We start from the raw sequence: 72,089 nt of genomic DNA on the forward strand, positions 1-72,089 counted from the left end.
AATTGTGTTGTCAGCACAGCCAGATTGGACCATAAGTGCTTACGTCTGCTTACTGTATACGGCTCCACCCGGCTAACAGTCCCCCTCTTGCACAAAACAAACACTCCCCCATGCGTCCGTTCATCATCACAAATACTTCTCCGTCACAGGAATGGGAAGCACATCATGGGCTGCTTGAGTTATGACCCTTCCTGTGAATACAGTGTGTGTCCTGCATGGATATGCAGTGGATAGAAATAATAATAAATTGGAGACTGTTTTGCTGACACATCTGCAGCGGGTTACTAGACTCTGCCAACTGGCAGATATGACGATGATGACATATTGACAGAGAATCCACGGGGATACTCCCAACACCATTGCTTTGTTGGGTTCGGGGCAAGAGATTTCTGCTTGGGGGTTTCGTCGGGGGAAATCTAGACGGGGTTGATGACGCCTGCGGGCCTCTTGGATGAGGATGGATGAGGACATTTGGCTGTCAGCAGTGAGGAGGCCTATCTGGCTCTGTCAGGAGCTCACAAGGGACAGAGAAGACATCAGGGGCCAGGTCTCAAAAGGCAAATGTAGCCTTCCTCCCATGCATTCCTCATCATCTTCATCTTTCACATGATGGAATTGGTGGTATTAATGCAATTTATAATACCAGGATATCTCTATGTTTGAGAGAACTTATTCTTATTGATTGCTTTAGTGCAGAAGGTTGCTTGCATGTTCCTCCCTGAACTCTAGTGTCTTTAACAAATCATGCAATTTTTTTCAGTGGTGGCAAATAGAGGTGTCAAGGGAGCCGCTTGAGATGATTTGGACGAACGTGTAAGAGCCCTGTGTGAGACGGTCATTGATTTCACTGTCTTTCTCTGCCTGTTTGTGTTGTTCAGGGCCTTTAGGGCAGCAGTCTGGTATCCCACAACAAACACTATGGGGGGTGAGCAATCCAAAGTCCAATCCACAGGGTGGTTTATCAATCAATATGACCTTCTGCTAGAGCACTGATTCTTCCCTTCATCTTTGCCTTCACCCCCAGCTACTTTAGCCCTAAAGGCTACACTGCCCACTGGGTAACGTAGGCTTTCAGCACCGACAGAGCTCAGGCAATCTCATTATCTGGGTATCCTGTAAAAAGATAGCAGTGGGTTAACATAATGATGTGAGGTACTCTAGCTTGTCTGCAGGATACTGCAAAGCCAGGAGTATAGTTTATTTGCAGCCCACCGGCATGACATTGAAATGTTGAGTCACTCCTTAGTGGACCATTAAAACCAGTCCTAGAAAATCTCAGGAAGAGAGTGAAACAAGAAATGGATTTAATAAACCCCTACAGCCGTCTTGGGAATTTGAGTCCGGAATGTTTTCATTTTCTCCGACTGAGGACCGGTTCACTAATTGGGTTACGTGGGCTCAGCGAGGAAGTTGTCAAGCTTCAGGGGTTTTTATTTGTGCCTGGCGGTCAAATCACAGCCCAGGGCAGTGACCCTCGGGGCGACGCCCCCACGAGGACCTTTAAGGTACAGCTGTCTGATGAGTCAGTCCAGAAGCCCCGCTTTGCCAGAATATCCCAGTTTCTGAGGTGATAGGGTGACAGAAGGTAAGAGGCCACACAGCTTGGTATTATGGGAGGGTTTTACTGCCCCTCAGGTCGGCTTAGCGGCTGCTGAGGAGGAGTAGCAGTATGTTACTCTCAACTTTCAAGGACAAAAAAAGCACAAACTGATGATAGTGCTGTGGATGATGCACTCTGTGGACAGCAATGTGGACAGAAACACTCGCCTGCATGCAGCCACACATTATTAAACTGTATCGTAATGTGTTATCCTGGATCAAGTGCTCGTGGTGCCGTTTTAAATATTTTAATTACTTGATATTTTTGTGTATTTAAGATAAACACACAGAAACAGTTATTTTCATGTTTGTTCATTAAGGAAATGTTTTCTCTCATCAGTATTGCCAATAAGCTGCTGCACTTAAGCTGATTATGCCACATTTGCTGTAAAGAAAGTGATCGCACATGAGCTTGAAAATGTAATGAGTCAAAGGTAATAATATGGTTTGACATTGATTTTTCCTTTTTGAGTTAAGTCTGTAGCACTGCTATAATTACGAGGCCACCATGCTGGCCCAGATGTTGGGAGTTTACCAGATGCGCTCCACCTGCTGGGATGAGGACAATGACTTATGACCAGCCAGCCAGAGCAACTTTCTTCTTGTCCCCCGTCTTGCAGAGAGAGAGCAGCTGAGGTAAACAGCAGACACGCTGCTAATGACATACAAACATGTGACACAGAGGGTGTTGCATGATAGTCAACATATGATGTACATATCATGACTCTCTTGCATAGACATATGGAACATTTAACCAGAACATTACAATGTGAGTAATGATAAAAATCATCATTTACTAATAAACGTTTTAAACATTGAAAAATACTACATTATAAAAGATTTAAGATGACATATATGGAGTGTAATATTAAGAGCAAACACTTTCCAACCTACCCAAATAGGTGCCTCCCCCTTATTTTGAACCATAATTGCAGTATTACGGCATGTGGGTGTACCAAATGGGGACAACATGCCGGCACAAAGAATATTGAATATTTACACCGTACATGAAATGCAATGTTGTGTCCGTACAAATATGCATGTGTGTGTGTGTGTGTATGTGTGTGTGTGTGTGTGTGTGTGCGTGTGTGTGTGTGTGTGTGTGTGTGTGTGTGTGTGTGTCTATCTAAAGGCAGCTACGGTGGTGGTGGCTTCCTGGGGAATTGAAATTAATGAGTGTAATCAGAAGCAAACAGCGAGCCAGGCAAGGGCAATTAATACAAGCAAGGCGAGCAGAGCTGCTGGTTTGCTTGGCCAGGCATGGCTGCAGCCGAAGAGATGGAGGATTAAGATGCAACCGCAGACAAACTGCACAGCTTTTCCACACACAGCAGATGTCCATGGAGGGAAGGCGCTGGGAGCCTGGCATCGACACGCATCCGCCAACCGGCCACTCGGTCAGCTCGGCCCAATACAAGCTGACAACCTCCTGGCAGCGTTCTGATAACACCATCTTCTTAGTTCGAGAGCCAAGGGAAGGCCCTCACCGGGGCCCCTGCACTGCATACGAAAGGGACTCAGTGCAAAGCTGCACAGTGGAGACACTATGTGTGAGAGAGGGAGAGAGAGAACATAAAGAGATAAAGAGAGAGATGGAGGGAGGGCATTTTGTGCAAGCTCAACTCAAGTACATCTCAATGTGATGGACATTTTTTGTTACCCCTCTGTTCCCTCCATGTTGTCTGGATTGAAACATCCTTGGCTGTATGCATTCCCTCAAACATACATATTTGCTTCAGTATAAATAAACACATTGGACCCAGATGCCTCCAGAAACCTCTGCTTGTTGTTTTCTTTAATTGACACTAAACGAGAGAGTCACCGCCCAGGATCTTTTCACTCAACCCTTCGCTTTGTTGCCTTGAATGGCGTCTCGCATTTCCACTGTTTACATGAGATAATGATGCATGTGTAAGGATACACCGCCAGGCCAAGAGAGGGGCTGATATGAACTGTGACGGCTGCCTCGATGGTCCAAACCAATTTGTGTTGAAACGGAACAATGATGTCAGCTCGGACATCGGGGAGTGTAATGAAGAGTGATGCTATACGGGAGATCTGTTTTGCGCACGGAAAGTAAAGGCTCAGGCACACTCCCAACAATGACTTAAAGGTGACGTAAGGTCAAACTAACATGAGGCCAAACCCGATTCCACAGATGCCACAATGTTCTTGAACTCATTTCCTCTTTGTGTAATGTCCTTAAAATGTAAATTGTACCACTTTGCTTGCATATTGAGTCTAAGTAGACCTTTCCAGGAAAGGATGCCTAATCTATGGCAAGAAGTGACTGGACAAGATGTTGTGATGTAATGTTTTTCTCTTTGGATATTAATAAAAATAGATGTTGGGACAATCAAAACTTTAATATTGTTGTTGAGATCAACTTAAAATGTATGTATAATTAACTTTTGTAGAAATACAGCAGTAAAGCAATAAAAAACCTTTCAATAAGCCACATCAGTTTGTAAACTCCATAACCCAAACAAATAATGAAATCATAACGCCTCCTCAGCAAACGATAAAGTGTTGGGCTGGAGAATTGTGGATTGTGGCTTTAATACCAACGCCAAACTCTGTTGACCTCATTCCTTCCTCCTCAAGTTATGTGGTTGTTTTTTGTGCACTTTTAGTGTGTACTGGTTTATGAAACACTGTTGGGTTGGAGGGCAAGTCCAACAAAATGACAACAACTACGTCAAACTTTGATTGAATTCTCCTCCAACATGTTTTGTCAGCAGGAGAAATATCATCACCTATTGATTGAGTCCTTTCCTATTCATAAATCATGTTCTTTATTGTCCAGCGTGCAGACTGCTGAGAGTATTGTGTTAAAATTGTCTCGGACACCTTCACGGGTACCGATAAATTACTGACACTTGTGAAATACGTGCTCTTGTGCTTATGAAAGGCAACAGTTTAACATGTCTTTCTTTTAGAACCCCATTACTTTAATGGAGGACAATTCAAACTCGAAACATTTACAGTTTTCCTCATGGCAGTGGCCAGATAGAAATTGCTTGGTAACATCAGCTCACTCAGATTGCTCTGAGGAATTGATGAGTTTCCTCACGTAATAGTGTTAAAATTATTTTTTTCCTCCCACTCTTCTCTTGGCCAGGCATCAAAGTCTTTCTTCTCTCTGGTGTAGCTTGTCTGCCCTCTTCTGGCCTCATGTCGTCATGAGGTCAAGTCCTATTGGCAATTCGCTGAGCAAAGGAGAATACATATTTGCATGGTATGTTTGTATCAATGTGTCGTTCTAAATCACACAAGGATGATACCTATTTAAAAAACAAACATATGGGCACTTTTATGATAGTATTGAGTAAATGTCTTTTTTTACAAGCCTTAAGGGAAAGTGAAATGTCTTATCATGATCATTTCTATTAATAAACACTATAAAGACGAGAGTTATTACTCATTTTGCATTAAACCACTTCAAGGACTCCTGGAAAAAACCCCTTGGTGTCCCTTCGCCCCACTCTAAGAATTACCGCTGTCGACATTTCTTTTTAATACACTTTGGCATTAATGGATCTGTAAAGCCATCAGATTGTCACAAGGTGAAAAATGGCGGTGGCATGAAGCGTTTAACAAAGTAATGTTAGAAACCTATTTAGAGTCTTTCTAAGAGAAAACTTACATCCAATCAGTCACAATCAAAGTAAAAAGCCTCCATGGTTCACCACCCATAAGCTATTTCAAAGAGCCATGCATCGAAGTTTTAGCATGTTTCTTTATGAGAAACACACTTCCCTATTAGAGGAGGGGAAAGAAAATGGAAGGGAAAAAAAAGCTCTCGCAGTCAAAACCATCACCAGACGCCACTGTAACGGTATTTTTGAACCCGTGCGTCAGAGCTGCGCCCGTGGCCAAACCGCTTATTAAAACGCAGAAAAACTAAGTGCCATAAAGACAGAAGGCGAGCAGCTTGTTATTATTCTTTCTGAGAGGTGAACAGGCTGAGATCAATGGCTGCAGTGGTTTCCCCCCACCACAACTATGGCCCAGTAAAGCACAAAGGACCATTGCGGCTCCGACCCATACAGTCACAGATATTAACTATTCCAGGAGCCTTTGAAAACAGCTGCCAAGAATAATTTCCCACATGCAACATTTCCCACCAAAGCCACAGAGTCCGACTGGCATATTCTGTGCCCCACCAGACCCTATGTGCCCTGACGAGGATGGCAGAGTAGAATCAACGGAAAACCAGATCCACTTCATGAATAATGATTAAATGTGGAGCTTGTGAAATGTATTGTAGTTAGTTTTGTCCAATTAATGGGGCATACATCAGCATATTAATGTATTTTCACCACACATTTTGGTGAAAATGCTGTGTTGGGCAAGTGAAATGTAGTTACAAATGTCAGTGAGAAAGAAAAAGCTGCTTTGGGAATAAATCCTCTATTTTCAAAGCTGATGGAGGTTGTTAATGCCTCCCATAGGGTGTTGCTCAGCTGTTTTTACAGTACACTGAGGTCCTGTGCACACACTGAAGAGGCTGGATGCTCTCCTGCTTCCCGACTCTTACCCTCATCACCCCGATCGCCCTGATGTGCTGAGTGTCGATGAGGCTGAATCTCCTGTACTGCTCTCCGACAACAGCGATCTCAGATTAATGTTCAAAATCAATTTGGAATTGAATTTGACTTTGTATTATCATATGAACACGCACAATATGTCATTTGATTGCAAATAGTGACCTACTTGTCAGTATAGAGCACAAGTGTACACAGGGGTTAATACAATCTTTATATTTGATGTGATACATATTTACAAAAGCACATCCATGTCTGTATTTACATTGTATCTTTAGTAAGGCACAGGTTGCAATAGAAACACTTTATATTAAAGGTACAGTATATATTTAAACAAAATGTTTCCTCAACAAGAAGCAGCAAAGACTTCTGGAAAGAAATAGATAGAAATAGAAAAAATAAAGGGAACTTTTCTCAAGCTTTGTCGTATTTTTATGTTACATCAATGATGTGCCAAGTAGGATAAGATGCAACACTGTCAACCTTCCTGTATATCCTGACAGGCTGAACATAAGGTAGGGAGCGGTCGCCAGCACAACATGCCAGGTTCTAATCTCTGAAAACTACAGCCTGGATAAACGTGTTTGGAAATTAGATGCATGAAGAGTTTAAGAGTTTCATCAACTGGAGAGAAGCTGCAATTCAGTGGAGTTGTAGTTCAAGGCGGGCGCTACCATGTCTGTCCCACACAGAGCATCCTGCCCTCTGATTTTCAGGTTGACAAACTTAATCTTCCAGCTGTTGTTCTCCAGCGGGGAGCGGATGAGGCCAAATATTTGCTCAAAGACGCCCAGACAGGCTCCGTCTCTGTGGATGGTTCCAGCTACCGCCACCAGTACCAGGCCATGGGGGGAGGCCAGTGTTCTGAGGCCAAGAGGATCTAGGTTGGGGCTAAGGAGGAGGCGCTCTTCCCTGATCAAGGCCAGGAGACGAAGGCTAACCAGTTCAGCCCCCGGGAACTCCTCCATCTGTTCGCTGTCAGCTCTGAGAAAGAGAGACACAACTTATTTTTTCCCCAGGGCTATTGTGACTATGGTATAAAACATTTGCCCAAAATACATAACTGCCGTGGACCCTGAGAAGCTAACAAACCACACATCCCCAGTAGCCAAAGATGTCTGCCGTTTCCTATGTTCTTTTCTGTAACTTTTCTTTAATGGAAAATTCAATTGTATGTTCATACTCATTAGAGATGATTCTGAGAAAATACTATCTATGCTGTGTCTTTAGGCCTATTATAGAGATCTAACAATATGCATTTATTTATATGAAAGTATTCATGAATCAGTATCTATTTACAATAATGTAAAGGTGTGAGTATAATAATATATTAACTTGCAGCATCCTTCTGCCTGCCCCACACTCCCTGACAGAGGAAAGGGAGAGAGCCGGTCACTGCGATTGCTCTGAGCAGCATGCATGGGAATTAATTACAATATAATATATTAAGTGTCAGATTAAGTTAGTTATTCCAAATGTTTTTAAGGTTGTTCCTCCAAGGCTTTTTAAAAAACTTGCAGGTGTTTCCGAAGCTGCCACTGTGTGTACTACGAGCATGTTGTGTGTGTGTGTGTGTGTGTGTGTGTGTGTGTGTGTGTGTGTGTGTGTGTGTGTGTGTGTGTGTGTGTGTGTGGCTGTCACATAACTGTCTGTGCCGCTGTGTGTTCAACGTCAAACCATCAAAGGGCAGTGGTGTGTACATTTATAGGTGCATCTCTATCAGTAGCTTAATTTCATCTCCCTTACTGTTAACGGCTTTCATACCTGGAGAGGAGGCGTAGCTTCACATCTGGCCAGAAGTGTTGTGGTCCCCAGTCCTGAGGAGGCTGGCCCAGCGAGGGGTTCTGACTGTTTAAGAGTTGGAAGAACCACTGGCAGAACTGCTGGCCGAGCACCAGTGGGTCAAAGCCCACCTCAGCCTGAACGTTTGTGGACACTGTCTCTGTGGTCAGTCTCTGTCTGGTCTCATCTGTCTCACCTGGAATGCTTTCGTCAACCACGGCCTTACAGAGATGAGATGTTATTGGTATACTTAAATACATTGCCATGTTGTGATGTTGTGCCTGGATTACTTTTGAGTAGACATGTTCCAATAACACAGGCTGTTGCTGATTATTGACACCCTAACTTAGTATCAACGTCTTACTTAACATTAGCTCTATATATTCAACATATCAGGGATCCCTTGCCCCTACCTTCCCAGAAGACCAAAGCTCCAGTGTCCTTTTCACCAGCTTGTTTTTCTCGCTGTTCGGGGCCATCACCACACCCTCTTTGGCCAGATACTTAAATATGAGGTCGCGATGAACCTTCTTCCTTTTCAGGAGCTCTTCAGCATTTTTAGAGAAGGAGATAATTGTTCCCGAAGCCTCTATATGAACAGATGAACATAAGGGGCAAGACAATTGGATGATGTTATTATGTAAACATAATATATCTTTGAGGCAGAAGTGAAACCAAAACAGCAATCCTGTCTCGGGTGTGCCTGGTGTCAGCTCATGCCATCATATTTTCCCTCTTTTGAAGAAGGCATTTATTTATTCCAAAACGTGTTCAACACGTAACGTTATCTTAGTTCATGGCTGAGAAATATATACCGGTAGGTAAAATATATAGGTAACGTTATAGCCTCACTCTATTATCATTTCCGCGTTATATAATTAGTTCACGCCCACCACGTCTGTCGTCCAAACATTTAAGGTATCTAATATGAAATTAATATGTTTAACATTAACTTTGCCTGTTGAAATATGAGAAAATGGAATGGTATTAATTAACGATAAGTCAATAGTATCCTAGCGAACTCGCTCCTTACTATCTGGTACATATTGAAAGCATAACGTTACCTTTAACATTTTCCACAACTATCAGTTTATTCGTGACTGTGTCACTAAGTGAGTATACGTCCTCTTTTGTCATTGACTTCAGAATCTGTGTACATCCAGCTCGCTCTGTTTTTGACAGTCCTGACATCTTGGACACTGCATAACAAACGAGCTATTCTTGTGTTCATTCGTGTCCTACTAGAAATATGTCCGTACAGGAACACTGAAATAGTGGGAAAACGTTCCGTGACGAGACGAGAAGCTGCATTTACGGCTGTAGGAATTATTGGCGTCTCAGGTTGAAATACTCACGAACAACCCTAACTACTCGGTTCTATATGATTTGACTTGTCTGTCCCATATTGTGTAACCTGTGTATGGCATAACACGTGTTTTAACAATACATTATGTGTAATGGAATAAACTACAAATGTTTACAGTCACATTTTAAGCCAACAGATAATAATAATAATAATAATAATAATAATAATAATAATAATAATAATAATAATAATAATAATAATAATAATAATAATAATATCAATTATTATTATTATTCTTCATAACAATAATAATGATAATAATTTTATTACAAATAATAACATTTTATTTGTATAGTAATAAACAATAATGAAACTATGGGCATAGACTTATCTTCACGCTCATTCAAGTCAATTGGTTTTCGAAATCTCTGATTGCAGGCCATGTAATCCTATATGGAAGGTGAACAACTGAGGCCTCCCCTGGTGCTGATTGCTCTTTATCAGATTACTATGATGATGGCTTGCAGCTCACTTTTTATTTATACAGTTTTAAGTTACAGGGACAGTGCACATTACATTACATTTCTGTAAATGTGCCAGTTTAGCCCTCTTGGCTTATTATTAACAGCAGTAATTGCTTGGACAGGTGTTATAATGACACATAAAACACATAAAACATTTTAAAGACAGCAATACTGTATATATATATATATATATATATATATATATATATATATATATATATATATCAAAAGACATTTCATAAAACCCATGAAATACTTAAAAAATATATAAAAACATAAAACAAAGCATGCTTTAGGTTATTTGATTAAATTACAGTGTATGTTCACACTCTTCATTATCTTTTAATCGCATTATAATTCATTTTTAAATGATTGATATGTATCACAGTTTCAATAGGTGTTTGCAGACCATTCCATGTGTGAGCTGCTCTCACAAAAAAAGCTGACATTCCAAAGGCAGTCTTCCCATAGGTATACAATCCCCTCTTGACACATAACTTCACCAACATCTGAGCAGAAGTAAGGTCACCTCCAGGATCTTGCTCATCAATTCACAATTTAACCTTAATTTGATCATGAGAATGCTTATATGGCATTATGTGTCTTGGCATAATGAGATGGCAGATGTCACATTGAAAAGACAAGTGCAACCAGACTTGTGAACACTAGAACAGTGAGGTGTTTTCATTTTATTTTATTTATTTGTCATTATTACTGTCTAGAGTTAGAGCTGTTCATGCTTATCATAGTCAATGTATATAATATCCACACTTCATCAAGCCTAACATGGTGTTGTCTTGCTATTGTTGATTGTGTGTGTTAGAAGAGCTCTCTCTCTCTCTCTCTCTCTCTCTCTCTCTCTCTCTCTCTCTCTCTCTCTCTCTCTCTCTCTCTCTCTCTCTCTCTCTCGCTCTCTCTCTCGCTCTCTCTCTTGCTTCCCTAGGGTCTACAGATAGAAATTAGGCTTTCTGGCTAACTCTGGCATGTTTTCAGAATTGTTAATAATATGCAATCCCTGACAACCCTGTCATCTCTGTCAAATAAAATAGTGCTCTAAACGTAAATAAATTAAACCCTGGATTTACCAATAAACCAGCAAAGTTTGTCTGAAAATATATCCCCACAATGTAATTTGTGACAGAGGTCCAGGGCTGCACTAATGTAACACAAACAGTGTGTTGCGTCCTCTGTTGTCTGGGTTTGTCTATAGATATAATTTAAAAGAATTCCTTTATGGAGAGAAGATAATTACATGTATGCTTGTATGGATATACAAATGGCACATTTAATCCAGGACAAAATGTAGAATGGAGTTCACAGAGGAATCTGCTGTTTGGTCAAAACATGTGATTGTGGTTGTTCTGGTAATTGAGATTATGGGTGCTATGATTTATCGTCTTGCGCGTTTACGAGGAGAACGTGAAGGCATCATAAAACAAGATAGCTTAACTAAAGCTGCTACTGTGGACTAGCCTGCGCAATGATGGTGTACTGTCAGTGCAGCTGGGTAATTTACCTGCAAGATAAGAGACCTCTCGGGTGGCGTTACACACAACATATGTATTAACTGATATGTTTTAATTAACAGGACTAAGGGGAGCTGCTGTGTACTGCCGAATTAAGCAAGGGAGTTTATCGCTAAAAGGTAAGGTACGGTTATCATTTGCTAAAATATCCACATTAGCTTGTTTACCATAGTCCATAGTTTAGCTTGTAGACGGTAACGCTATATCCAGCGTTCAATGGTGTTTCTCATAAACCACTAAACGAGTGTTGTAATTATTACTTTTTAGTTGATAGTTTTGTCTGTTATATGGCTCTTCAGTTATTGTACACACGTATGTAATCCCCTTGTCGAACTCCATAACAAACTTTGTGAATTTAATATAACGTTAGCCTTGCTTACTGTGAACTGTTAATATGCTAATGTTAATAATAAGTGTAAGGTCACTTCCATATTCCTTATGTAGGCTAACTGCACGATGATTAACCAGAACAACTTGGACCTTGATCTATTTTCACATCAACATGAGGTTGTGGTTTATTCAAGCACTTGATAAGGCTGATAAACTATTATTGACTGACTGCTGGCCTGAAACTGTGTCACAATAAAGGAGGAACAGTGTCATTGGCACATCACAGTGGCCTGTTTTCAACACAAGGACATGTTTAGAAATTAAATGAGAAAGGAAATTGTGTCAGTCATTTCCCAAATCAGGCAAAAATAGTTCCTCAAATCACCTCTCTAGGAGTTATAAAAGAGTGACATTGCTGTTTTAAATACCCCGACTGGCCAGGAGAACACCGATTACTATTTAATTTCATTCAAAGTACAGAAAATGACTTTGTTCCTTTTTTAATATTGTTATTGCTAGACCAGATATGTAAGTATCTCACATTTTAAACCTCTGATTTCTTTTTTTAACTATCAAATTTCTCCTCTAAATGTAAAACAAAGAAATGTTGTCATGTGTGTCCATATTAACACAAAATAATACAAAATAATAATAATAATAATAATAATAATAATAATAATAATAATAATAATTCCAATGCCTATCACAGAGTTTAGGATTGTGGAAAAACTGTGTTTAAAACTGGTCTCATTTAATTCCGAGTGGCATTGAAAAAGTCTTAAAGTCTTTAGTCTGACTAAGTGTGTTGGATGAAGCAGCTACTACTAAAAAAACTCTTCTCTTTCCAATATTGCTGCAGATGGAGGAGATTGAGAGCAGTGCTCAGGGCCGGGTAACAGTGTACTCCATCCAGGGCTGCCCACACTGTGTGCAGGCTAAAGCCAGCCTGGGGCGTTTGGGAGTACCGGTATGTGACGTGGATATGGGAAAGCATCCCGAGCTAAGAGCCAGGGTGAAGGAGCTGACGGGACGCAGCTCAGTCCCTCAGATCTTCTTCAACAACATTCATGTCGGGGGCAACGATGACCTGCAGACACTGGTGAGAAGGAGAGGAAACACTTCCCCATTTGAACAACTAGTAAACTTAGTGTAATGTATATTTGTTTGTTGCTTTGCTTCACTCCCTCAGGCTCCTGAAGAGCTGCAGAGGTTGGTGAATCTGGTGAGGAAAGAAGCCTCTTCCAGCAGACGCTCCACCACTGCCAGAGGAGAACCAACCAGAGGACACGTCTGGGGAGACTGATGGAGGTGAGGGATTCATTGGTCTGACAAAAAGGACAGAGTGTTTTGCTTCTTTTTCCAGATCAGTTCTCATGTGAGAACGACCAGCTGTATAATCAGTGAGAAATGTGGTGCAGCAACACTTTTTAATCCTGCTGTCCTTTAATGTCCTTAACCTTTTCTTAATGCGTCTTTCATGATGTGTTCAACTTTTATTTTGCAGTGTTTTCTGTCATTGGTGTGTGTGTGTGTGTGTGTGTGTGTGTGTGTGTGTGTGTGTGTGTGTGTGTGTGTGTGTGTGTGTGTGTGTGTGTGTGTGTGTGTGTGTGTGTGTGTGTGTGTGTGTGTGTGTGTGTGTGTGTGTGTGTGTGTGTGTGTGTGTGTGTGTGTGTGTGTGTGAGAGAGAGTGAACTTGATACTCTGGATGAGCATATCAGCACCAGGCTACCTCATGATATGTGATTATTAAACTCCCTACTGTGTAAACAAAGTGTGTCCAAAGCTGCTCCTCCACAGCTTTTTGTGGAGAACGATTTCAGTTCAGTGTTACCTACAAATACAGAATGTATTCCTTCATATTTATATAATTATGTTAAAGCTTTCATTCCATCTGTCCTTGCCCCCTCGACAGTCTTGATTATGATGCTACATTTGACATAGTTTCAGCAATGCTGTCTATCTGTGGTCTACGAGGTGCATACAGGGAACAGGGAACATAATCAATGTTATTTTCTGTTAATTTGTGCTAATGAGCTACTCATTTGAGAAGACCCTTTAGTCTTTTGTGTGCAATACTTAGTCTGTTTTTCTCTATCATACCTGCACTTGCATGTAGAAAATTAGATTTTCTGTAACATTCTTATTGAAATAGAAAAAACATTTCTGACAGACGCGCCATATTACATGTACGGTAATCCTCTCTGAAAAATCCAAACCAGCCATGCTGGATACTTTTTTTTTCTTTTCTTTTTTGGATCCCTACGAAAGACAAAACAAGCCAAATGTAAGGATCAGATAATAAGTGAAATGCCACTGCATGTGAAACGATAAACAATGATGTCCTACAGTGGAAGCAAAAACAAAATAATAATAAAAACGATCAACAAGATTACAACAACTATAACTAAGAGGATAAGGAAAAGCTATGTCCTGATCCTGAAGTCCTTCCTGTTCCACCAACAAAATATGTTTTTGCACTCATGCTGGATTGCACAAATTCTTTCATACATGTGGGTATGAACATGTGTATTTTTGTGTGTTTGGCTTGGAATGTTCCTGCCCTCAGAGTTTTTGTGTGAGAGAGATGAATTGGCGGACCTGGTAGATGACCTCAAACATAGCAATGTGATTGGCAGTCATAGAAGGGGACTGACAGTGTACAAAAAGAGCTTCACAAGTGATCAACTGGTTGACTGGCTGCAGAAAGAGAAGGGCATGGGTAAGTAAGGCTGGAGTTAAAACAGGCTTTCAGTGTCACTTTGATTTTGTAGGACTTATTAAAACAATCGTGTGCCCTGATTCATACAAAGTTCAGTCAAATCCAGATCTGTGACTGTGGCCATGTGTGTGCTAGCCAGGGCTGAGGCCTGTAATACTGGCCAGGCATTGTTGCAGAAGAAGTACATGGTCAGTGTGCGCGGCTGTGGGCAGCAGGAGGGCAGTTTTGCAGAAGGGAAAGACGCACTATACAGGCTGCTGGAGGATGACCCTCATTCAGCCCTCAACGCAGGACAGACGGCGTCCTGCAGTCCCATCGAGGGTAGGTCAGGACTGGATCAGGGTTTGGGACATACACACATCATGCTGACTGGTGTCCTCCAGTGCTCTCTAACCCCTGCTCCTCCTTTGCTGCTGGCTCGATATAGGACGCTTTTGGGTTCGCTTGGGTTAATGTATTCTGTCAGTGAGCTTTGTGGTGGGAAGAACTGAAGTAGGGCTTTATGATGGCTAATATATGGCCTCCTATTAAAAATGTATACCATTCCATCCGTGACGTCCCCCTCCTGTATGATTGCTATGATGCAGTATGAGCATGAAAGTCTATGCTTGACCTTGAAGATACCTGTAGTTTTTTTTCTAAAGACCGCAGTTTTTGCTAATATATTGTACTAAAACATTTGTGTAAATTCAGTGCTATAATTCTGTTATGGAAGAAGAAAAGGGAAAATTGGCCTGGAAAATATATATATCATTAAAGCCCTATTTCAAAACCATATTTCCTTTTCTGCAGGTTTGGTGTCATCTTTTGACAGATTAATACTCAAAAGTTTCCTGTTCTGTGGTGGTGGCTCTGTATTGTCTGTATACCTGAATGTTGCACACCTCTAGAGGCGAACTAACAATCTAATCCGTGCTGTGCGACACGCAGGTGATTATAATCACTGCTTTTGTAAGCGGTAGTGTTATTCTGCTTGGCTGTTCTTTCTCTTGGATTTATCTGCAATGCCGTCTTTTCTCACGGGCGATGTTTCCTGATAATGTCATTTGTACGACATCGAGGTTAGCCTGATCTTCATGCAATTTATTCATTATTTGTTTCCCATGGGTTTATTTCACAGCTTCTCTAAATACACTTACTGATTATGTTAAAGCACTCAGTGTCACCCCCCCTAAACGTTGTGCCAGCTCATTTTGAAATCCCTCTATCAACTTTGTTGACTTTACATTACAACAAAACAATATCTTTTTAAAAAGATCCTATAGTTGTGAAGGTTCTGGGGCTATTGGTTGCTTTTACCTTTTTAAAATATTGGTTTGGTTCGTCTCACCGGGAAAATGTATTTATCCTAACAAACATTAACCTTATTCTTCTCTCTGTCTGTCTCTCCTTCAGCTGCTGAACTCTCTTTGCTTTTACGGGAGTTGATTCTGAAACTGTTTTCCGAGCATCTCTCTGCTGATGGCAAGGTAACGTCTTCATTTACCTCTGGGCTTCTGAAGCAGATCGTATTTATCTGTATGTTTGGTTGTTTTGAACTGCAACGTTATGACTGTGGCATACACTGCATACTGTTGTAGTGTGCACGTTGTTTCCTTTAAATGTGAAATTCTGAGCCGGCTGCTCCAAAGAAATAGGAGGCAGTATTTCACCTCTAAACTGGGTCCATACAATCTCTAATGTTTATATTTTAGTTGTTGTATTTGGCATATTTATTGTATTCTAATGTATTCTTTATATTGTGTATTGCATGTATTCCTGTGTCAGTCAGTGAGCAAGATTATCAAAAGTCGACCAAACTGCTGAAACTTTAAGAGCCGATCAGAAAACCCTGCTGTTTTATAATCTTCACGTGGAGCTGATCATCTGTGTTTACTGAGGCACTGATGTTACCGGGGCTGTAGTCCGTGTGAACGTTACGTTAGTTTGTTTATTGGACTAAATCCAAAGTGGCAGAAACTAGAAAACGACCCTCATATTCGGAGGAGAGAAGGTCGGCAGAGCCGGCACTCCGTCAGACTGAGCCTCAGTCAGCGGCAGAAGAGACCTGAGCTCAGCCAGAACAAGCCCCAGCGCCAGGCAGTCACACCGCGGGCTGCTGGACCTGTGTAACGGCTCCCCGGTGCTGTGGCTGAACTCAAGCTAACTGCTAACCGAAGCTACGTCGTGTCCCGGAGCTGCCGACAGCTAAACCAAACAGCCTCACGGCAGCTGTGAGGACAGAGGGAAGTGGTTTTCTATCTGCTACTTCAAATGTAATCCAATAAACAAACTATAAAACAGACATGACTGTAATATTTACATGTGAGTCAGGCAGCTGCACTTCTTCTCCCTCTGGTCTGAGGGCAGACTGGAGCTACAGTGACTCACTAGCACCTCTAGAGGAACACGTGGTATTACAAGACTAGAACTAGTCAGATACTCATTTCAGTAGATATCGCTGCAACACAGCACATGGACGTCTTGGACACAACGTCAACACATTCTCTTAATAAAACATTAACACAATTAACTAATTGTGTTAATGTTTTAAGTTTAAATTCTGGCACATCTTACACATTGAACCTTTAAAGTTTCACGTGCATACACAGGTCTACCTGGTGTGCTTTGAGGGCTTTCATGAGACGTGCTTATTTTTCTTAAGAAATGTTACTACATCATTTTACTGTGTTGATTAATACACATACAAGTGAAAATAAGTGTGTGTGTGTGTGTTTGTGTTGTCCTTGCTCCCACAGTCTGTGGACTACAAGGGCATGTCAGGTGACCCTGCGTTTGAGCGTTACTGTGAACTAGCCATTCAGCTGCAGAGGGTGGAGCTGCTTTCGCTGAGTCGGGAGGAGAAGCTGGCCTTCTTCATCAACATCTACAATGCCTTGGTCATCCATGGGTACCTGCGCCTGGGGGCCCCTACCAACATGTGGCAGAGATACAGAGTAGGATCACACAGCCGCTGCGGTGTTTCCCAAAACTGTCATATCCCATGCATACAATGTTTTACATCCAGACTGAAATATAAAGATGAAGCACACTGACATGACTGGTTGTTTTATCTCAACTTTCTTTAATTGTATTTAAGATAGTCATTGTTTTTGATTGCATGTACTTAAGCAGGATCGGATGACATTCCATTAAAAATCACTTTTCCCGTCCCGTTTATAGTTCTTCAACTATGTGAGCTACCTGATTGGAGGGGAATTGTTCACATTACAGGACATTGAGAATGGTGTTCTGAGAGGGAACAGAAAAGGTGTCGCACAGCTCCTGAGGCCCTTCTCCAAAACAGACCCACGACTACAAGTATTCATACATTCTGTTCTATCACAACTCAACATTTCAATGATTCCCCGACAGGACACTTTAATGCAGAATAACTAAAGTGATGTTCAATTTCTCATGTTGTCCACTAGGTGGCTCTTCCAGATGCTGAGCCCCTCATTCACTTTGCCTTGAACTGTGGCGCAAAGGGCTGCCCACCAATCAAAACGTACTCTCCACAGGTAAGCAACTTTCAAAAATCTACATAAAGGATATCTCCAACATATCTAGTGAATACTAGGAGCTTGAATTGTCCCGAAATAAAATTCCGATCTACTCAACCCCATCAGGACATCGACAGCCAGCTCCTCACAGCAGCCGAGGCCTTCCTGGAGAACGACGATGCCTGTATGGTGGATTCTGGGAAAAAAGAAGTGCGACTTAGTCAGATATTCAAGTGGTACAAAGCTGACTTTGGAGGAACTGATGAAAAGGTAGTTTTGACTCCTTGTGATCTTACTCAGAGAGATAACAGCAGTGGTGGAAGAAGTATTCAGATCTTTTACTTACTTTCACTACGGTACAAAAATACTGTTACTTGTCGAAGTCAAACTCAGTTATTCTCAGTTATAAATATAGAATACCAAAAGTGCTCGTGAAGAATGGCCCATTTCTTAATCGTGTATATTATATATAACGCCAGATGGTTGTGAGTTCAATACCAGCTGCCACCATTGTGCCCCTGAGCAAGGCACTTAACCCTGAGTTGCTCCAGGGGGGCTGTCCATGCAATTTATGATATTATTACTTTATTTAACATTGTTTGATTGAAGATGTTCGTCCTATCTGTGATCCAATACAAATATTTGTTTAAGGAAATGTAAGGTATTAGAGCCTACGAAATTATATTTCGTCAGTGTTATTGGGCTTGGTATATGATAGAGGTTGCATTTCTATTGTGAAATGTGCCATATATATATTTGTATTATTGATGTATTCTTAATAAATCGCGATCATAACGGCATAGAAATGACTTTCGCTAACAACAATCGGTCGCTGCTCCGGGAACATCCACTTCGACAATGTTCGGGCGATGACGTCACAAGTAGAACACAGCCGCCGCCAGTGTTTGTCTGCGTTGAAGCGTCCAGCAAAGACTGCTGTCAATTATTACGAGAAAAAACGGACAACAATAGAATACCTGTCTGTGTTCTGTTGCCGCACAGGATCTCCGCCAAATCCAGATTCACCGTCACCATCATCCGCATGTTCGCTCCCGTCTATGTCTCCATCTTGAATACTGTGTCTCGAGCTGCTCTGTTTCCACCACGTTAAACTCGCCCGCATGATCTAAATCCACGACACCGGCATCCTCTTTAATAAACTCCTCTTCTTCAAAGTGCAACGAGTCTATTGACGACTCACTGTCACTCGATTCTGTTGAAATATCCGAGCCAGAGTCCGACATCGACACGTCTGCCCTGCCGTGTATTCAACTGGTGGACTGTTTTCTACTTGTGACGTCAGAACACGGCGTCGGCTGTTTCCGGTAGCAGCAATGTAAACATCGGTGGTCGACATACTAAATCGTGATTTATTAAATACTTCGGGCATAGTGTCATAAATAACACATTACAGGACTGTCTCAGAAAATTAGAATATTGTGATAAAGTTCTTTATTTTCTGTAATGCAATTTAAAAAAACAAATGTCATACATTCTGGATTCATTACAAATCAACTGAAATATTGCAAGCCTTTTATTATTTTAATATTGCTGATTATGGCATACAGCTTAAGAAAACTCAAATATCCTATCTCTAAATATTAGAATATCATGAAAAAGTATACTAGTAGGGTGTTCAACGAATCACTTGAATCGTCTAATTAACTCGAAACACCTGCAAGGGTTTCCTGAGCCTTGAAAAACACTCAGCTTGGTTCAGTAAACTAAATCACAAGTATGGGGAAGACTGCTGATCTGACTGCTGTCCAGAGGACCATCATTGACACCCTCCATCAGGAGGGTAAGACACAAAAAGAAATGTCTCAAAGAGCAAGCTGTTCACAGAGTGCAGTTTCAAAGCACATCCACAAAAAGTCTGTTGGAAGGGGGAAATGTGGCAGGAAACGCTGCACAACCAAGAGAGATGACCGCAGCCTTAACAGCATTGTGAAGAAGAGTCGCTTCCAGAATTTGGGGGAGCTTCAAAGACAGTGGACTGAAGCTGGAGTCCAGGTATCAAAAGCCACTGTTCACAGACGTGTCCGGGAAATGGGCTACAATAGCCGTATTCCCATGGTCAAGCCACTTCTGAACTCAAGACAACGGAAGAAGCGTCTGACTTGGGCTATGGAAAAGAAGCACTGGACAGTTGCAGAGTGGTCCAAAGTCCTCTTTTCAGACGAAAGCAAGTTTTGTATTTCATTTGGAAGTCAAGGCGCCAGAGTCTGGAGAAAGGCTGTAGAGGAGCAAAATCCAAGTTGCTTGAAATCCAGTGTGAAGTTCCCACAGTCAGCGATGGTTTGGGGAGCCATGTCAGCTGCTGGTGTTGGTCCACTGTGTTTCATCAAGCCCAGAGTAAATGCAGCTGTGTACCAAGAGATTTTAGAGCACTACATGCTTCCGTCTGCTGAAAAGCTCTATGGAGATGAGGAATTCATTTTCCAGCATGATCTGGCACCTGCCCACAGTGCCAAAACCACCAGTAACTGGTGTACTGACCATGGCATTACTGTCCTCGATTGGCCTGCCAATTCCCCTGACCTGAACCCCATAGAGAATATGTGGGGTATTGTGAAGAAGAAGCTGAAAGACACCAGACCCAACAATGCTAATGAGCTAAAGGCCGCTATTGAAGCATCCTGGGCATCCATAACACCTCAACAATGCCACAGGCTGATTGCCTCCATGCCACGCCGCATTGATGCAGTAATCCGTGCAAAAGGATTCCCAACCAAGTACTGAGTGCATTAATGGACATTTTCAAATGTTTGATTTTGTTTTGCTGTTATAAATCTTTTTTTTTACTTGGTCTGAGGAACTATTCAAATTTTTTGAGATAGGATTTTTGAGTTTTCTTAAGCTGTAAGCCATAATCAGCAATATTAAAATAATAAAAGGCTTTCAATATTTCAGTTGATTTGTAATGAATCCAGAATGCATGACATTTTTGTTTTTTTAATTGCATTACAGAAAATAAAGAACTTTATCACAATATTCTAATTTACTGAGACAGTCCTGTATGTTGCACCACAAATAGCATTTACTATCATCAGTAGAATGTCATGTTTATCATTTCGTAGGCCCTTTAAGAGTTTTAAGCATATTTTGATTTTGATAATCATAAATCATTATAAATGTGTCCAGGATAATCGTTACATGAAATGTTCATCTTGTCCCATTCCTACTATTAAATAAATGTAGAGTAACAAATACAATATTTACCTCCAAAACGTAGTGGAGTAGTAGCGAGGACCGTAATATGGAAATACTGAAGTACCATTGTGAGGTACTTGTACTTACATTAAGTACAATACTTAAGTAAATGTACTTCATGACACAATCTCTAGTTAAAATGGATGTACACTGGCGGAAAGAGATGGTGACAAAATACAAATATCAATTGACCGTCAACCCAACCGTGAACCTCACCGCGTGCTTTCTCTCCCACCTTGTCTCTCGTGCAGCTCCTGAAGTGGGTAGTGGAGCACATGGGTGACTCTCCGAAGAAGACCAGCCTGCAGGATGTCCTATCTGCTGGGAAGGCCAAAGTCAGCTTCCTCCCTTACGACTGGACCACTAACAGTACCCACTGAGCACGCACACACCAACACATTCACGTCCAGCTAATATGCTACAGTATGTCTCTTTGGCATCTGGCCACTTTCTACTGAGCTGCATCTGCTTAAAAACCAGATGGTTGGTGATGATGTGCTTGCCAAATGCAATCCACTTCTCCTCAACCATTCAAATGTATGTTATGCAAAACAAACTGTAAATCTAAGCGGTGAGAGGGGCGCATTTGCACTGTACCATCGAATCCTACTTCTCTTGTAGGCTTATCCTAGCTTTAAGGCCCTACTGTCCACTCCTACACCTTATGTTTGGAAGTCATATATGAGTTGTACATTCAAGTTTGAAGTAACAACAACAGAGAGACTTAGAAATGAAGTTGCACACAGAAACGTTGTGCTGCAGCAGCATAATTAATAAATGACTTCCATTAATAATGTCTTGTGTAAAATGTCAAAGCCTGAACATTACCCAAATTATTTCCAAGTAAATTAACCCATTTGTGCCCAAAGACTATATTGAGTATGATACAGAAAAATGCCGCATTTGTTCTAGTTGGTCTAACATCTTGAAATCTGACACGGACATTCTTCATATCCAACAGCACGACTGTTTTGATCACATGGAATCACACTATCAATAGTCAGCATTTTCTTTAAATCAGGAAAAACACATGGCACATAGTGTTTATTCCTAAAATATATGGAATAACAGTAAATACTAAATATAGAAAAATAAAATGGTTTTGACCGGACTTTTGAAAATCTCTTCAGATTTGTGCTGAGGCAAGGAAATTCTAAATTTGAGTTTCAGGCACAAATGGGTTAATAAAGAGAAAGCTAACCAAAAGCATGCTGTAAAACAACAACCATGAACATGGCTTCCATGATCTCCAGTCCTAGTCTTTAAACATCATCTCAGCAACTCAGGAGTCATAGATTCTCACGATCTTCTCAGACACTCGTTGGGCTTTTTATGTGGAGGATTTAATCAGAGCAGATGGAGGGGATATGAACACGCTGCCTTGACAAGCCATATCAAAGCCCTTTGAACTTACAAACCTACTCATTCAGGTTTAGCGGCTTACAGATTCTCCACAAAGCTGCTCCAACATTTTAACACGCAGATGTAAACAAGCTGACGTTGTTTTCTACAGGGAAAGAAAGTACAAGCTGTTGCACATTCAACCATTAATGGAAATGGAACATTAATGTATCATCCAACGACGTCGACGTTAAATACTAAAATATAAACACAACTTTGCCTGTGGCTGTAAAACACGATATTAGCCTTTAAGAATCTTTAAAGAAATGTATGATCATTTATTTCCAAAACATCTAAGACCAATGAATCAAGCTCTGTTTCATTGGACAAACACAATCTGGTTGGGTGTTTCTACTGTAATTTATCTTCCCTATCGATTGGCACAAGTTGGACTTGAACTTTAATGTTTGTAGGATCCAGTCCCTGAATAAAAATAATTAATTAAATAAACAAAATGTTACTTGTTGAGAGAGCGTAGACCGATGCAGCGCTCAGACATTTGCATGTCTTGATCAGTTCTTATTTCAAACCCAGAATGGTTATTTGTTTCCTCCTTTTGATCCAGGTCTTCCATTTTAAATTGGAAAAGTGCTACTGCTGTGTTTTTAGCAGTTATTTGGTAAAAGATATAGTAATATTTTTGAATTATTATAGAAATATTTATCAAAGCTTCACCCCTTTGGGATGCACTCTGACACTTTGCATGTTTATCACCAACTTTGAATGCTGTTAATACGTATTTGTACTGTTTTCACACAGACACATGTTCCCTGTCGGTCACGTGAGAGCAATGGGCTGTGTGTGAAAGGACTGAAACTATTTTTCATTACCTAGATCAGTAGTCATAATATAAATAAATGTAGCAGTTCAAGGGTTTGATAGCGTTTGCAGGTTTTGTTGGGGTTTCTGGCTTCAAACCCGTACAGGGTTATTTTCATTTCTTTTTCCAATATTGTAATTCAACTTAATTAGTTTTCCATTTTACCTGGCCTTGAAAGTTTGTAACACTCGTGTGCGTGTTTCAATAATTCAAGGATGTTCTTATCTCAGGTCAAAGGAAAATGTGAGTGGAAACAATATTAGGTTGTTTGATGTCATCAATGCATGTTGTGTAGAACCCTTTCACCTCAGTCTGCATCGTCCATATTCCTTTGCAAAGACATCGTGTTATGCACAATACTATGACTGTCCTTAGGCTATAAGCAGCACCACATTAGCATGTGTTTAAAACTGCAATGCATCATTTGCTGCATGAGATTATGGAGCACCTGTAGCAGGACGGCCTCTCACTGCTTTGTTTCTAGCCTGTAAGTTCAGCCTTAAGAATTAAACCCAACATTAGACAAAGTGTCAGTTAGACTCTGATATTGGAATACAATTGTTCTGTCTTATAATCGGATCGTTGCTTTACAACACATCCATTATTTAGTGACAGTAAAACAAAAAGGGAAGACACTGTGGTTGGACAGAAAAAAGGTTTTATTTACATGTATTGATGATCCCTGTACTTTATATTACCTCATGTATAAGGACAATGTGATGCAAAACGTTTTTTAAACAAGCAATTCTAATATAATCATTCTATTTCCTGGGGTGAAAAATAAAGCAATATATTTCTGAATAGTAATTATGCAATGCCGAACTAAAAGAATAAAATGAGTTTGTCCGCTGTCTCTTTTACTGTTTAATCTCATTGCATGTAATATATCTACTTTAATGCAGATGACACTGAAGGAATCAACAATTATCACTTTAGTTTCATTCGTTTATTCAAACAAATTAAATCATTTTCTTTACAAAAAATAGATGGTGAATCGTCAATACTTTTACAAATCCAAAATATTAACATTTGTACATATAAATAAGCAGGAGTGCAGTCTCATAAAAAAACCTTACATTAATAAAAAGTTATTATACAGATCAACCATCACAAAAGTATATACATAACAGACGAGTTAATCTGAACATTTGAAATTCAAAGCAAACAAACTATTCCTGATTTTAATGGTTCTTTCCTAAAGTCAAACACTGATTCAATCTTGGCACTAATACAATTGTGAATAATTTTAATGAGTAAGTGATTCATGTTGCCAGATGACCCGAGGACTAGTCAGTAGTCCAAACAAATTAGGCTGAAAAAACATCCTGTTACCGTTTGTGACGAGGGTTCAGAGGATTTATGTAGAATTAAAATACATTAACAGCAGAGAGATGTAGAACCACCACATATCCACCGTTAGTCACTTCTAGTGAGACTATTTACACACCCAGAGACCAAAGCTCAGAGTTGTGCATGACTCATTTGGAAGACTACAATAATTAAACAATCATGCTTAACACCGAGTGAACACACCGAGTGAACACACACACACACACAGCTCATCTTTCCAACAATGAATGTGTTTTTTTGACAATATTTTATACAGTTGCAAACACTGCTTATGACATAATGCATGTAACTCCATACTCGAAGGACAACATAACACAGGTGGGAAAGCCAGAAGTCCCTGTGCCGCCAAGCATGAGGAGAAAAACAAAATCAAAGATAGATTCTTAACAGATTACAGGTTAAATGTAATTATTGTCTGTAGAGGGGAACCTTTATCTATTATCTTTGTTAAAATCAGAGGCTTAAAATACATGCACATTTATTTAGATTCACATGATCCAAAAAGAAAAAAGTTATTTTAAATGAAATGTCAATTAATTGTAAAAGTTTTTTAAAATGACCTACATTCAGGCTTACTTTAGCTGACTGTTAAAGGCTTCAATATATGACCCACATGCACATGTGCTACATAGTGTCAACAGGACAAACTGAAAGGAAACATAAATAACTTTCAGTTACACTGTATGGTGAGTCCAGCAAAGGAACATTGAATCATTTAAAATAGGAATACTGTGATTACAAGTTTTTTTTTTTTAAGGCAGGACATAAGAGTATTTGTACAAGGACAACTATTGTGATTGCTTATTCTGGGAGGCTGTCCTGGGACATATTTGGTTTGTCAGTTTACTTTTAGATTTGCTGAAGACACAACATGTGTTTTTATAACCAATGTTGTTTGAAAAGACAAATGAATATATATATGTACATGCATCACAGATTTGTTTTTGACAAAGCGCACACTGATGATGTTTTCAGGAAAAACTATTTGTTCAAAAACTAGTTTGAGCCGTCAAAATTATTGCTTCAAAAAAGGTTTTATCAAAATCCTCCAATTAACAATTTTGGCACATCTTTCTCTACAAAACTGGTATTCAGGAATTAAACAAGTATCAAACTGAATATTAGGAAAGGGTTCCTTTATGAATGCCCTGAGCCAGGTGGCAGAGTATGGTAGTCACCCTGGTTACAGCTCCTCTTCACTCACCACTAACCTAAAACAAAAAACAAATAGATTATCCAGTGGTTCAAGTGGGTTAGTAATGCCTAATGAAATCAGTGCATCAAGCATACTTACTTTCATCGTCTGAATCGAAGCCAAAGAGTGCCGAGCAGGTGTTCAGCACTTGGTGTTTCTGTAATTCTTCCACGCTGCTGAAAGAGGAAAGACATTTGTCACAGCGATGCCTGATCTTCTGCACTGACGGCACATTATCCTCCTGCTTCTGCTCTTCTTGGCAAGCCTCCTTCTTTTTCTTATTGCTCCAGTAAGTATTTTTCTTTGGAGCAACGACATCAGGGGTCCTCCTCTTGCGCATCGAGAGCCGAGCTTCATCCAGGTAGGTGGAGGGTGGCGGCCGGACGAAGGGGGCTTTGACAAATGTCGCATACACGGGATCTTCAGGTTTGAAGGTTTTGTGCTCAGTGATGTGTGGCTCTCCCAGTGGCCGCTGGACTCCCTCAGACAACGTGGACAAATCCTCAATGTCTTTGACATTCAAGGGATCCCACTCGGCCGGTGTTCTTTTTCGACAGCTCTTCTTTGGAGTCGCTGCAGCAGCACCAGTGTTGGAAGTGGAGATATTTTCCTCCGACACTTGGTTTCTCGTCTCATCCTCATGTCCATTCATGGCGGCCTTGCCGTCGTCCGTGGGCTCACGCTTGACCGTGTTCTCTGAACAATTATCAGGCTGATTACCGTCTGGGACACTTATTTCAAAAGGCTGATGTTCAGATTTAATTTCTCTGAAATCCTGAAGATTTGAGGCCTCAACATGATCAAGAGCCAGACTCTCCCTCTGCACCTTTTTACTCTGCAGCCAGATCTCCTCCACTTTCACTCTCTGCTTCCACGGAGCTTCGGCATTTTGCGGCTTCTGTCTGCCGAGTCCCAACTCTAGATCCTCTTTTTGAGGCGCTGGAATGTAGTGTCTCCATTCATGGTCATAGAGCCCTTGAAGGCTTGAGAATAGCTTCTCACAGTCTGTGAATGGACATTGAGGTCTGTAGGTATGGTGAGTATTGACATGGTCCTTTAATTCCTGCTGTGTCGGGAAGCGCTGGTTACACTCTTGGTGGTAGCAGAAGTGCTGGAGAGCAGTATCGTGGAGCTTCATGTGGTCCTTATAATGCTGGAGAAACTGTATCTGCCTGTTGGAGTAAAGCACAGTCAGCACAAGTTAAAAATCATTTAAATGCAAGAACATTTTTGAAATTTGAAAACAATTCTTGCACATCAGGCACCTCAGGGGAAGAACATAATAGTTGTGATCCTGATTTTGCATTATGTGAACTTTGCCAATTTACAAACATCAACCAATGGTTAAGTCTTTAAAACTCTGGAATCTCAAAAAGTACTGCAAATTGTATTTAAGAAAGGGACAGCTCACCCCAAACTCAACGCAAATCCAGACTTTGTTGTGAGCAGTTTCATACAGGAAATGTTTTTATTTTTTACCAAACCACGCCATCCAAGAGTAGATGCACGTGTCCTTGTGCGCCGTTAAATGGTTGGCTGGTTGCCATCTAGTTCCATCATATTCGAGAGAAGGCAGACATCCCTACGGCCAATATCTCCAACACTCAGTAACTCACTCCAAAATAATATAGGTTGATAGGTTGGGGGGGGGGGGGGAGGCGCTGTCCCTTTAAGCTAGGTAAGCGCTTTAAACTCTACTGGTGTGCCACCATCCTCCATGTGTTACATTATCTGTCCCACATACGATTGCTCATAAGTGAAGCCATGTGTGGCTGACAGGTTCATAACTTACATACATTTCATTTCCACCACTGATATAGGTTGGCTCTAGATGTGGAACATGAGATAGGACAGCTACACTAGACAATAATGGATGCTGTAATGTAGCAGCCATCTAATTTCCCACCTTTAAACTTGTACCCGTACACAAATAATTGTACAATAATAGAGCAGATAGAAGTTTGAAGATGGTTACGTTAAACTCTCCATAAGGAAGTCTGTGATGCCTGATATCCTGTTCGTCTTACCTGAGGCAAAGGGTGCACTTGTGTTTGGCCCACACAAAAGTCTTCTCCAGCACCCTCTCTTCGCCAATATGGCATTTGATGGCATGCTTAGTTAGTGTGGTGCTGATCCTCAAGAATACTCTATCACAGGACTCTGAGGGGCACAAGTGGTACGTGAGGTCAACACCATAGCCATTTTCTCCTGCTGGCTTCGCCCCCCCTTCTCCTTCCGCCAGCTTCACCATCACAGATGGATGCTTTACGATCACCAGGCCATCTTTAATGACCACATGCTCATCCTTGAAGTCTACCTGCTTGAATATATTGGAGTTAGGGTTCTTGCACTTCTTGTGAAGCACAGATGTCTTCTTGATGAGGGTGCGGAGGTTCCTGATGATTCGATCTTCCCTCTTGAGGCTCGACACTTTACTTTTGGCTCCGGGTTTCTGTTCAGAAGTCTCCTCATTGGAAATGAAAGTGTGGTTTTTATGCTGAGGCAGATTTTCCATATTATCCGTTATACCATTAGCAGTTGGAGTGTCAGTGCATGTGTCCTTATCAGGGGGTTTCTGCTTGCACATTTCATCAATGTGGTCCATGACGTGCTTTTTGGCAAAGGTGAGCTGTTTAAAGCGCTTTCCACAGAGTATACATTTAAGTTTCCTACTCTTAAGGTGTGAGAGAGCGTGCCTCATAACATTCAAGCCTTTATAGTCTTTGCGGCAGAAGTTGCAGTGGTATATCAAGTGGGCATATTGTTGAGTACGGAGCATTCTGTCCTTCCACGTTCTCTTGGCTTTCACCTGCAGAAAAGACAACAACCTTAGTGCTACGAGTTCAACAGAAAAAGTCAGCACAATAGAATTGTAACCAAAAGGCACTTGGACCGCCTCAGGTCTTCCTATGTGTAGGCAGTAAATGCAAAGTATTCTTTCTGATTAATGGTTTGACATCAGTAGTCTATAGTTCATTCAAAGCTAAATGCTGCTAAAGAGTCTGACAACTAAGGCAAGATGAAGATACATTCATTAGTAATACATTACAGTAATTACAGAGGAACAACTGACCTCATTGGGACGCACTTCTGTTTCCACTCCGGGTTGCGGCTCCTGTTCTGTGTCGCCATTAACTTCACCTGGTGCTGAGGACTCTGGAGGTTGCGATTTCTCACCATCAGGCTTTCTGGGTTTAAGAGAGTAGCTGTGTAAAAATTCTATTGGACAATCCAATAACTCTAAGGGTGGACCATCAAGCGCAGGATCAGCTTCAACAGCAGGAGCAGCAGCTTGAGGCTCACCACGAAGAACGTCACAGAACTGTGTTTGAGGTTCCTTATGGGTTTGTTCATTGATACTGCTACCACAGACCAAGTCAGGATGTTTCTCAAGTGCATTTTCCCTCTCAAGATCATCCATCTGCTGAAATTCATTCTCTTTCTGTTCACTCGTGAGTTCAAGTTCATTCTCCAGGTGAGGCATATCCAGCTCTTTGTCTTTTGGGTCAGTTATCTCCTCAAAACCAGACTCCTCCTCTGTCCGAGATATTTCATTATCAGGGAAGGAGAGTTCCAGCTTCTGTAAAGGCTTCCGTCCCCGCTTTTTCCCTATAACTTTGACCGTCTCTTGAACTTCGACCTTCTTCTCTTTAACCGTCTGCACCTGCTCCAGCCTCGGAAGACCCTGCAACCATCTTTTTTTCCGACCCTTCCTTTTCAAAATTTGGCTCTTCACACATCTAGACAAGTATTCTCTCTTGGGGTTTAGAGGGGCTTTTACAGAAGCTGAATTTTCCCTGTTAGTGTGATTGCGTCTTAGTGAATACACAGGCTTATTGCCTACAGAGGTGGATTTGAGATTGTATTTGATCTCTGGATCGTCACCAACGTCGGCCTCATCGTCAGACACAGATTGGTTTCTCCTACGAAGCCTTTTCCTCCATTTCCTCCTCTTCAGAAGAGCGTTGTTTGATGGGGCAACACACCTCTCTGTCTCTGCAGCCACAGTCTGCTCCTCTGGGAGGTCTCGGTTCACAGCCTCCTCAGCGCACTGACAGGAATTCAAACCTGGAGTGCAGGAGTCACACTTATTTACTAACAGCTCTTCGCTGTATTCCTTCTCCTCTTCCTCCTTCATCTCACTGAGAACAGCAGCCTTCATGACCTTGTCACTCATCAACTCCAAGCAATGAGTCCTGAGGGTCAGGAGGTTCCAAAACTCTGGGTCAAAACACAGGCGCGCCTTGAGTATCTGGAAAACAAAGACACACAAAAATCTTAGGCACAAATCCTAACGTAAATATATCCAACGCATCATTACATCAGACAATATCATCAACTCTCTTCAACTCCTCCGACCTGCAGAATACGGAAGCGCACGCTGGTGACGACAGGGCTGTTGTGGGGATGCGGCTCCTGGTCAGGATGATTGTAAAGCAGGCACACAGTTTGGTAAGCTTCCAGGCTGCGTTCCTGGCAGAAGACCAGCAGTGCACACGCTCGACAGATCTCCAGGTCATGAGGTAGCAGGAAGGCGATGGTCTTGCAGACAAGGGACCGGGTTACACCGTCAGCCTGCATGTCACCAAGCTGCAAGGCCCTGGCACAAAGCTCCACACAGACGTGGACGCCTTCAACTCCCAGCTGTCCAAAAACAAACGAGTGGTTAAAACAAGGTAAAATGGTAGATAGGAGACTCAAATGATTAAGAGGAGAGAATAAAATGGATATTTTCATTTTGACCTAATGACTAAATGAACTGAAGCTGTGTGATTACAGTGTAAAAGGATGTTTGCGTCTGACAAATGTCTTCCTCAGGTAGGAGGCGCGTGTCAGAAGGACGTGCTGTCAGTTTGTTCAATAATGTTATATTAATATAAATACTTTCTTATCATTTGTCCTGAGAAACACAGCATGGCAAAATATGATGCTGCGATGTCATGCGCACCTCTGTGGTGACCAGTTTGATGAAGGGGAAGATGGCTCTGACGTTAGTAGCGGAAGAAGCCAACTGCAAGCACTCGGCCAGGAAGCCATGTCTGGAGAGATGGGCCCTGAGGTGCAACCTGCTCCAGATGAACACCAGGTCCCTGCAGGGGGCAGCGGAGGACAAGCCAAAGACATGAGTTATATGTTAATTAAAGCTACAACTGTTATAATTCCTAAGTAACCAGCATATCAAACTGTGCATGCTGACAACAGCTCCACTTACTGCAAGATTTATTATGCATTGAGCAAACACTGGGGAAATTACAGAACCTGACAGTGAGGGTAGTCTGATGTAGTCTTAGTGTGATGTGTCTGAAGGTCATTCTTACCAGATGTAGTACATGTCTCCATTGTGTAGCTGCTGGGTAAGAAAAGCTTTACACAGCGACAGCAGAAGATCATCTTTTTCAACCCTCTCTGTGTTGCAGATGATCTCCACCGCATCACGGCCATCTATCTCTGCCATCTGAGGAAGACGATAAGGAGGAGCACGTACATCAACTCCAAATACAAAACGATCAAAATGCAATGCAATCACCATGGGATACCAGGATTACAAGAAGCATCTATTCAACTGGCTGCTCATAATTACAGAGTTCAACTAAATTACAAAGCGTTGACAAACGTCATTTTTATAAAGCATCATAATAATGAGTCAAATTTGAATATTTATTACATTATTACTGGGTGATTTATACATTTGACTATTAATATCATAGTGCAACTCTTAGAGAACATGCAATGCGCTGTGATCCGGTTCCCATCTTGACTTGTGTAACTTTCTGTCTCTTACCTCCTTGTGAAGGTGTTCGTGCAGCGAGGCCTTGTAGAGGCAGGTCAGGTAGGCCTGATGGAAGTACAGATGCTTTCCAGCCTCGCGATTTTCCAGGCAGCTTTTAGAAAGGGACATGGCCTCTTGCATTCGTTCGCAGGCCTGCAGATAGCGAATCCGCAGCTCAAAGAATACTGGCAACTCTGAGCTTAAGTAGTCCTCGACTGCCAGGAAGGGAATTACACGAGTTAGTAAAGATGATATGGGTGTTGCAGGTGTTGGCGAGGGTAATGTTAAATAGATTAACAATGTTGGTGGTGTCATTACAATTCTACACAGGCCCTTGAGTTTAGTAGTAAATTATTATTACTCCATTATAAGAAACAGCTCACAATCAGCTAATCGTTTTGCTAAAAACATTGTCAGCTGCTGGATAGCAAGTCTGGTCACAGGAGTGGGGGTAACACTCTGTTCTCTGTGTGTATGCTCGATCAGCTATTAAATACGGCCATGAGCCTACCCTCTTTCGGTGGCAAGTCGGCCTCCTTCAGGATTCCTTGCAGCACTGGGTTCTCCCATGGGCCGCCCGCTTTGATGATCAGCTTCACACGCTGAAGGTAGTTGTTCCTGTGCCTCAAGAGCTGAGAGTGGCACCCCTGCAAAGAGTGGGAAAATAATTGGTTCATTCAAATCTTTTGAGATTTGTTCACAATTGCGTACTACAGCGATCAAAGTCCCGATGGATAAGAGTTGCAGTGGCAAACATTCATGAATTATTATTTTTATGCTGTCGGCTAGGTGCTGGTAACTTTTACTCATCACTCACAACTAACTAATGGCAGGTATGGCAACTGGCTCTTATCAAAGTGTGTTGTGCGAATAGGAAAACTAAAGATTGAGGCAGTTTGTGTCACCTGAAAGGAATCAAGGATGTCTTTTAAAGGCTCTTCCACAAATTCTTCTTTGCTGAAGAACAGCATCAGTTCAAAAAAGCTCCTGCAAGACAATGAGAGGAACATTAGTTACATTCATACATCTCACAGTAAGTGACATAACATCTTAAAGCATAAGTTCAGCTCATGAAACCCTTAGCAGTTATTTTCCATACAAGTGCTCCTTTCAAAGAGTAAATAATGACACCATGCTGGGCCACTGAGCTGCTGTTTTGCTGTAGCTCTACTGGTTTGCAAAAGCGGGCAGAAAAGATATCTTTAGTACGCTTTAGTACGCTTAAAAAGGTACGCTCAGGCATTTCTCTTAACAACAAGCAAACAAGGCTGCTTTCACTGCGGCCTTTGGTTTATGTTTAGATTAACAGTATGCATATACAAAGAGTTGGTTAATAATTATTTAGTAAAACTAAAGGGTTATTTGCCGCTCGAAACATCAACATTGTCTTCTAATAAAAAAGCTAATACCTTACACTTTTAAACACTGATTAACCATTTTCATTGTCTCTTAAGTAGCTTTAAAGTTGATGCATGAGGCTTTCAGGTAACCGTTACTGAAATAAGAGGAAATACAGTGCGCCTGTTCATCAACAACAAAAAAAAGCTTACATGTAAGAAACTACTTACAGGGCCATGCTGCTGAGAACATAGTGGGTGTGCTGACAGTCATCGGGGAAGGCAGCAGAGGCTTTGGTGAAACGGCAGAGTGCAGTCCGCAGCACCTTCAGCTGAGGGAGAGGAACTTGCCATTGCCCCGTGTACTCCTCGACCAACTGTGCAGGAACAATACAGAAATATGAAATAGTTGGTTATTTCAACGGATCACCAGAGAGGGGACACATTTGTAGTCATGCACTTTGATCCCATTGGAACTTTAATTACATTTAACCACGTTATTATCATGTGCCTGCAATATAATCTAGACTATTAGCTTCACTTGTTAAAGACAGCACTGCCTGGGGTACATGATGTGTTGGTGGACAATCCAACATCTGGTAAAGTGAACAATTTAAACTGCTATTGTTGTAATGGCCAATAGTTAGCCAGCTCTAACACTATGCTCCAGAATATTCCGTTTGGACTGTATTTTATTACCGATATAACCGGTGGCTCTGGTTGGGGAAATTAATTTCTATTAAAAACACATCATTACAAATATTTGTTTTAAAAGTATGACCTTCCTAATGTGCCAATAAAGTAGGCACTATGTGTGTAGACAATAACAGTCATGTCAGTCTAATTTGGTAAACCAATGATGTGGCCATGGAAATTGAACATTAAACCATCAATGCAAATTTGATCCCTTTTATAAAAGTAAAGCACAACAGAACATTGCATTTGGTTTGCACAAAACTACAGATCACTTGGGTGTGACTGGTATGTCACAAGTACCTGCCCAACAACAATACAAAGGAAGGAATCTAACGAATGAATCATGGCAATATATAACATTATAATAAGTATTTATTACTGTGTCCATACAGAAGTAGTATTCTAAATTATTGACTTTTGTAACATTGTTATAATATTCATTGTGTGCAACATAATGACAGGAACTACTCATTAAACGACTAATAAAGCATTTCCTCAACTTTCACAATCTCTCAAAACGTTTTAACCAGTGTTTACAAACTGTGGCGCTTACTTGAGCATATTGTAGTGTGATATATTGTAATGTTTTTAAGCTGTTTTCATGCTATTACTCCGACATCTTCATGAACAGAAACTCTAGGAAAGGTAGGACAAACTATACGATTGTGTATTGTGTAGTAATCTGGAATAAGATATTATAAACAAGGCTAAAATCTGACAAATGCATGACTCGAACAAGGGACACATACAACGATTCTTGGGTCCTAAAGTATAATTTGCATTGAAGCTAGTGTTTAAACTAACTTTACTGCTGATACATGATTAATATATATATATATATATATATATATATATATATATATATATATATATATATATATATATATATATAAACTGCAATATAAATCAAGTTCCCTAGTGGTGATTTATATCGTTTTGCATCCACCTAGCATTTCATCTCAACTACTGACATTTGAGAACAGGCTATTTTGCGTTGTCCTTAATTTATTTTAAAACAAAGTTTTAATAGCAGCTGCTAGAAGAAATATGCTAGCAACACGGTTAATAAACTCAGTTTACCTTGAGATCATCCCCATGTTCCCAGTGCCCTATGTTACTGATCTAAACTAAGATTGCAAGAGATTGGAAATGTTCAAACTGCAAACGAATGAAGAGAGATGGCTGTTTCTAAAGAAGCTTGATGGTACAACTCCGTTCAGCCACTGTGAAGATATCAATGTCTAAAGCAAAACGAAAACAGTCCTGCCCGCCAAGCAGCAATCCGTTGGATGGTTTCAACATTTGACTAATGGAAACATATATATACACATTTGAAAGGTTTCGTCAATGTGAACTATTAACCGAATATTAAGTTGTGGAGCATAGGACCCTGGGAGCATAGATACGCTCCACTCAACTGACTATAGTTACGTTACGCTAGTTATGAAGCTAAGCATTATCAAATGTCAGGCAGATATCTCCAGAAACATGAGTAGTACATGAAGTCACCTAGCCGGTAGCACCGTTTATATCTATCTTCATTTAATTAACCAGTTACGTTGTGTTTCTGACGGGCTATGTCAGTCTTAGCTACACAATTTAGCTACACAATAAATAGAGCTAGTCTGGAGGCTAAAGTTAGCTAGAAACGCTACTAGCATTGAGCAATAAACAGACGCAGACTATGGAGACAATCAGACAACATGGAGTCTAACATACCTCACAAAACTCAGAGCAATAGTCTTTGCTCTTTAGAGACGACTGGTCGCTGCAGTGTCTTTCACACAACGTGTCCAGAGCTAATTCAAGCCTGTCTGTTTCCAAATCGCTTTCGCTGTCCGCCATACTGTCTGCTGTATCCAGCGCATAGTCAAGGTTGCCAGGTTTGTAAGGTAGCATAGTCCGAACCCCTACGACAAGCCACTACCAACCTGGCAACCCCGTAATTACAAATGTACTAATAAAGTTTTTTTTAAATGTTGTTAACAATACAAAATAAACAACCTCGAACCAGGTTAAATGCAGAACATTTATTAAAATAATATTATTGAATCAGCTTTAACCATCAGCTAACAAGAATAACATTCATTAATATAATAATTTAGGTTTGGGCGCAAACGCACCCTCGGCGTGATTGGCCACGAGTGTGAGTGTGAGTGTGTGTGGTCAACAATGTTTACCTCCCGGAGGAACACCACCGTCGTCAAACATTGGTTCCAATTTATAGCAGGGGCGCCAATTGGCTCCTACATTGACTACAGGACCATCCATTAAAAAAGTAAGATACATAATTTTATTGGTTCACTATCTTGGGAAAAGCTCAAAGATCAGTCTCAAAGACTGCCTAGTCTTTGAGACTGATCTTTGAGCTTTTCCCATGAAAATCAACTTGCAGAGACTTAAAACTTGCTTGAGATAATTATCCCAGTGAACGCAGAGGCATGTCTACTCTTAACTCTAGTTTTTCCAAATGTATCTATTTATTTATAATTATGCTATGACAGCTATAGCACTACAAACAGGACATCCAGATTAATGACACAAGACCAATTTAGCTACATTTTTATTAATGGGATGGCAGTTCAAATTTCTGAAGAAATGGTTGACATTTACAAGTCATCTAACAAATTGTGAAAGTAATTTCAGGATGATCAGATTAGTATTTATCATTAATTATTATATTAAGGAAAATGTTTAGAGTGTTGCTATTAAAAACAAGTTAGGCCTTGTCAACACAATGTTCAAGTATAAAAGGTGCACAATTTTGTACAAACTATGGAGGAGAGATAAAAGTTTGATTTAGTTTTACATGTTTCTTAAGTTTTTCAAGCACTCTCCAATGAGCCATTTTGACCTAACAAATGTCTCTTAAATTATTGTCAATTATATTACTACTAACATTACAGTTTTTTACGATTGCTAAAACACATTTCTTGAAACCTTCAACCATTTTCTCAAAACTTTAAATACAAAACTCAAGCTACATTCACAAAACCACAGACTTTGGCACAAATCAAACAATGCTTTCAGATCATGCACTTTTCCAGTCAAAATAGAAAAACCTACAGAGCATTCATTAGACACTACATACAAAAAATTAAAACATTGCATCCAGTTTGATTTATTTTTATTGTAAATGAACACATTTTGCAAAAGTACAATTATCCCAACTTATACAAATAACAAAGAAAACTTAATACGTAAATGAAAAGCACATTACAAAACCAACTGCAAAAAACGTCATTGTACGATTCATTCTGCCTCAGCAGCATCACACCTTTGTGCTGGGTCCAGACAGAGGACTTCATCTACATCACACGCAATGTTTTCTCTTGCTAAGCAATGGGGGAAAAACCCTCTGGCATGGCGGATCCAGGCTTGACAAGCATCCACGCCTATGTCACCACAGGCCAATGCCATTGTCTGTAGGAGGTTAACCCTGGTGGTCAGAGCTGAAAGTGTCTGAGTACACTTACTTGAACATACTGATATCGTAGATCTTTGACCCTTTCTGAGTTGCGCTCTAAAGGTACTTTTTATATTTGCTACATGCGGATTCCGCTTTGCTGTAGGACACGGGCAATGGTAGAAAGGCTCACACTGTTGATTCCTCCAAAGCAGTGGCGGGCTGTGCATTTCACACCCAGGCCTTCAGTGATGTCCCACACAGTCCTACCTGAATTATTCCACCTCTTAATACCATCATTATGACGCCATGGCTCTAGAAACTCTACATTTAGACAGAAACGCAGTATAACCGGGCGTTGCATCACCCTAACAACTGAGTTATATTAATATTTCTGAAACATTTAGTTGTAAATAGCAGGCATTCCCAGCAGTACAATGTACAGTGCCTCTCGGAGGCTGTGAGCCGGGGGTACCACTCGTAGTTAGTGATTTGAAAGTGTCGGACAAACCCTTTTCCCAGCTGTGATAGACTCGCTAGCGTCGGGGTTGGCCGTTCTCTTCTCACGATGTCTATCTTTTCTTGAAAGGTTCGTCTTTAAAATGTTGTTGTAATTATATCTGCGACCAAATCGATCTCTTCTCCGCCTTCGGTCATTGTGGGTTAAAAAAAACAGCTTGTAGAAATCTACACAAATTAGCTCGTTCAAGTTCAGTTTGCTAGCTCTGCATAGCTCTACCTCTGCGTATCCAATCAAAAGACGTGCACGTGCTGATGTTATCATACGCCTGCTAGCTGGCCCCGGTGTCCCCATCTCGAAATCTCATTGGTTAACGCCACAGTTTTGTTTCCGTTCACTTTAAGCGACAGGCGCCCGCACTGTTGATTCTGAAGGCCTCAGGGACAGATCTCTTGGACCCTGGCAACACATCATGGCTGAAATATGATTGGATAAAAGCTCTAACATAAAGGCCAGCCCTCCAAATCTCCATCTGAGGCTGGAAGCAGCGCAACCAAGAGGAAAGCTACGAAATGTAGAGAATAGACTACAGGGAATAATTGAATACATATTTGTGGAAAAAATATATCAAAATTAAAGTTCTGTAAAGTACTGAAGTTCACGGAGTTGGATGGCATTGTTTCGACGGACCATGTCCACAATGAGAGCTTCTTACTGTGGCGAGAAAAAAGCATTCCTTCCACCCTCATGTGGCCATCTTGCAATTCTACAAAAGGGAAAATGCACAAATGTATGCATACAATACAAATGTACGTACCACAATACAAAGAATATGTTACTATACTGTAGGCCTACCTGTTTTCTTCTCTCAATGCCCTTACGATGGTGGCCACAGAGAACCTACTCAAATTTGGTTGCACTTTTTGTCCTGCTTCCCTCATTGTCAAGCCATGAACAAGAACATGGTCTGTGACCGTTGCCCGAATTGCATCTGAAATGATGGTTCTGGTTCTTCCTCGGCCTTGATATCTTCCTCTTGGCCCACCACCTCTTACTCGTACTCTTCCTCCTCCTCTTCTTCCACCTCTTCCTCCTCTGCCTCTCAAAATGTTTGCATCCATTGTCGATATTCACATGTGCATTCTGAACTTGCTTATATAGTGTTTAAAATCGGTTGATCACATCATTAGAAACAAGTGTGAACAATTTTGAGTCGTTGTGTTTAAACGATGTACTTGTGTTCAACTTTTGCTGCCTGTGTTTGGCATTTTGCAACACATGTGCATCACAGTGGGAATTGTGTTTTATAGTAAAGGAGAATGTGTTTAGAGTTTTGCAATTAGTGTCTAACTACGTGAACTTGTTTAGGGTTTTGCTAAAAGAGTGGTTGATTCGACAAATGGGTTTAGGGAATAGGTTTAGTTCAGAGAATGGGGTTTAGTGTTTTAGCAATTGTAAAAAAAGCAAATGGAATGTCTGCAGTCTTTCTTCTTGCCACAGGGGAGCGGTATCACACAACAATCTGGAAAAACATCTTTTCACATTTCAGCCACTGGGTTGCAATATTTAATATCCCCTTTCATTGCAACATTTAGATTATCATTGAGTTATCGTGATAATCTTATCAACCCCTAAGAGCGTTCTACTATTCAGCAGCAGGATTGTATCTGATCCCTCTATTGTGTTGAACTCTGAGTTTGTGTTTATGAATTCTGAAAGGAGGTATAGGGTGCCCTTGTGTAAGCATACACGTTATAAACGCTCATTTTCCCCCTCTGTCAGTTAAACATATCAATGGGTAACTCATGGAGGCTGTGTTTGGTTGTGTGTAATTGATGTACTAAAGTGTGTATGTTCTTGAGATGCACGTCTTGAATTTGTTTTTGTTTTTTTATCTCAGGCTGATGCTTGCATATTTATTTGTTTTATTGTCTTGTAGTTTTTTTATTGTGATGTCTAGTATATAGAGCAGTTTCACTTTCTCCAAGACAATTTTCTCAATTATTCATTCCATACACATACTGTACCCATATCACTCATGTACCAACATGTACCAGAAATGTATCATTTACTCAGAGAAGAACAGGGAACATCATTCATATGTGGGCTATTTATTATCGATTATTGAGACAGTGAGAGACAAAGAAAGAAACAGTATACAAATACCGGTCATACTGTCAGAGATGTATGGCCATGTACAGTATGACACACTTTGTATTATCTTTCTGGCATACAGTACACCCTCACACATGACTCATCCACTATATTTCTATCAACATATTGCATGCCCTCTTGTAGACAGTAAAGTAATTGTAGTTTTATTCCAAGTATTCTAGTGGGATTAACGTAATGAGGATTTCTGCAGCGTTGGTTCTCACATGTATTGACCTATAATGCTGGCTATGGCGTGGGAGTGAGATGAGGGTTGATGTGGTGCTTAATGGCTCCAGAATAGATACATAAATAACTACCCCAAGAAATAACTTAAAGGAACATAAAAGGCTGTGAAAAACATAAATTAAAGAGGCAGTGTCACCAATACCTTGAACCCTCTCCAAAAGTGAACCTTTTGTAGTGAAAGTTTAAACGAGCTAAATCCTTATATTGGTCCCCGAGTCATTTTTTTGTTGTATAATTCAGAAAGTGTTATTAATGGTATCATTTGGTCTACAATCATAAAACATTTTATTCACAATGAGGGCATTCTTATCTCTTTATCCTGAAAATTTAAAACATGGTATGTTAAGTACAGCATTTTGATATTTATGAAAGACAGGCAATAACTTCCCACTTTTGGATCGCCAAATGAACTAAGCCAGTATCATTTGCCGTGTTTTTCTGAATACATATCACATTCAACAACACTTTCTGTTAACATCGACTGCAACAGTCACTCGGATAAAAGTTACCCCCTCTAACGCCATGGCCACAGAAATTCACAACTTGGTATGCTGTGGTATTTTACACATGTTAGCCAGCAGCAGGGACTCGATAGAAGGGAGGTCATTAGATGGAAAAGCAGTAATGGTCAGCTATTTAAAGGCCCTTTAATGGGCTGATCACTTATGATCAGAAACCAAGACCTCAAAAAGGTCAGCGATGACCCATTTCCTAAAAACTAACACCTCAGTGTCCTTTCAAATACACCAATTAAGATCAATGAAAGCAGTTCTATTAATAGCAGGACTTGGATTTCAATATGGAACTTTGCTGCAAAGCTCATTGCTGAGCTGGTGCCATTTAGGCTGTTGGAGCGCCTGGTGGAGCGTCTGGAAATGGGTGTCAATCCTTATTGTCTCTCTGGCATAGTGAGTCAGTATTCAGTCAGTACTCTTCCAGCCTTTAGGTTTTCGTCACCCGGTTACATGTTACTGATGTGTAATTGTAACCATCAGAGGTAATGACTGCACCTAACGAGTCTTTGGAAAGCTTTTTTGAAGTCTTCATTAAAGATGGTGTAGATAAGAGGGTTGATTAACGAGTTAAGGTAGCCCAACCATGTCAGAAAGTCAGCCATCTCCATCGAAGTACTGCAAGAGCTGCAGGTGTTGACGATCACCTCCTTGACAAAAAATGGCAACCAACAGATGACGAAGGCCCCTATTATCAACCCCAACATTGATGCCGCTTTGCGCTCCCGTGAGCCTGAGATCCGTGGTCCTTGGTATAACTGGCTCCGACGTGATTCACTACGTGACTCGCTACGTGATTCCTTCCGGCGCGACTTGCCCTGGAAAGCCCTCACCGTTTTACGCACCCGCTCACGTGGAGGCTCCTCAGTTGAGGGTTCAGAGAAAGACTTTTCTGGTGGGCTATTGGGCTCCGGACTTCGAGGTCCCCCATCATCGTTGCCATCTCCAGCAGGGTAGGACGACGGGATCATGCTCCCATTGGTCATACATGAGTGTCGGCTGGCCCGGCTGGCCTCCCTGCGCATATATAGGGTCTGAGCGGCCCGGTAGATTTTGTAGTATAGGATGAGGATGAGTAGCAGGGGGATGTAAAATGCTCCAAGGGTGGAGTACAAGGTGAAGGCCATGTGATGGTGCATCATGATGCACTGGTCTACCTGCTCTGCATCCCCGCTGTAGTGCCGCCATATTAGAGGAGGAAGTGATATGAGGATGGACAGGAGCCACACCACAGCCACCATTGCCCCAGCCCGGGCCCCCGTGCGTTTACGAGAGTACTCCACTGCATCTGTAATGGCCCTGTAACGGTCGATGGCGATTGCAGCAAGGTGCAGGATGGAGCATGTGCAACAAGTGATATCCACACTTAACCAGATGGTACACACCACCTGGCCCATTCCCCAGGTCTCTTTCTGGATGTACATAATACTGAAGGGCATGACCAGCACAGCCACCAGCAGGTCGGTCACTGCTAATGAGCAGATGAGGTAGTTGGCTGGGTGGTGCAACTTGCGCGTGACTGCGATAGCTGTGATCACCAGGCAGTTGAAGAATGTAGTCAGGATAGCCAGTACAGACAGAGTCAGCGTAAGCAGGATCTTAGTGGGAGGAACTTTAGTGGTCTCCAGGGAATCATTACCACTGCTGCTTGTGGCAAACACCCCTTCAGTGTAATTAGGGAAATCCATTCTGCAAGCAGAAGGGAAAGAGAGTTGTGCATTAGATATGAATTGAGCTTAGGGAAAATGTATTTTCAAAAACATTCCTTTTCAGAAGACGAACACTATTTATTTTTAAACTGCGGTGTATATTGTTGTTATTTATGAGACAACAAAAAGTTAAGAAGAGCTGCAACGACAATCTTGATTTAATTGTAGTGGTAAACTAATTGCAGACCAATATATATATTCTTAATATAAAAATAGTGATATTTTTTGATTGAAGCAGCCGACACAGAATACATTGAATTCTGTCTGATATTTTAAGACTTTAAATGTTAGTACATATGTATGTACATGCCATAAATTCAAAAAAGCTATCCACTAAATTTGAATCTTATTGATTTTGAACATTAATAGACAATAATTTTGTGTTCTACACGTACATAAAACATGTCAAAGTGGATAAAAAATAAAGTTTTCATTCGACATGTGCTTATAAAGCCAATGGACTTCACAAACTGTGCCTACCTGTCTGTAGGCTCTAATGTGTTGCATCCAGTAGGTTCAGTGTGCAGCAGACAGTCTGCTTGGATCTGTCCCAACTGCTAGCTCTGTCATCACATCACCTTAACATCTGGGAGAGAGAGAGAACAAAGGAGATAAAGTGTGTGTGTGTGTGTGTGTGTGTGTGTGTGTGTGTGTGTGTGTGTGTGTGTGTGTGTGTGTGTGTGTGTGTGTGTGTGTAAGAAAGAGAGAGAGCGACAGAGAGAGACAGAGTGAAAGAGAGAGAGAAAGACAGAGAAACAGAGAGAGAGAGAGAGAGAGAGAGAGAGACAGAGAGAAAGAGAGAGAGAGAGAGAGAGAGAGAGAGAGAGAGAGAGAGAGAGAGAGAGAGAGAGACAGAGAGAAGAGAGAGACAGAGTGAAGAGAGAGAGAAGACAGAGAAACAGAGAGAGAGAGAGAGAGAGACAGAGAGAGAGAGAGAGAGAGAGACAGAGAGAAGAGAGAGAGAGAGAGAGAGAGAGAGAGAGAGACAGAGAGAAAGAGAGAGTCAGAGTGAAAGAGAGAGACAGAGAGACAGAAGAAATAACATGTACTTAGAACTTACTTAGAAGCAACAGAATAAAGATGCAGTCAAGGACGAGTACACCTACACAGCAGTTGCAGTGAATAGGTTTTTAGAAGCTCATGCAAGTCTGTTTGAATGCAATTTAAACTTCATTCACATGAACCACCAATATCACCAATCTGACTTCTGCTCTTCCAATCGGGGTCAGTTCTTGTTATTATAACATCTCAGACTAAATGCTGTTTCAGAGGCTTTTCAAAATGAATAAGATTCAAATTTAGTGGATAGCTTTATTGGGATTTATGGCATGGACATGCTTAGATTTAAAGTCTTAAAACATCAGACAGAAGTATTCTGTGTCGGCTGATTCAATTAACAAATATCACTCTTTGTATATTAAGAATATAAATATTGGTCCGCATTAGTTTACCACTGCAATTAAATCAAGAGCTCAGGTATGATTGTCATTGCAGCTCTTCTTCACTTTCTGCATTGCACAGTATCCTAAAGACATGAGTGGGAACTGTTGCTATAGAAACAACAAGTAGTACAGTACTTTTACTTTATGTGGCGTTGGAGCAGAGAGAGCCAAACTCTGACTGTCAGGTCTCTGCTGAGACTCTTGGATTCCCAGAGTAGGTCCGGGGGGGTAGGTGGGTGGGCGAGCAGGGTGGCAAGGGTACATGACAACTGAATGAGATAAGAGATTTCAGTTCACTTAACCCCAACAGGTGGCAAGGTTCCAGCTAATACAATCTACCATGAAAACTTTCAAAGCCCCCTTCCTGACAACAAAGTTCTATAGAGTCAAACATTATTTGTTGCACCATAGCTAACCCCTACTAGTACGATATCATTTTATACTTTTCTAAAAGGTTCAAGGTCGAATCAGACGCAAAATCTGGATGTAACTGTGGCATATCATCCTCATCACGTTACAATATTGAACACCTTCTACAGTATAAACGTGTAGCAGTAGTGCAGAGGCATATTGTTTCACTACTTCATTCAAGGTGTGGGCGCTGGCAATCCCTGAGTCACCCAGGGGCTCTTTGCTAGTGTGATGGTTATTGTATAAAAAGAAAACAGTTTATACCGACACAAAGAACTCTTTAGATTATTAAATAACCATTGCATTGCTTTTATAATATATGACTGCGCTATTGACCCGCGTCCAGGTACTTCTGCGTCCGTGCATCGACTACAGAGGATTCAATAACATCACCATCAAGAACTGGTACCCTCTCCCGTTAGTTTCCTCTGCTTTTGAACTGTTACAAGGTGCTACTATGTTCTCCAAGCTCGACCTCCGCAACGCTTACCATTTGGTGAGAATCAGGGAGTGGGACGAATGGAAGACGGCCTTCAATACTCCTAGTGGACATTATGAATATCTAGTCATGCCATTTGGTCTCACCAATGCTCCTGCAGTCTTCCAGGGATTAGTCAATGATGTTCTTCGGGATCTGCTCAACGTATGTGTCTTTGTGGATGACATTCTGATTTTCTCCAAATCTAAGCAGGAGCATGTGATTCATGTACGCCTAGTTCTCCAGAGGCTTTTGGAGTACCGTCTGTTTGTGAAGGCTGAGAAGTGTGAATTCCACACCTCAGAAGTATCATTCCTGGGATTCATCGTCAACACAGATAACATCCAGATGGACCCGACCAAGACTAAGGCTGTCACTGACTGGCTGTCTCCTTCCACACGAAAGGAGCTTCAACGTTTCCTGGGTTTTGCCAACTTCTACCAGAGGTTCATCCGTGATTACAGCTCGGTGGCAGCTCCCCTCACTGCCCTCACCTCCCAGAAAGTGTTCTTCCGATGGTCCCCTGTGGCAGAGGAGGCCTTCTGTAAATTGAAGTAAATTGAAGTTACGTTTCACTTCAGCTCCCATTCTCATATTCCCAGATCCCACTCGCTAGTTTATCGTGGAGGTGGATGCTTCGGACACCGGTGTGGGGGCAATTCTTTCTCAGCGATCGGATGAGGATCAGAAGATTCATCCTTGTGCCTTCTTCTCCCGGAAGCTGTCTCCGGCAGAGAGGAATTATGATACTGGGAATAGGGAGTTGTTGGCAGTAAAACTGGCACTGGAGGAGTGGAGACACTGGTTGGAGGGAACAGAGCAGCCATTTGTGGCTGAACTCTCATCAAGCAAGGTGGGCTCTCTTCTTTAACCATTTTGACTTTTCACTTTCCTACAGACCGGGTTCAAAGAATGTGAAACCCGACACCCTTTCCCGTCAATTCCAGATGGAGAGTTTTCCATCCAGTCCAGAAGGTATCCTTCCTTCTGCATGTGTCATTGGTGCAGTAACTTGGGACGTGGAGGACAAGGTAAAGCGTTCCCACGCTGAACATCCTGCTCCCAGTGCTTGTCCAGATGACAATTTGTTTGTTCCTAGCAGTCTCCGTGCTCAGGTCCTCCAGTGGGGTCATTCGTCTCGCCTGGTTCGTCACCCTGGGGTGAGACGCACCCTAGCGCTGCTTCGTCAACGCTTCTGGCTTCTGGTGGTCTTCCATGGAGGCGGACACCAGAGGATTTGTCACTAGGCCCCCTCTGGTCTTCTCCATCCCTTGCCTGTTCCAGCTCGTCAATGGTCCCACATCTCGTTGGATTTTGTTACTGGCCTATCACTCTCTGACGGTAACACAGTCATACTCACTGTCGTTGATCGATTTTCCAAGTCTGCTCAATTCATTCCACTTACCAAATTGCCTACTGCCAAAGAAACAGCGGAGATTATGCTCCAACAGGTGTTCCGACTTCATGGTCTGCCCTGTGATGTGGTCTCTGACCGTGGTCCACAATTCATCTCTCGCTTTTGGTCTGAGTTTTGCAAGGCTGCTGGGGGCCACTGTCAGTCTGTCATCCGGTTTTCACCCCCAATCCAATGGTCAGGCAGAAAGAATGAACCAAGAGATGGAGACAGCTCTACGCTGCCTCGCTTCCCGCAACCCCTCCTCCTGGTCTAAGCAACTCTTGTGGATCGAGTATGACCACAACACCCTTTCCAGCTCTGCCACTGGTTTTTCACCCTTCCAGTGCTCTCGGGGTTACCAGCCACCACTCTTCCTAGAGCAGGAACGTGAGGCCAGCGTTCCCTCTGTGCAGGCGTTCGTAGGTCGGTGTCGACGCACATGGAGACAGGCTCGCCTCACACTCCTGCGCTCTTCAGAATGTTACCAACGATCCGCCAACCGACGTCGCATTCCTGCCCCCCTGTACATGCCGGGGCAACGGGTCTGGTTATCTACAAAGGATATACCCCTCAGAGTAGAATCCAAGAAGTTAGCTCCACATTTTGTAGGTCCATTCCCCGTCTCGAGGGTCATCAATCCTTCTGCTGTCCGTCTTCGTCTACCGCCTTCCATGAGGGTTCACCCCACATTCCATGTATCCAAAGTCAAGCCTTTTTCCTGTCAAGCTCTCCAGCAATCGTCTAGTTTACCTGTTTAATTTTCCTAACCTGCCCGTTTTGACCCTGCCTGCCTGTTTCTGGACTCCGATTCTTCTGCCTGCCCCTTACCTGATTTGTTTGCCTTTTGGACTGATTTACCGGTATTTGACCCTGCCTGGATTACTGAGTAAACTGAACTATATTGTATTCTGCCGGTCTCTGCTTTTGGGTTCAGTTATGTCGGTTCCAGCGTATATCGTATATTGTCGGTTGAAATTCTGTGTTCTGTATCCTAGGTGTTGGAACTAGGTTTACCTTTGGCGTTAATTATTGAAGTTTGCAGCGTTTTCTGTTAGGCACGTTAGGGTGCCCCGGCGCTCTTTTGTGTTCTTTGGTTATCAAGTTTTCACCCAGAGTTTATTTTGTTAGTTTGGCTTTGATGCTTTATTTGCTCTTGTGTTAAGAGCCCTCCTTTTGTTCTTTGTGGTGTCGTTAAAAGCAATTGTTTGTCAAATTGTCCACCATATGTAATAAATATATCTTATTTTACCATCAACATCTGGTCATATGTTACTCCGTTTCCCTTGCCGAGCCGGGGCGTAACAACAGTCCCCGAGCTAGTATTGGAAACAGCAGCTCTGGCAAAGGTTTTCAAATTGATTTTCAAGGTTGGTGCAAGAAAATTACATCCTAAATTAAAGATTTCCCAAACACTTTATTAAAGGTCTTGGCTGAGAAGAGTCATGATGCTTTCGGCTGCAAAAATAATTTCAAAATACAAATAGTTTCACAGCTTTTCCAGAACAAATTGCTTTGCTGTGGACCAATGAAGACTATTTGCTTCTCTACACCTTCCAGTCTTTAAAGGCAATACAATTGTCTTCCTCTATGTTATGATGCAATTATTCACTCCTTCTCATTTACCCTTGAATGGATTTGGAGGAACAGTACTTGATATGCAGATTGCTTTGCTCAGATAGATGGATGATCATTTCTGCTGCACATCTGTTGTGCTGCATGTCACTACACTGATGTATTCTCTCACCTGCGCATCTGAAAATAGTTCATTCTTTGTTTGTGGACAACAAATATTTTGATATAAAGTGTGGGCATAGTCGGGTGTTTGTGCCTGAACATGAATGTGTGTATATGAGGTGATTGACAGTATGCGCTAACAGTGTCAGCCTGACACTGTCTTTGTCTCAAATGTTCTAAAACACAGGCTTTCTGTTCCAAGGCCATCTGAAGATAAGCTCCAGTGAGCCAGAGTGATTCTCCGTTCTGCTTTAATCAGAACAAAACCATTTGCCCTAGCATGAATTCAGCAAACAGAAAAAAGCAGCATCATTCACTGACTGATGGCCACATTGTTTAAAATGATAGAGTAACTTTCAAGTTTGCTTTTTATGGTGTTGCAGTACAATATCTGTTACGTGCCAGGCAGGTTGTGTGTTGGTCTTGCTGTGTTTTTCTCTTCTCCCCCTCTTCTCTCACCTGTAAGCTAATTAGGTGGTGACTACCTGATTGGCTGGCCTATCAGGAGGAAGGGCCCTCAATAAAGGAGGACCAGTCTGGGGACTACTGCTGACGTCCCCAGACCAAGCAAATTATATACAGTTCTGTTTGTAGTAATGTGTGTGTGTGTGTGTGTGTGTGTGTGTGTGTGTGTGTGTGTGTGTGTGTGTGTGTGTGTGTGTGTGTGTGTGTGTGTGTGTCTGTGTGAGGTTGTGGATTTAGGTAAGTTGGGGGACCCTGTACATTTTCATCCACGTAGAGACTTCTTTGTTAGAAACACTAGTTTAGCAGGTTGTTGCCACCTCTGTATGTGTTTTACACCACGTATTGTTCGATCAGTTAGTAAAGGCTTTTGTTTGTGTTTTGTTGCAAGGACAGTAGTAGCCAGGCCTTGTTTTGTTATATTTATTTATTTTGTTTGGCTCAACCATTTGGTCCCTTCCTCACCCCTACTTTTGAGAGTTCATTGGAACCAGTTTATTTGTGAAATAAACCATTATGCACTGCTACTCCTACTCTGACTCGTTAAATCCTTGGTTGTTGTGTTATTTTCCCCCTCTTCCCCTAGCTACACCTTGGGGACGTAACAGTGGACAACAAATATTTTGATATAAAGTGTGGGCATAGTGGGGCGTTTGTGCCTGAACATGAATGTATGTATATGAGGTGATTGACAGTATGCGCTAACATTGTCAGCCTGACACTGTCTTTGTCTCAAAATGTTCTAAAACACAGGCTTTCTGTTCCAAGGCCATCTGAAGATAAGCTCCAGTGAGCCAGAGTGATTCTCCGTTCTGCTTTAATCAGAACAAAACCATTTGCCCTAGCATGAATTCAGCAAACAGAAAAAAACAGCATCATTCACTGACTGATGGCCACATTGTTTAAAATGATAGAGTAACTTTCAAGTTTGCTTTTTATGGTGTTGCTGTACAATATCTTCTCCATTAATGATCTACTCATTATGGATAGGGTGATCACTTTTAATAGGCTCTGTGATCTGCAATATTAGCAGACTTATTCAGCACTCAAATACCTGTCTGCACTTTCATAATCCATACATTTGAGTTAGTTGTTATGTGACTGTAATATCAAGCAACAGACATATTGTATAATGATGCTTCTGCAGATTCAGGTTTTGCAGATAACGAGGAGGCTGCCAAAGCAGTCACATGGTAAAAATAACCCCTCAACATTCAGAGAGAAAGACAACCAGTGTCTCTCACTCTCACATCTCAATCACATAAAGCACCCTTAGACATACGGTAAACACACACACAGACATGTATATATACTGCATGTACAACAGCAACTTTCCTCTAATTTCAAAAGGTTCTCAGTCACCGATAATAATGTCATCCCTCTGACATTCTATCTCTCCCTCCCTCTCTCTCTCTCTCTCTCTCTCTCTCTCTCTCTCTCTCTCTCTCTCTCTCCTCCTTCACAACAACATTTGGCAGCTTGATGTCTTGCCTGAGCCAAACTGTTTGTTTGTCAAAGATTGTACTCCATGTGATGGATGCAGCTTCACTGTTCTTGTAAGAGGAGAGAGTTGTGAAAAAGCTGACTGACAGTTTAGGAAAGATGCAAAATAGATGAATAACTGCAGCATAAGACGGCACAGCAACTCTCATTAATTTGCCGGTCTCTTATAATTAAAAGTGGAAAGAAATGTCGTATGTAAGTGAGGATAAATATGAACCATTCTAATGCAGAAAGGCAGCCTACATTAAAAGATGATCATGATAAAGTAACATAACAAACCGTCTTTATGGAACGGTAATTGAATGGGATGATATGAATACGTAGAGGGCTCAGTAAAGGGCTGATTACTAGTATTAAACGTTCCCTTGATATTCAAACATTATCATTATGACCACTAAATTTCACTGAAAGACAATGTATATACTTACTGTATGTGGTAATTGCTAATGTGTGTCAAATGTCTTGTGACTCATAGTGAATGTCCTGCAATTCACAAAACTAAACTGCTGTCCACTTTGCAGCAGTCTATTCTCAATCATGGACCTCTGTCCTCATTTCAAGCTTGCCTGGATCACTTCATGCGTGTCACAGCTGGGGTTACACTGCAAAAGCCGATGCACACCATGTCGGCGTCAGCCCGCTCTACCTGCTTCATGCAGATAGAAGTATTAGCTGGTGAGGGTCCACCACCCCGAGGGCTGAATTCAATGGAACTGGTTCAAGTGCTCTTGATGGCTTATGCACCCCCCAGGAGAAAAGGGCTTAAGTAGGTAAATAAGTATGAAAGATTTAAGCGCTCACCTGATACAAATGGAGCAGAAATGGTGTATTCTTTTCATTCCATATGCTTAACTTGTTATGTTGGGTACAGTATATACAGCTGCAGGTGATCATTTTATCACCTGATTATTTTACTGCTGTCAGTGTTGCGTTTGTTGTGTTAACCAGCTTTAATAGACTGATGAGTATAATGCACACATTTGGATGTGAACGTTGCTTTCAATGACATCCAGTGTTGAACAGAGCTGCAACAGTTAGTCGATCGACAGGAAAATAATCGTCGAATATTTTGACAATTGATTTCAGTATTTCAGTATAATTTCAGTAATTTGAGTAATTTTTCATGCAAAATGACTGAAAAATCTGCTTTTCTCTGTTTTATATCATATTAAACCAAATATTTTTGGGACTAACAAAACAAGCCATTTAAAGACATCCCCTCAGACTTTAAGAAAGTAGGATGGACATTTTTCCCTATTTTACTATTTTGACATTTTAAAGACCAAACAACATTAGTTGCAGCCCTAGTGTTGAATGACATGATTTAAAGACACATCAGTTCATTAAATAAAATGATAATTCTCACCAAATCTTTTGCGTTTTGTGGTGTGCTGTGTATAAATATTCTGCATTCAACTTTAAAGATTCTTAAAGTTATCACCATTATCAATGTATGTGCACTGGAGGCTTCTAGTTACATATTGGACCATGATTGGCCAAACGCATACATATCTTACACACATATTGAGGTGAGAAACTTTCCCCCTTCAGCAGATGAATGTGAAAACAGGCTTCTAGTGTCAAAGTCTGCACATTAATTATTCTGCACAGTGAAACAACAAATGTAGGAACAATACGCAAAATATATTTTTCATTTCAGGGACTTTCAGTGATGTTTGTGTTGGCTGAAACAAGGGATTGTGTACGTCGATCCTTTGTGAATTTGGATTATCAAGCTCGGACATGAATGCAGTATAGTAGTATAGTGCTTTTGGGCAAATGCTGATATATATAAACATTCATATATTATGCCATAAGAAATACCTACACGATGAATGACTGATACATAATGATTCTGGGAAGAAGTTGGTGATGTATGATAATACAGATCATGAACAGAAACTATAATATTGTCTCAGTGCTCTGCTGCTGTTAGACCATGTGGAAGTCTGGAATGAAGGGAGGTACAAAGCAAATGTACAGGTCAGAATCACCTGTCCACGGCAAACAGACTTGACAAAACAATCTGAAGCATGCAGACGCCAAACGTGATGGCAAAATTGAGCCTCGTCTTGTAACAGATGATGATGATGATGATGATGATGATGATGATGATGATGATGATGATGATGATGATGATGATGATGATGATGATGATGATGAAAATGCCTCAATCACAGGCTGAGATTAGTTTTTTGCCAAGTTATGCACCAGTAACACAGGGAGCAGTGAAAATGGCTTGTATCACGCTGTCATGCTAACTAATGGGATGGATTCCCTTCGTGAGTAATGACTACTGTATTCTCATTACAACTTTATAGTTTTACATTTACAAATGAACTTTTCCCAACACAGCTCACATTTTTGGTGATTTGACTGGCAAGCACACAAACTGTAGCATGTAACTCTGAATGCATTCTTCATAATATAAAAGGAAATGCATCAAGCTTTTATCTAGTGAGCAGTTAATTAGAGAGACTCTAAAACCAGTACACATATTTGGATCCACATGTACAGGTTTAGTGCGACTATAGCCATATGTGCCCAAAAGCAGTCTGTACTGAGTTTAAAACTAATGGGTAATTGTTACCGGTGTCTGTAGTCAACAGTTTCTTTTAGACCCCATGAAAGCGTTCCCTTTTCAGGTGATTCAGTCACTTTGACGTTAGGATTACTGGTGGTATGTTTGATCTGCTCTCTTTAATTGAAAGTGCTGCGTTAAACCCCACCATCACCTATCCACTGTGCACCTTGATCAAAGCCCCTATAGTAATGAAAACAATTGACGTTCTGGCAGACAGCAATACAGAAGGGTCTTTAAATCAAGGTACAGCAAAACAATCCCACACACACACATGTATGCATCCAAACACATAATATTAGTCAGTTAATACTTTCTGAGTTTCTACACAAACCATAATAGTAGATGGTAGATGGTGAGATTTGAGGGAGGCACTGGAAACACAAAGTTGCATGAAAAATGACTATCACTGAACATCCTGACAACACAACTGCACAGTCTCACCAATCATCTCTATACGACCTCAAAGTTGCCGTGGGGACCAGCTGTGTGTGTCAGCGCTTTCTCGTTAATAGACTTCTTCTGACATCCAGCTATACGGAGGTGAATGGAGACCTATTGGGCTTATTTTCAATCGAGATATTTCATCTAAATCTCACAAGACAAAAAAGACATTTTGATTGTCTGTAGACAGGTTTGTAAAGATGCTTGGATTTTATTCATTTCAGTCCATTCAATAGAATAAGGAAGCAGTCGTTTCAATGTTTGTATTGTGAATGCACAATAGCCGACAGGGAGTTCACCGACAGTAACATCAAGTCACCCAACTCTTTTGTGCGTAGCCTGTTGCTAATTTTTTATCAAACTTGGATACGTCCTCATTGTCCTTGTGCACATGCCCTAGCTGGTAGTTGTTGTGATTATGACTATTAAAGTAACTCTCAATGGGAAAAACTGTCATAATGAATAAAAAGAAAAATACTTTCAAAATAAAAGTTGCTTTTTGTATAGCTTAACAGTTGGAATTCTAATTATTTATAAAACGATTGTATAATATACTGGCACATTTATAAATTATTTCCTCTGCTTATTCATATCGCATGGAACAGTATGATGTGTTATTTATTTATTTGTGGCCCACGTAGGTTTTCATAATTTGTGTTTTAACAGTTCTTCCATTATTGAAAGATATTTGTCATCACTTACTGTGAGCTGCTCTGAGATGGAGCATAAATCTATTTGCAATACAATACAAAACTATATACATAAATACAATAAATAGCTTGGGGCGAACACAGAAGAGGTCTGTACAATATGCATAGGCTTATCACATAATGCAAATAAGATCATCTCTCCAAAGACTTACACTTCACCAGTATAGGATATGAGTCTTTACACAAACAACACAGTATTTACTGTACATCATTTTCACAAAAGAAGGAAACAAATCAGATATTAAATATGGTAAATCAGGTCTGCACGACAGGAGATAAAACATTTCACTGGGATTAATGTTATAATTTTGTCATATTATTACTAACTTATTGTGGATATGATTTGGAGATAGAAATGTAGTCAAAAAGCTAAAACTGGAGTCTGACACATCTGTGCTATTTACTTCAATTTTACTTCAAAGGAATCTGCAACCTGCAGTAGCTGCCAGTGAAGAGCAGAGGTTATTATCTCTCACTAAATTAGCTTTAAAGTTTGGTATTTTTAATATGTATTTGAATATTTAGCATATGGGGTGTGTAGTTTGATATCATTAATGGCCTGATACCAAAATGTTACAGCTATTATGGTCAAAAATCATGTCCAAGTGGCCATAATGAATTGCAATGGTAACCTCCCTGGAAGAGAAGCACAATTAGAAAACCCCTAAAGAAACAGGGCCAAAAAATCAGCAGCCAAAAATATTGAATAAGCAAATTAGTTTGCTTCTCTAAATTGCATGGCCCCTTAACACTGACAAACATCAACACAAGCTGCCAGATGCACAGCAGCCACATATCACCAGCTAATGAAGTTGTTTCAGTGAATGTGTTGGCAAAATATGCTTCAACACATTATCACCTTATCATTCATCTGGCTACCTGAATACTCAAGAGTGGTAATCATCTTTCTTTTACTTCTGTTTTGGTCTACCATCTCTTAAGAAAAAGATATGCTCAAACATGCTCACCAGCTAGCTGCTAACCTTTTCTGTCTGTTGTTCAGTGCTGGGCAGGCAGTGTACAGGTATATCAGATCACAGCTGCAAACAACCCAGTGCTCTTACAATGCTGTATTGTTTTATTTTTGTAAGTGGCGCCCGCAAATTTAATTTTTTTAATATTCACTGTGGTTTTTGTTCTCCCTATAATATTCACTTTTATATACGAAAGCATACTGCCATCTACCTGATGCAGAGATCCCTCTCTCACCTGGAGAAGGCTGGGGGCACTGTGAGAATCATGTTCTTTGATTTCTCCAGCGCCTTCAACACCATTCAACCCAGGCTGCTGGGGGACAAGCTGAAGCTCTTAGGCGAGGACCATCACCTCACCAGCTGGATTCTGGACTACCTCACCAACCGTCCACAGTACGTGGGTACCTGGGTGTTCACCTGAACAATAAACTGGACTGGTCAGATAACTCTGCTGCTCTGTTCAAGAAGGGACAGAGCAGCTTTATCTGCTGAGCAGACTGGGATCTTTTAAAGTGCATGGGACACTCCTTAAGACCTTCTTTGACTCTGTGGTGGCATCTGCTATCTTTTATGGAGTGGTCTGCTGGGGCAGCAGCATCTCGGCTGCTGACAGGAAGAGACTGAACAGACTGGTTAAACAGACTGGTTAAGAAGGTGGTGGGAGATAGGAGATAGGAGAATGACGGCCAAGCTGTCATCTCTATTGGACAACATGTCCCCCCCTCCCCCTCCAGGATACTTTGTCCGCACTGTGCAGCTCCTTCAGCAACAGGCTGCTTCACCCGCGGTGTGTCACAGAGAGATACCGTAGGTCCTTTCTCCCTGCAGCGGTCATACTGTACAATCACCACGGCCCCTGGTACACCACCACACCAAGAACACACTATTCCAACACTGTGTGCAATTATCACTGTCATGTGCAATATTTACCTTTTATCATTTTTTATCAACCACTTTGCACTTAGATTATTTTTATTCTATTTAATTATTGTGTGTATTATTATGTATTTACTTCATATGTTCTTTTGATGTAACAAGGTCAATTTCCCTTTTGTGGGACTAATAAAGGATTTCTGATTCTGATGCTTAGCAATGGGTTAGATGACTCTAAGTCATTTTGGTCCAATAATAAGTTATTGCCAACTGGAAGTGGAACTGACTTTCTCAACATCTACCCCAAACCATAAAGTTTTTCTGTCTTTATCCATATGTTTTATGACTGAAACCTAACAACAGGTCGGACGGAAGATGCAAATCATCTCTGGTGCGAAAGTCCCGTGTTTTACCATTCAGGTATTTGTCAAACCAAATTTGAAAGCGACTATCTGTATCGCTATCTAGTTATGTCACACAAAATATCAGTATTCACGTCTTTATTTTGAAGAACGTGGCTTATGTCGTAATTTTACATATACAGTATCTATAAGTTTAGCTGCTAACCAAATAATGTAATATTTTAATCATGTAACGTTAAGTTATGTAAGTGTTAATGGTCTGTGTGGAAATCCATAGTGAAAATAGAACAGAAGGAAGAACTGCACTGAAATATATTTTTTAAAAACTGGTTGTACATATGTTAAAGGAGGGGGCCCAGATTAAAATACATTTGATTTTTAACATCAATTTATAAAGAATTCTGAAAGATATTAACAACAATCTGAAATGCTCCCTTAGACATTAGCATGCATGCACTTCTTAGACTGTCCCTAACTTCAGTTTATTACCTGCTGTCTGTACAGTCCTGTTTTATTTGTCATATGCAGATTAACACAGCGCCAACCGTACAATGAAATGTGTCTGAGAGAGACAGCATGTCAGCTCAGCTGTAAAAAATTAAATATTTGTATGTGTAGTGTTTGTAGTGTGTATATATATGTATATATTATTATAAAGCTCCAAATAGATGCAGAGGTGAGTGATAATTCTCTGTAGTTTCAGAAACTGCTTGATTCAAAGTTAATAAAGCAAATACTCATTAATGCAGCTTTACGCTTGTGCAATAATCAATATGTTAGTATCAACCTCATACTGTCTCTCAAACATAGAGAAAGACATCAAACAGTGAGTTTGTACCGTTCACTCAGTCAGAGGAACACATTGTGGATGTACGTTAACTCAATCCTGTTTGAGAATTATAAAATAATTGTTACAATTGTTTATATGCACACATTAAACAGTATTGCTTTATTTAAAAATGCCTTACGTAATATGTGAATAAAACACTTCCTTTTTTATCCTACTAATGCAATATTGTTCTGTCTGATAGCGACATCAACAAACATCAACACTATGAGAATATGAATTGAGATGTTTCTTGAAATTAAAAAGGTTGTTATCCAACAGTGAAATGTGATGTCTCATGAATCAGGTTGTTCTTGAATGCATCAACAGCATTACCGTGTAATGATATTGATGGTGAACTGTTCACTATTGCTGCATTAGAGTTTGCTTGGAAATGGACTCATATATACAGTAAATCTCCGTGCAAATTGTTTGGTGCGGATCAAGGTTAAACGAGCGAACAAGTAGAAACAGGGTGATAAAATAAGCCGTTTCTTGGCACACACTGCATACCATCGTCCAAGGTGAATCTTTGTGTGACAGAACAAGGAGAACTTGATGTGCAGGGATTTTCGCCTATAGCATGTATTAGTAACATGTTGACAGAAAGACATTATAAATCTTTGTGAAAATGTAAATGACATTACTGATTTTTCTTCTGATACGCTGCTGACTCAAACTTCATGCTCTTCACTGTTGGAAACAGCTGAGTGATTAATACCTGCAAGGTGAGAGAAAAGGCTTTGAGTGCAGCAGCACGCGGCTTTATCATTTAAATATGCTTGAGAATGACTTCAACATAGCTGCAGGGGTTGAATACATTACAAATTGCCAATTGAATTATGTTATCAAGTGTTGAGAGTAAGGGCTTTCAAAACAGCAGTTCTATTAGCCTTTGCTAAACTTACAAGTGGCAGCTGTTAATATACTTTGGAAACATTCTTAACATACATGAAAGGCTTTGGTCAGGCACTACATTACATTACACATAAACATATATGTTTTTGGTATATTTTTTAAATGTTAAGTTAGGAATAGCTACACATTACTGTATTTGTTTTTAGAAGGGGATGGGGGGGATACATTTAAGACAGGAAATATGTTCTATAGTCAGTCAGATCATATACATGTGTTTTCCTTGTAGTCTCTCACCTTGGAGCGGTGGATTTCAAAGTTACTCTTTATAAATTAGTGATTGGATTCTGAAGACTTCTAATCCTTGAGGCTTGGATGAAATGTCACTGTGAATATCAGGGGCTTGTAGATTTAAACAACATGATTCATTACTTTGTTTTTATCTTCCTCTTCAAATTCAGATTTACCACTCTCTTTGAGCATATCATATGTTAATGTCAGTTCTCTTTTAGAAAGTTTTACTTGATAATTGTCTGAAGTTAAATTAGGTTTAAAAGAAGTAGTAATTAAATTGATTGATAACATTAAGAGAGAATAGAAGATGTTGTTGATTCCAAGCGGGTATAATTACATTACTGCAGTGCAAGACACAGGTCTGGTAACAAGAGGTAAGCACAGATGAGAAACATGATGCTAAATAATATGTTAATATGTTTATGAGCAAGCAACTCCTTCCAGTTGTGCAATTCTGTAAAAACACCAATTAAGGTATTTGTGACTTGAATTGTGTTCTGCATTGGTAGGGACCTGCAGTGGGGTCACTATACCAAGTAACAGCCTGTGTCATAACTTAGACTGCAAAGAAATCCACAAAAAATGGTTAACAATGATCTCAGAAGGGAAAGAAGTTTCTGCAAACAGCCATCTCCAAATGGACAGGCTAGTTCCTAATGTACGAGGGAAAACGTAATGTTTTTTTACCTTGCTAAAAGCTGAAATGTGTTTTCAGATAATTGATAAGTAATGGATTGTGTATGTTTTGTTTTCATTATTTCACAATTCTACACTCACTAAGTTATCATTTACCCCAATTATAGATTCTAAAAAATAATTTTGGCGAAGATATTATATTAGTTTAATTGTGAATAAAGAGGAAGTCAGTTATTGGATGCTTCTTGTAAACCCAACCTTGACCAACCCAATGTCATGACTCTGGATTTGTGTTCCTGTTTTATTTTGTAGAGTTCACCTCCCTTGTGTCATGTCTTGTGTTCACTTCCTGTTTTGTTTTGAAACTCACCTTTCCCTCTCGTTCCAGGTCACTTAACTTCCTGCCTTTGTGTGTTTTCCCGCTTCTGTGATGTCTGCCCTGCCCCTGATTGTTGTCACCTGTGTCCCCTTACCTCATGTATAAATAGTCCTGTCTCCCCTTGTCTTGTGCCAGTTTGTCTTGTAAATCTAGTCAAGTGTATGGTTATTGTTAATGGGTAAACTTTGATAAAAAGATCTTTTGTTGGCACGTCAGACACTTTGTGGAGTCGTGTATTTTGGATCCTATGTTTTTTTTATTCCGTGGTCCTTAACACCCAACCCATATGGAAATGCTCATTAACATGTTCCCATATCTAATGTTATCTAATCTAGTTTATTAATTTAACTCAAACCAAACCATTTTTGGTTCATCGAATTCTTGTACAAGTAGTGGCAGAAGTGCCTTGAATTTTCTGTTGATGTTTGACTTAGAGTAGTGTTATACATTCCAAACAAACAGAGTTTAAATCATATATACATATATACTGTATACAAAAAACAAAACAACTATTTGTGGAACTCAACAGCATCCCTAAATGGAGGAATCAAACGTGTATCTATGTATTTTAAAGCCACTTTCACACATACTGTAGTTCCTGCAGTAAATATATACCATGACAATGCAGGAATAGATGGGACAAGGGACAGTCAAGCTGGCGGTAATGCAATACTTATTGATTCCAACCGGCAACAGAAGAAGATGGGGCAAGGACGGATGCTTGTGTTTGCTTGGCCGCTGCTATGAGCCGTCGCTGTGCGTCGTCATAGTATCATGTTTAATTGCTCATGTTCACAACAAATTTCATGAAAATCAGTTAAAAATTAAACGAGTGTCATTCGATTTTCAAGTCTTGTTTCTGTTTACAAGCAAACCATCACCTACGTTTATTTATGCGACTGAAGAGCCAATGTTCTTATATTAACAAGTACGTTGCTGATTTAAATACGTCGTGTTGTTGTTGTGGTTCTCTCGCTCCACGTAAAAAACTCATTCCGTCAGGCAGACCCTTTACTCTTTACTCGTCTGTTCTTAATCCTTTATGTGCTTGTCCGTGCAATGTTAGCGCTGTCATGAACAACACAGTCAGGCATTTTCCCTGAAATGTTACGAAGTCTTGAGGTGGAAAATTGGTGCTACAGATTTCCCTGAAGATCAATCCCTGCTCATGCACATGCGCTCATGTAGGAAATGTTCCTGAACATTTTAGGGAAAGACAGCATGTGTGAGAGGAGTTGTTTATCTCACAAACACCCATCCTCCCAGAACACAGAACAGACAAGCGCATTGTGCTTGTGATGTGGTGCACATTGTAAGAAAAGTCATAGTTATTACAAACATGTAAACACACAGTTACACACACAGTTACACACATATGCGTGCCTGCATCTACAACCCTCCCACACACAGAGTTCTGAAAGCAACTGGAATGAGTCGTTGAGGTCACTAAAAACCCTCGTAGGATGAGCAATTGACATGTGCAGCACAATCAAATGCAGATTTTTGACAAACTCTTACACGTGTCACTCAGTTGAGGCACTAAAACTAGTCTCATCGCTTTTGCAACATGAGATCAAGTACTGCTTGTATACCAAGCAATCAGAATGCTTTTAACCTGGATGGTCAATGAGCAACTGGTGAATTGACACATAACTTGTGTGCCAGTCCCCAGCTGAAACTGAGCTGGACCTACAAACAGAGGAAATTAATAATTAGAAGTTGTTCTTAACCCAAACTGCAGAGAGCCAGTGTGCATCCCTTGTCTACCATTCAAGGCTGGATTTGCTACAATGTGCGTGAGTGCTGTCTGGATCCCAAATTCACTAAGCAATAACCTAACATATTAGCTTTGATCTTTGGCTTGTCCCATATATTGAGAAAATAAGTGTTTGCTTTTGTGGTTTGGGCACTGCCTGATCAAAAATCAGCACAAACATATAAGTAATACAAGTTACACAAAGAAAGCAAAATCTACCTTTTCATCTCTTTTAAACATCAGGTTAATATCCGTGAGGGGAACATAAGTAAAAACATGTTTGTGGATAATAATGAAAGCAAAGATGTGGTATTTCAACCATCAGCTTTTAAAGATGTCGAGTTTGTGATAATGGCAGACGCTCTGAGATGAGTCCGTTGTGTGTATTTTAATAGCTATTTCACATAAAAGCATATGCTGTATGTAAGCAGAGTGAATGATGTGCATTGCCCTGCTGCTAATTCTACTCTGGCAAATTGCAACTGAGCTTTAAAGATGGTGATTGATGGTTGTTCAGTCTGTCTGTCTTTAAAAAAAAAGCCACGTTGTCCTTGTTGCTTGTTTCTGGAAGTGATCTATTTTTAATAAATATCTCAGAACTTGACAGATGGGAAAGCACTTGCAGGATGTAAATATGGAAGACATAAACTCCGTGTTTATCCTCGCTAGCAGCTTGGACTATTTGTTAATTATGGGGTGTTACATTGGAAATCAATGGTCTGCCGTGGCACTGAGACGTGAGCTGTAAAAGACTTTGGATACACAGATTAGTGGTTTTAATTAAGGAGACAGGGTTTGTTAATAATAATGAAAAGATATAGCCTTATCTTTAGAAACATCCTGTTAATATACTTTTATTATTATTATGACAGGAGCGAAGGAGGTGAAAAATAAGGGTCCACCAGTCGTGTTGGCAGAACATGTGGGAAAATGCACTGTGCAGGAGGATCGATTCCTATTTTATGGGATGCTGTCCAATTATCCATAAATGTAATGGAATACAGGATTACAATTCAATTACATATGCATACGTTTAACCAAGTTGAAGGACAGCAATTATACATAGGTGCAAGGCAATCAGAAAACAGTGTCAATAAAGAAAAAAGTTCAAACTTACTCTACAAAAAGAATCTTTGTAAGGTTATAATTTTAACTAAAACATGCCAGTGTTACTCATTGCGCGGCTCGCATGGCAGTGGGCTAAATAAAGGGGTGATAGATATGATTATGGAGTCAATACAGATATTTCATAAAAACAAGCAGGGCTATTACATATAACCCATTAAAACACTGAAATTGTCTGCTCTATTAGCCTACAAATAATACAAATAATTGATAATAATAATTGATAAAAGATGCAAATATAGACTAGAAACAAGATATTTAAACCTGCTCAGCGGGAACACTGACTCACTGCGGAGTTGCCAGTTGTGGCGGTCTATCAGCACTACATGGTGAATGTGTTCTTGGACAGGTAGATATAGAAATAAATAAACTTAAGGTCATTAAAAATATGTTAACATAAGCATGCTTATGAATATGGACATTTGCTAAAAAAATATTTATATCCCTAAATTTGAACATTTAAATTGGAGGATACTACGACCAACCTGGCACTTCATACTCGCGTTAGCTTGACTCCGGTCGACTCGTTTCAAAACATTTCATGCTAGTTCGCGTGTTTCTACAGACGTAAAATGGATCAACTTCTTATTAAAAAATAATTACACACCAGTTGGACAGAAACAAAGCGTGACAAACGAGGAAAATTAAGATTTGTCTTTGGAGCAACAAACCACTACAAATCGAGAGGAAGATGTTGGAGATGTGGTTTGTGGACAGACAACAGCTGCTCCCGTTAAAAAAAAGAAAGATACGAGCCATACAAGACGAGCAAAGGACATTTTAAGAAAAGTGGACAGAGGAATTTGTATTTGTCCTCCACGAGTCGAACCCTTTGTGCTTAATATGCAAACAAACCCGCTCTGGTTTCAAGAGAAGTCATCTGGAGCGGCATTCCTAAACGACGCATCCAAAATTCAACGAACTTTACGCACCTGGAAGAGAAATTAGTAAAAAAAATAGAGCAGCTTTCTTCTGTTTCTGGACAACAAAGGCTCGTACACAGATCAACTAATACATCTGAACGATTATCTGAGGCATCTTTTGAGATTGCATGGATTTTGGCTCGGGCATAAAAACCTTCTCAGACTCAAACATTGTGAAACACTGTTTTTTTAGCTTCACCAGAAATATTGTTTGCAGAGTTTGACAACATCATCCCAGTATTAAGATAATCCTGCTTTTATTGAATGCATTGGTTGGCTGCATTGCATATTGTATGTTCTGGGTGGGATGACAGATTAATAAGCAGACGTGCTTTTCATATTTTGCGGTAAAAGTGGCTCTCCTATTGACTTTGTCCTCTCACGTAAAAAACCACGACCTAATATTGCTTTTGTTTGTGTGTGTATGTGTCCATACATTTTCCGACCCTTTGCAACCCTAGACACAGCAGTTTGATTCCTGTTTCCAACGGATATTCAACACATTTTTTTGTCATAAAAAAGTTCCTTAAATTAGTCATTTTAACCCAAAACACAATGTTTCCTTGAAGCTATTTAAGTTGTTTAAGTACCGAAACCTCACCAAGTCTTTGGAAGGCACACACAAAATGATGTTGTCTTCTAAACAAACAATATTTGGACCTGTTGACTGGAAATGTTTGACTGTACGAGTTAAGGAGGAGCTAATAGTTACACCTTTAGTTCTGGTGATGATAGTAGTTCCCAGGTTGTAGAGCATGACAAGGGGGGAATTGATTTACTTGCTGTGAGTCTATCAGAACCCGTCAACAGGATAAGCAGGTATAGAATGAATGGATGGATATTATTAACCAAATAGTCTTCTCTCTATTCCACCCTCAACACAAACTTGGTATATTTGGCCTCACGACAGGTAAAGCTGTAAACCAAAAGAAAATGTAACTACAGTCTGTTGTTCCTTCCAGCCAGAACTCTTGTCTTGTGAAATTGAATGCACATTGCAGCCTCTAGGCGCCACTAGTGGGACTTTAGGCTTTTACACGAGTTCCATTAGGAGTCAATTTCCTGTAAGAGGCCATGGGGAGAGAGCATCTCTCAGACAGGGGGTACTCTTTTAAATGTAGCGTCTACGGGTTTGCCAAAGCCAGGCAGCAGTTCACCTATACAAAGTCATGTATAATCCCAGAATTAATATCTGCAACAGCAGGCAAATAGGTTCTCCCACCATCTGTCTCATTATGTTGCCGTACGTGCTGCCTCACAAACGCAGACACACAAAGAATAAATCCCTACGGTAGTGCCGGTATGTTTGTTCTATGCCTTCTTGGTTTCGAACATCCCTAAATGTCTTAAAATATCTATGAAACAACAGTGAGAGCTGTCTAGCATTTGCATACTTCTGGCAGCTGACGACTAATTTGAATTTTCATCTGTCATGGATTGGTAACAATTAATTAAACATTGATTCCTGAAGGCTACGGGATTTTAAAGGTAGCAGAGAAGCAGTATGCAGTTACTTTCACAATAGGCAGTGCTAGCAGACACATTAAGAAGAGAGAGAGAGAGAGAGAGAGAGAGAGAGAGAGAGAGAGAGAGAGAGAGAGAGAGAGAGAGAGAGAGAGAGAGAAAGAGAGCGGGAGCAGAAAAAGGCCTTCTTTCATTGTATCTTCGATGTATCCAGACAGATTTGGATTGAGGCTCTCGCCTCTGTGACATGTCAGTGATAGCTGAAGGTGTACATCAGATAGATCTGTCAGGGCTTTGTTAGTAGCCAGGGGAAAACAGAAAGACGCCGAGAGCTTACCTATAAGCTCCACAAGCATTTAGACAAGAAATCTACTTGTCTAATCAATCTCATTTACATAGTAACAGGGAAGAGCATTTCAGCCAAACAAACTGGCTTTATCCTAATGAAATTACATTATGAGGTAAAGACAGCTCTGTCACAGGAAAGGACAAACTCACATTTAAGAGTATACACCAGCAAACAACCACTCCCATGCAGCCGAAGAACAGGCCCAGGCCCTCTACTTTGAGGTTGGTTGCATTCTTTGATATTTTTGGAAGTGCAAATAGCTAAGAGCAAAACCAGCTGTATAAAAACAGAACGAGTGGGCCTAATTAAAAATATGGAGCTATGTGGGATGTCCATATACCAGCCGTATAAACAACAGCTATTATAACCCTTTTATTTCAGATCAATACACTTTCAGTTTACCACTTAGATCCACCAGGTTATAAACTAAATAAATATACCCAAGTGCACCTAACCAACAGAGGGGAAACACTTGTTCAACATCATTTTAAACATAAGCAACCATGTCCTCTACACCTTCAAATTGGCTCAACTGCAGAATTTTGTTTGCCAGTTGGCTGTCACGGGTTGTAAATCACTAGTCTAAGTTTGCGAAACAGTCATAGCACAATGCCACAACACCCAGTTAACAGGAGATTCAGTGCAGGCACAGTTTCTTTGTTGCTCTCTTGTCCCTCATATTGGTAAAGATCATGCTCGCTAAAATCACCTCTCAGGATCTCTCAAACTCACAATGTTTGAGCTATCTCTCACTTATAATGTTGTATGCAGATTTAAATAAAGTTGTAAGGGTGCTTTAATCTTTTCTCACCTGGACAAACGTAATGCACTCTGGGAGAATTAGTGGAGTGGAGAGCTTTAGTGAATGCTTGACATCCTTGCTTCTCTATCTTCAACTGCTATTGCTAAACTGTTTTTTATCCTCCTCGTATTTCATGATTGCTTCTCTTTGGGTTTAGCTCTATTTTTATAGCTTTTTTTTAATTGCAATGTTTTTTTTCCTTGTAATGCATATTAAGGAATATGTAGATAAAGCCTATTATTACTTGTAAAGCTGTAAAGGTAGTGCAGTTAAGTTACATAAGATGTTATCTTGCAAAAACCCCTCTATAAAATGGCCACTAATACTTTTCATTGCAATTCGCAGACACCAAACCTTAAGCTGCCAGCTGATCCTCTGAGGGAAATAAGGTGCTTGCAGTAGCAAGCATAGACAAGGAAGAAATACAAAGAGTGAAACAAGGTAGATTTATCATAATAGTTACGGTTCATGTATGTCCTCTACTCTTGTCTCTACGGGTGTCTTGAGTATAAATGATGGATTGTTATTATCACCAATACTGATATCTCCACCAGAGTTAAGAAGTTGTTTGTAGCTACAGTCTCAAATGAAATGTAAAAGAATGATCCAGTAAATTCACCAAATGGAGAAAAGAAAGTCAGCTGGTATTAGATCAGTACTTGGAATCAGTCAAAAGTCAAGTATCATGTATCATCGTCAGTATGAGAGGGAATGTGGGATTGTTGGACCCCCATATAAAAGCCCACTTGGCAGGGATACAGGATGAGCTACACTGAATGCTTCTGGCATCATATCGTCAGCAGCCACAATGTGTCCTTGGTTTGACTCTGCTATCCTCTATCACTGTCCATTACTTTTATTTCCAACAGAACTCCGCCACTGTAATTAAGTACCATAGGTAAATGTGTCTCCTCTGCCAAAAAAAAGAACCCAGAGCAAGGACCTTCTTCAATACAATGTCCTCAATAATATGTCCTTCACTACAACAACACTACAATTGCTGGCTTTATTGTGGATACATTTGCATAACTTTGCAGTTTTGGCATGCATTGGCATCCAATGCAGGAAATGAGGTTTCATTTATGTAGTGAGGTAGAAAGGGTTGGGGTGGTGGATGGGCGTGTAACTCACTTCCATGCAAAGGATCAGAGTTTGTATCCCGTCACAGACCCACCATTTCCATTAACTGTCCTGGGAATGAACATGGAAAAGCCTGCAAATCACTCGTCCCTGAGATTCCCTCTTCACCACACTAATCAAATACGACTGTATCCTGCACAAACTGCAAGCACACACACACACACACAAACCCACACATACACCCACACACACACACACACACACACACACACACACACACACACACACACACACACACACACACACGTCACATGCAATGCTCTCCCTTTCTCATATCATATCCACCATCCTTCTTGATTACACTTCATATAATGTTGTGTGTCTGATCTTCCATGGGTTGTGGACCTGCTGCTAGTCAAACAATCATTGCATTGCACTAAAACAGCTTCCAGGTGAATTCCAGAGGTATTTATGTTTGCTTAACTTTCATAAAGTGTAAACCAGATATGAGAAGTTAATTTAGAGAAGATACTGTTTGTGGACATACTGGGCATTCACAAAGACACATGCAGCCACCATAGAGCCTTTTCTTTCAGATCAAGAAGAAGAGGAATCTCATTATTACTCCCTCTCGGTGAGCCAGGTTTGGTATAGATCCTGGACATATTAATCACTCTATACTACTATACCAGATGTATTTGTGTGTTTTTTTTATCTTACATAATAACAATCTCCCCTTCTGATTATCATGCACAGTAATTAAAAAAAAAAAACAGTGATTGCATTGGACACAACACAATTCTAGAAAGATACAGATGCATTGATGTACTAAAGTCTCACCCAGCCTTGACTTTATCTTATTACATGCATTAATATAGTTAGGTTTACAAATGTGCAGACTGATGAGTGAAATATTTAAAAGCCAATTAAGATGACAACTGCATATTTATATCATGCCAATTAAAATATGTGCTTTGTGCACATATCACACAAAGCGAGAAACTATTTCCCAATTTCGTTCCATGGATTCAGAAACTGCATGACAGCCTATCTGTCTCTCAAAAAATGTACCACCTGCTAAATATTAACTTACCCGGCTTCCGTTGCAGATATTATATGACAGAAGAAAGCAGGCATTGGAAGAAGAACATTACATTCCCTTTTAATGTCCATTCGCCGCTCAGCGACGTTCACGCCGACACCCGTTACTGTGTAGACGGAGCGGGAGCGGGAGGGGGATGCGCGCCGGCGAGAGCGCGCTTCTTGGCCATAGACAGAGCTCAGAGAGGAACGTCAGTGAGGAGGAGGAGGTGTGAAGACAAGATAAGAGTAATAACAGCCCTCCAGCAACAAAGGCTAATAAGTAGACAAACGTTTTCTCGAGCAAGTCAATATGACTTTATACTGTAATACTTTATTAGCTACAGCCTAAAGGTTGCATGTGTGTCAGTGGTTCAGTGTGACCCTATGCTCATCAAACAATTATTAGTGAAGCCTGGAAATTGACTAAAAAGATATGGCAAAAAAGAGACACACACAAATATTAATATAATTTTTGGTGAAACATTTAAAAAACAAATCGTTTTAAAACCACTAGACCCTAATATTACAGCCCCAAACACATGTGTAGTAGAATTTAGTTTAAGTTGCATGATGCCTAGAGTTATTACATCTTTGTTATTTAACTTTAAAAATGATAAGCTATATTGTGGAATGAATGTAATAACAAATTTTGTGTCATTGTCTTTGTACAAAAAGAGACAGAAAATTTCAAAAACATTTGATTTTGAAAAAGAAGATCACTCTTCTTCATCGTTCATACTGTACAATTACTCCTGCATTATTTTTGGTTTGATCTATACTCCTACCCTTTTTTTTTATATGTGACGTTTTTTTTAAACATTAATAAATACATTACAGGTTTCTATCACACCCTCACGCATACATGTATTTAATGTTTTATGTGTGTGAAAAAAAAGTCATGAGTATAAAATGTATTATAGTAGGCTGTAAGCAACACATTGTCTTTTTATGAGAGTTGTGACTACATCAGGATTATCCTGAAACATTTCTGAGGATACATCAAGCCATTTTTTCATAAAGTGTTACCATGGAGAAGGGAATTAAATACTCCAAACCTTTACCAAGTGTTCCACTCAGTCTGAGAAGATCTGTTGACAATCCCCCGAATGTCATCGTTTGATGTAGCAGGTCAGGTGGAGGTTGGTTTTGAACCTATATCTGTGTGGAACGTAAGTGGGGTACGTGAAATGCCTTGTAGAAGAGGCTCTGTGAATTTATAGCACTAGTACACAATGTCTAAAGTGTGCACATTAACACATTCGTAAACACTATCACAGTAACAATTCCCTTATTTCACAGAGAACGTGTGAAATGTGTCAGGTTTCATGCAGAGGCAATGATAAGGTATATAAAAGCCTTAAGCCAAATATGAAGACACCAGAAAATGCTGTGTGATTATATGAGGGGTTTGGATGATGGTCATAATTAGGGACTGGTTATGAAATGAGCTGGCTCCTGTTTTCAAGTTGGAGGTGTTGTGTTATATTTTCCATCAATCTCTCAACACACCTCCCTTTGAGCGGTGCAGCTCTCGGCTGCTTATTTAGCTAGGTGTTATGTAAATGTGTAGTCACTTTTTTTCCTGCAAGAAATCACTGACTGATGTTGAAATTCCCTTGACTGACTGTTAGGATGTAGATTAGTTTTGAGCGTGCTGTGGAGATAAAAATATGGACAGTTGGGTGTGATATGTGTGGGCTGATGTGCATTGAGGATTGACAAGAGAGAGGCCAAAACCAATCCAGCAGACAAAGACGGATTCATAGTGTGTTAGATAAAAGGAAGGTGAACATCCGTTTATCCTCAGTGAAATCTAATTTTTTTTTTTTACATTCTTCGTTGAATTTCTTCACCCTGAGAGATATTGTTCTGTTTAACCTAATAAAAACTAACATCTTTAGGAATGAAAAATACAATAAACAAGTTATTAAGCACAGCGTATTTTCGCATTGCAGTCGCTTGTCTTGGCTTCAGTTGTGAAGCAGTATGATGTCGGCTGCCTACAACAACACTTCAGTGAAGCTCAAACTCATATTAGTCACTGGGAACAAAATGTCTGCTGCCAAATGATTAAAAAAAAAACCTCAATTTAATAAAGTATTGAAAGAGTGAAAAATCGTAGCAGGATATGGAGTGACTGTTGGACAAATGTTCAATTTCCTTGAAGTCTTAATATGAATGCAAAGTGTGAGGGCTCTTTGAGGACTGTGGTTAAAAACAAACATTCAAAACAAAGTTAAAAAAGTCATGAAGATGACTTTATAGAACGACAAGGACAGCCTCTCAAAACAAAGGCTTGCAGCAAACACAACAGCATTAAAGAAGCTTCTAACAACCCTCGGTATAAAAAAAAACAAAAAAACATGGAGTCCTCCTTCCTAAAATAAATCTGCTACAGTTGCTCTCGGGCTCCTCGTCTAGTAGCTGTACAGTGGGCAGTAAGAGCCCTTATGTTCCCTCGGAGGATTGTGCTTGAGAAGCTCTGCTAAGTCACAACACATCATGAGGGAAATATCCTTTTTCTTTATGGAGGAGCCCCGCAGAAAGTAAATTAATTCAACCATTGTTTTAATAAGATCACACACGATGAAACCTAAATGATCCCGTGGGGAAAGCCATGAGTGAGATGTGTAGATGTAACTTTTTCTTCCTTTCATGTATTACAACACTATCTGTCAGCAAATACAGTGTTTCGTATGCGGTTTTAAGGCACATGTATATTGTTTTTGTATTAAATGCTTACACTCGCAAATAAGAAAACTTTTATAATATCCTCATTTATCATTCTGGCTCCTGTGTTTGAAGTGCATTTAAACGCTTTGGGATTTATGGTCTCTGCCAGGAAATAATCCCTCAAAAATGTGCCACTTTACAAACTTTCTTGTCACATCTGTGTCTTCTCACTAGGTACATGTTTTGTTTGCTAGGGAAGTAATTATTTCAAGCAAGGTTTGATTCTAATAATGCAGCATTTCAAACCTGACAAAAAGCAAGTAAATGATAGAAATGTGCAATTATAATATTGCATACAGTAGTTAACAACTACTAAGTGTTCTTTAAATTGAATTTTGCATTGCGTGTTATATATTATGTACAATAAACACACCGAAATGAAATAGCAGCGAGCTTAGTCTTCTGCAATTAGTCTGCATATGCAATTTGCATTTTGAAAGGTTTGTGCGTGCAGGGAGTACTTCTAGGTTCATGAAGTACAGAGAGCAGTACGAGGGGAAAGTGGAATGAAATGTCACTATTTTTAACCAAATGGATTTATCTTTCTACTTTTATCCATTAAGATGCTTTCTCTAATTCTACGCTGCAATCCATAAGTGTACGTATATTCAAACAGGCAACATATCATTAACCAAACATGTAATTCTGCAAAGGCATTTTCATCAGGACAACATCATTTTGAGTTCTCCATACTGCGACATACAGAGGCCAGCGTGGTAAACTATCTTTAAACAGTTTGTTGTTGCACACATTATAGCATTTTATATAATATATTAAGTATGTGTTAATAATTATAAAATGATTTGTAAAAATGGTTTGTAAAACATTACATACATAAATGGATCCGAAACCAATTATTAACCATTGACTTCAACTGTTAAAATAACATACAGTACAGTACTAATAATAAGTAGCCATTATAAATGATTATTTAATTGTTTAACAGTAAAATAACAATTGACTAAAGTTTAATTGACTTAATTAGTTTTACCATCTATTAATTATCATCTATTAAATATTCTAACTTGTTTGCTATAAAAAAAAACTTTCAGTATAATAATGAAACTGAAAGTATGAAGGAAAAGGTGCAGTAAGTCTGAACTATATAAAAGATTCATGTACTGGATCCCAGGATGAATTGCTGCTGCTTCGGCTAGAGCTAATGGGGATCCTAATAAATGAAATGAACGTCCTGTCAGGATTTCTGAATAAAGCTTTCCCACAAAGATGCTAAGCTGTTCTATAAATGCCTAAATAAACAAATAAAATGATCAAAGTTAACACAATGTAATGTAAAACGTAACCAGCGCCTGTCGCACACTCTCCTCTGAGGTCTTGATCATGTAGCTGTCAAAAGTAAACAATAATTTGATGCTTCATGAGCTCATGAAGTTAAAAGAGAGACGTTTTGCACAGTCAGTGCTGGAGACCAGTTCGAGCTCCCTGCTGGTAACTTTGGAAAGAGATGTTGATCCATCATCGTATTCATGACAAGTCTTGCTGGTCACATCAATATCAGAATCAGAAATCCTTTATTTGTCCCACGACGGGGACATTTACATTGTTACAGCAAAGAGAGTAAAGTGACAAGTAACAATGAAATAGAATACAGTAACAGTAATATAAAGTACAGTCATTGGAGAAAGAAAAGTGTAGGAGTGAATATTGCACATGATAGTGTAATTGCAAACGTTATACAAAGTGAATATTGCACAAGGCATTGGTAATTGCACACTGTCGGAATAGACTTTTGTTGATGTGGTGGTCTACCAGGGGCCGTCGTGATCTGTAGTTCCATCCTTCGAATGTCTTCACGTATAATCTATGAACTGCTTCTAATCGTCGTCCCATCTTTATTCCTCCATAGTTATGAAACACTAAAGCGTGTTACTCACACCAAGGTTTCATTCTGCAATACAGAGACACAATTAGGATCTGTTGATAGAGAAATGACAGTCACTCTTGTTGTTGCTAATTAGCAGTGACTGTTTTTTCTTCTTATCTTGTCACTTTTGAAGATGAAACAGCCAAATGAATGAACTATATCACAGTTTAGACACGCGTGTGTGCTTGTAACTGCCTTGAACTCCACAAAATGAGCCAGTTTAATGCTGTCTTTTTTATTAGGAATTACATATTGCATGTAAAACTTTGGACTGTTTCGGTATTCATGTGTTTCCTTCAACAAAATATACATTATAATATGACAGAAAGCAGCAGATGCAAGGCTTATTAGTATTTAAAGCTTGGAACAGCAAAATAAAAACACAGGATTTGCTGGTCTACTCCTACTACTGCACATCCTATTTTACTCACTCCTTTATGCCGTC

The 72,089-nt window shown here is 40.3% G+C and overlaps 4 protein-coding genes across 5 annotated transcripts; 1 reads left to right on the plus strand and 3 right to left on the minus strand.

The window, feature by feature from the left end:
* Positions 1-6,339: 6,339 nt before the first annotated feature.
* On the minus strand, positions 6,340-9,183 carry c21h3orf38 (chromosome 21 C3orf38 homolog). Its single transcript, XM_029458404.1, has 4 exons — positions 8,993-9,183; positions 8,342-8,517; positions 7,911-8,149; positions 6,340-7,130 (listed from the first exon to the last, which is right to left on the minus strand). The coding sequence occupies exons 1-4, from the start codon at positions 9,117-9,119 to the stop codon at positions 6,767-6,769; spliced, it is 906 nt and encodes a 301-aa protein (XP_029314264.1). The 5' UTR covers positions 9,120-9,183; the 3' UTR covers positions 6,340-6,766.
* A 2,163-nt stretch (positions 9,184-11,346) lies between these two features.
* LOC115026831 (uncharacterized) lies at positions 11,347-24,100 on the plus strand. Its single transcript, XM_029459813.1, is given in 12 exon segments — positions 11,347-11,408; positions 12,474-12,713; positions 12,804-12,848; positions 12,850-12,922; positions 14,181-14,333; positions 14,469-14,654; positions 15,729-15,802; positions 17,072-17,269; positions 17,496-17,633; positions 17,744-17,833; positions 17,942-18,085; positions 21,280-24,100. Coding segments are annotated over 11 exon segments (1,470 nt in total). The 5' UTR covers positions 11,347-11,408; the 3' UTR covers positions 21,409-24,100.
* Positions 24,101-24,180: 80 nt separating this feature from the next.
* On the minus strand, positions 24,181-35,492 carry znf654 (zinc finger protein 654). The gene is made up of 12 exons (XM_029459812.1): positions 35,317-35,492; positions 33,133-33,278; positions 32,470-32,551; positions 32,076-32,211; positions 31,577-31,779; positions 31,113-31,249; positions 30,743-30,884; positions 30,154-30,438; positions 28,868-30,046; positions 27,822-28,603; positions 25,894-26,966; positions 24,181-25,810 (listed from the first exon to the last, which is right to left on the minus strand). Exons 1-12 carry the CDS (start codon positions 35,440-35,442, stop codon positions 25,806-25,808), a joined length of 4,296 nt encoding a protein of 1,431 aa, XP_029315672.1. The 5' UTR covers positions 35,443-35,492; the 3' UTR covers positions 24,181-25,805.
* Positions 35,493-39,555: 4,063 nt separating this feature from the next.
* On the minus strand, positions 39,556-67,148 carry htr1fa (5-hydroxytryptamine (serotonin) receptor 1Fa). 2 transcript variants are annotated; one of them, XM_029459814.1, is made up of 3 exons: positions 67,037-67,148; positions 42,565-42,670; positions 39,556-42,064 (listed from the first exon to the last, which is right to left on the minus strand). In XM_029459814.1, the coding sequence occupies exon 3, from the start codon at positions 42,061-42,063 to the stop codon at positions 40,855-40,857; it is 1,209 nt and encodes a 402-aa protein (XP_029315674.1). In that variant the 5' UTR covers position 42,064; positions 42,565-42,670; positions 67,037-67,148; the 3' UTR covers positions 39,556-40,854. The 2 variants fall into 2 exon arrangements, with proteins under 2 accessions (XP_029315674.1, XP_029315675.1); XM_029459815.1 differs by lacking the exon at positions 67,037-67,148 and having other exon boundaries at positions 42,565-42,683.
* Positions 67,149-72,089: the final 4,941 nt, after the last annotated feature.

Source organism: Cottoperca gobio, chromosome 21, assembly GCF_900634415.1.
Source record: "Cottoperca gobio chromosome 21, fCotGob3.1, whole genome shotgun sequence".
In the NCBI taxonomy this organism is placed as follows: domain Eukaryota; kingdom Metazoa; phylum Chordata; class Actinopteri; order Perciformes; family Bovichtidae; genus Cottoperca; species Cottoperca gobio.

Bases quoted from the DNA above. Each gene is read 5' to 3' on its own strand.
- c21h3orf38 (XM_029458404.1), bottom strand. From the start codon at position 9,119: ATGTCAGGACTGTCAAAAACAGAGCGAGCTGGATGTACACAGATTCTG. The intron at 8,150-8,341 runs GTAGGGGCAAGG...CATCTCTGTAAG, and splicing joins AGCTTTGGTCTTCTGGGAAG to GCCGTGGTTGACGAAAGCAT. The intron at 7,131-7,910 runs GTATGAAAGCCG...TCTCTTTCTCAG, and splicing joins AAGCTACGCCTCCTCTCCAG to AGCTGACAGCGAACAGATGG.
- znf654 (XM_029459812.1), bottom strand. From the start codon at position 35,442: ATGGCGGACAGCGAAAGCGATTTGGAAACAGACAGGCTTGAATTAGCT. The intron at 31,250-31,576 runs GTAAGAGACAGA...CGTCTTCCTCAG, and splicing joins ACGAACACCTTCACAAGGAG to ATGGCAGAGATAGATGGCCG. The intron at 30,047-30,153 runs GTCGGAGGAGTT...TTTGTTTTCCAG, and splicing joins TGCGCTTCCGTATTCTGCAG to ATACTCAAGGCGCGCCTGTG.
- htr1fa (XM_029459814.1), bottom strand. From the start codon at position 42,063: ATGGATTTCCCTAATTACACTGAAGGGGTGTTTGCCACAAGCAGCAGT.